Here is a 72,089-nt window from a genome sequence, read left to right on the forward strand (position 1 = left end):
CTCGGAAATTTTTTAGCGAGTGGAAAACCGTTTGTTCCATTACAGGACTGAACTGTGAAACCCTGGAACGCTTTTCGGCTACACTAACCGCAGATATTATTAGGGCTACAGCACTGCCCATAGAGTTATTAAGCGAATAGGTACGAGAAACGCATTTATTTTGCGTTTCTAATGCGTTTGCGTAAATTCAGGGAATCTCACGCCAATTCTCAACCGAATTGCCAATTTGCAAGATTGCTATCAACAATAAAATAATTCAAAAACAAAACATTTTTTGATACTCTTAAATAAATTAGTACTGTTTGTGTTTCCAAATCAACGATATTCTGATATAAGCAGATGAATTTTTCAAGAAGGTTCTATGGTTTATTTTCTTTTTTGCCTCTTTCGACATACCTACTTGTGATTAAAAAATGACATAAACAACTGAAATATTAATTTGCAATATTACGTGTGAAATAACCAACAAAAATTTGTTCTGTTTTTATTATTGATTGAAAATTTTCTCAAAAAGTCTTTATTGATGGTAGAGATTAACCACGTCTGCAAAGTAATGAAAATTGAAAGGTTGATATTTATCCAATACAGCTGGTGCAGATAGAAAACTGATGTTATATCCGAATTTCGAAGACTATTTTACATGACAATCAGAAGAAATTATGTCATTGTACGACAATTTTCTTTTGTACTATTGACTTGGCTCCAATCGTCTTCAAGAAGATATTAGAAAATGCTGCATCCACTATGCAGCACTAAAATGGCCAAACATTGAATAATTAAACTGAAATTACTCGAGTTAGAGAAAAAACCAGTTTTTTATTTTTTTATGTTTGAAATAAAATTTCAAGCTTTCAGAAACGGCCAAGTTTGATTTTTCCGTTTGCCCCTTTTTGAGATATTCTATTCTAAAAAAGACTTAAAAATACAGAAAAAACGTTAGAGCTCGTTATACGTATGCGTTTTCAATATGCAATGTTCTACAAAAATATGCCTTTTGATAAGAGAAACTACTTTGTAAAACATTATAATGTAATAAAACCATTAAATTTGAAGTAATTAGCGAAAAAGTGATTTTTGAGAGGTCTTTATATAAAATGCCCCGTGAGATAGAAACTATAAAAAAATACGCCTACTATGTCTTTGGCAAAGTTTTTTTTTATAATCTTTAGTTACAACTTTGTCGAAGAAATTATTCTTCTATTTCTTTTCTACAAAAAGTTATTATCTTCTTCTTCTTCAGCATAGAGCCGGGGTGGCTCGTGCTGTTTCAACCACTCATCTACATTCAACTCGGTCTTGGGCCACTCGTCACCAATTTCCTAGTCGTCTCAGAAGTCGTAAATCGCTTTCGACCTGGTCGAGCCATCGTGCACGTTGGGCCCCCCTGTTCCTGGTGCCGGTGAGGTTGTTTAAGAGGACTATTTTCGTCGCACTGTCGTCCGGCATCCTTACGGCGTGTCCGGCCCACCGTAGCCTGCTAACTTTCGCGAGATGTACGATAGGAGTCTCCCCAAGCAGTGCCTGTAGCACGTGATTTATACGCCTCCGCCACTCTCCGCTTTCAGTTTGTACTCCGCCAAATATCGTCCGCAGCACTTTCCGCTCGAACACGGCAAGGGCGCGTACGTCTTCCGAGAGCAGCGTCACGGCTTCAAGTCCATAAAGAACTACCGGTCTAATAAGGGCGGCGGCGTATGCTTTCTGGTCGTAGCGTTTTACGAAGGGCAAAGTAGGCCCGATTTCCCGCTAGGATGCACCGCTGGATCTCCTTACTAGTGTTGTTGTTTGCGGTCACCAACGATCCCAAATACACGAACTCCTCTACCACTTCTAGTTCGTCGCCGTCAACGGTTACCGTCCGTGAGAGTTTGTTTCTTTTGAGCCTCTTCCTTTCATGTATTTGGTCTTCGACGCATTTATTTTTAGCCCAATTCTTCTAGACTCCGCTTGCAGCCTGGCGTAGATTGCCTCCGCCGTCGCAAAGATCCTGGCTATGATATCGAAGTCATCTGCAAAGCCTAGAAGTTGGCTACCCTTGGTAAAAATCGTGCCTTTCGTTTCGATGCCCGCTCTTAGGATCACTCCCTCAAGAGCGATGATGAACCGCATGCAGGATAAACCGTCACCTTGTCTCAACCCTTGCCGCGTCTCGAAGGGACTCGAGAGTGTCCCAGAGATGCGTACGAAACACATCACTCGATCCAATGTAGCTCTGATCAGTCGCGTCAGTTTGTCCGGAAAACCGAGTTCGTGCAGTATCTGCCATAGCTTGTCTCGATCGACTGTATCGTATGCTGCTTTGAAATCAATAAAGATGTGATACGTGGGCACGTTGTATTCCCGACATTTCTGCAAGATCTGTCGGAGAGTAAAAATTTGGTTGCGCGAGCCCTCATGAAACCCGCCTGATAATTGCCTATGAAACCTTGTGCTATCGGTGACAACCGGCGTAACAGGGTCTGGGAGAGTACCTTGTAGGCTGCGTTTACCAGCGTAATACCACGATAGTTGCAGCAGTCTAGCCGATCACCCTTTTTGTAGATGGGACAAACCACTCCTTCCATCCATTCCTCCGGTAGCTTTTCCTCCTCCCAAATCCTCGAAATAACTCAGTGTAGAGCCTATGCTAGCATTTATCCGCCATGTTTATAAAGCTCTGCCGGTAGGCGGTCCTTTCCAGCGTCTTCAGCAGTCCGATTTCTCGTTTGACTTCCTGGAGATCAGGTGCTAGAACATTACTATCTTCCATAGGCGCTCCTAGGTTAATTTCCGTTCCGCCTCCTTCTGCGACTTCGCCATTGAGGTGTTCATCGAAGAACTGCTTACATCTGTCGACCCCCTCGCGCTCATTTGTGATTAGATTCCCTCCCTCGTTCCTACACCTGTCAGGTTTCGGTGTGTAGCCCTTCCGAGTTTGGTTCACCTTCTCATAAAACTTGCGCGTGTTTTTAACTCGGAATAGTTGCTCTAATTCTGCACGGTCTCTGTCCTCCTTTTGGCACGTTTTCCTCCTCAGGATCGTGGTCAACTGGTTCCTAGCTCGTCGGTATATGGCCAGGTTCTCTCTAGTGTCTATACTTAGATAATTTTTTCAAGCATTTTTCCCCTCCACAATGTAACAACAACAACAAAACTAACAATGTACCAAAAATCAACTTTATTGGTTGATGGACAACTAAGAAATCGCCATGGGCATACACCACCACCCACCGCGTTATTCGGGGGACTGGCTGTAGTCGCTCACAGAAACCATATACAGGGCGTCCGCATCGAATTCCAAGTAAAAGGGGACGCATTATTATTTTTCAGCATGAACGATTTATCATAATGATTTCTGTACTGTGGGACAATAAAGTAGCCTCTTAAAAGGGATATTGGGGAATTGAGGATAGACATTTCTTACAAGCCAAGGAAAATGATAAATTTTTCAAACGTATTATTTAAACAAGTGGAGTTACTGTCGTGTAAAACTCCATCGAAAAAATCATTTGGCGGATAGTTTCAGTTTTTGTCTGACAGTTTTGGAGTTAGATTCCATTAACCTATAACTTGTACGTCTAATAATATGCAGTGAAATGTTATCCATCACCAGAGCGTCTAAATAAATCACAGCCAGTAGGAGCATTGTGCTTAATTTCTCATACAAGGAATTATGCACTGAATCCCACCAGTATCAGTGTCGTACCAAAACGGCGGTAAAGTGTTGATAGTATGTTGGCTTAAAAATGCATGGCAATTTTCTTTTTTTTTCTCCCACATCAGTCGGTTTGATCATGTTCGTTGTGCTGGAGGTTGCTTTCTGCTATCATCGAAACTTCGTATGTTTTATCTTCTCTCTGACACCGACCGCAGCAGCACCATCATAGATCATTAGTCGTGGGGAAATTTGGAGCTTGGTGAATGGGTTCGCCCCGGTCATTGTGTGTCGTGACTAATGAACGAATTTTATGGTGATTTGGAAACGAGATTGTTCTCAATAGCACCCGGGCGGCTCCGTACAGGCCGACGGAATGGCTGAGAAACAGCTGATTAGAAATTGGCGCGCAGAGAAATGAGCGTCTGTGTCAGGAAAGAAAGTTATTTTGAAGTCTGCTATGTGACACCAACCGTAAATTCACGGGATGAAAATTTGCATAAGATAATTTTTCTGCGCGTTATGGTATGTTTTTTCGAGGTGGCGTTCTGCGTTTTAGTAGAAGACTCAAAGTCGTGGGCTTACTTAAATGTCCTATATAAATTCCCCACTTTCGAGAAAGTTTTCGCCACAATAAAGAGCGATGCTGACGTTTGATGGTATTTTAATCCTAATAGAATCTCGATCCACTGTGCTGTGATGACACAATTTCGGAGTTTCATATATTGGAGTATTTCACACGACTCGGCGATGTTTTTGTTTCGATTTGGTTTTAATTATGCATATTTAATTGCTATGATGTTTATATTGAAACATGTTTTTGTTTATTCGTTTTCAACAGCACTTACATTAAAAAAAATAGTGTCACAAATTCATTAGTATGAATAGAACGGCTTGTCAGATGGAGGATGTGAATAATTCTTTTCTCTGCATTGTTTTTCATTTACAAAAATAAAAATTTTACGCAGCCAACTGTAGTGATTTCTATTTTTATTAACCACGAAATATTCGAACCACAATATAATTTGCTTAAAACTAATTGCTATTTTCGCTGTATTACAACGATGTCTGCATGTTACTTCCTCCAGGATGCAGAATCGTGTACGTTGATGACCTCAAGATCTATCTTGCTGTTCACTCAGCTGCTGATAGTATTAAATTACGAAAGCTGATCGACATGTTTTATGTTTGGTGTGTGTTGAACCGGCTCAGTATCAGTGTTGCCAAGTACTCCGTAATCAGTGACAGCCGAGGGTTGCGGCAAGGGGATGGACTGTTCGGTATGTTAACCAATATCGCTAGTGAAGGTGTGATCCGGCGAGAGCGCATCGAAACGAAACGAACGATTTTCAGCAAGAGTAGCCAACTTCTAGCCTTCGCAGACGACCTCGATATCATTACTAGAAACCTTGGGACGGCGGAGGCAATCTACGCCAGATTAAAAACGGAGGTTACGACGAAAGGGTTACAAATCAATGCATCGAAAACCAAATATATGGTAGGAACAGGCTCCAGAGAAAGCAACGTTTGGCTCCCACGGACGGCGACGGCGATGAACTGGAAGTGATTGATGAGTTCGTATATTTGGGATCCCTGGTCACCAACGACAATAATACGAGTAAGGAAACCGAACGACGCATTCAAGCTGGGAATCGAGCCTGCTTTTCCCTCTGCAAGATGCTTTGATCAAGGAGCATACGCGGCCGCACAAAGCTAAAGATGTACAAAACGTTTATCAGACCGGTAGTCCTCTTCGGACTTGAGATATTCACTTTGCTAACGAACGAAATACGTGCACTTGCCGTATTTGAACGAAAGGTGTTGGGACTATTTTTGGCGGACTACAAACGGAAAGCGGAGAAAGGCGAAGTCGTACGAATTACGAGCTATAGGCACTGCTCGTACACCTGGCAAAAGCTGGGAGACTACGTTGGGCCGGCCACGTCGCAAGGATGCCGGAAGACTGTGCAGTGAATCCGTTCTCTTCAACAATTCCACCGGCACCAGGAATAGAGGGGCCCAACGTGCTAGTTGGCTCGACCAGGTTGAAGCCGACCTGCGTATGTCGAGACGCAAAGGAATTGGCGACGAGTGGCCCAGAACCGAGTACAATGGAGAGGAATTCTTGATATGGCAAGAGCCACCCCGGCTCTCGGCTGAATAAGTAAGCTTTCTGTGAAATTGGGGATCACTGAGAATTTTGTTCCTGGTTTGTGTATTTGGAGTTTTCCGATGCAGTCCCCTAGCGATGCACTACGGGCAAAAACGAGCAAAAAAAACGGACGCAATTAAGATACGGCCTGCAGGCTGGTAAAGTATAGGTGATCTTATGTCACGTGGTGCCAACCCCTTTCCTTTTTGGCATCGGGAAGTGTCCCATTTTGCTCAATTTCCCCTATTTCAAATATTTTTTTGCACTTATTGGACTATAACAAGCAAGGTTTTGAAAAAACAAAACTAAATAACCTAATAAATTTGTGTAAAGAAGTCCGTAGAATCGAATTGGGTTTATCTCATTTAGTTTAGAGCATATTAATGCTTGCAGGCCGTATTTTAATTGCGTCCGTTGTTTTGCTCGTTATTGCCCATCCCAACACACACCGAAGCTGAATTAAAATGCTACTGATTTGGTTACAGCTGATTTAAATCTGAATACAGGTGGTACACACTGAATAAATTTAAGCAAAGGCCTCTTTATTCTATAAGTGTTTAAGCAGCCAACAAATGCACCGTAGATCAGCTGATTCACATAATACTGAAACAAGCAGATTAGGCGCATCTTCAACCTCTCCACAACCCGTCAATATTCTCAATAATTGTACTATACTAGCTGAATAAACGATTGATCATCTTAATAAAAAGCCCTTTAACGCCTACTGTATATCAAATGCATCCCATGTAACAACGTTAGTTGAATTGCAAGAGCAATTACTGTTTACGAGTTGGGTTAAGGCGATTAAATCAGCATAAAGTAAGCTTTTAAATGGTGTTCGAACAAGCGATGTTTAAACTACTTTAAGTTTTTCAAACCAGCTTTCCTCCAAAGCTTAATAGCGTATTTTTCTGTTAAACAATCCGCTTCTAAACAGCTATAAACATCAAACCATTTTACGGCTGCTTGAGGGTGTTAAAGTGGCTTTACAAACGAATACCAAGCTTTCATTCGGTTCACAGCACACATACTGTCAGATCATAGAATTTCGCAATTCGACTGGCAACAAAATATATGTCACCTATCGACATTATTGATTGCTTCAAGTGTAAAGATATTTTCACTGCCTGTACTGCAGATGCAGATGGGACGGATCATACAGTGATTGCTTGTGGATCAGGAGATGGCGGTTCAATTCTCGAAAGAAGACGACATTTAATTAGCTTGCATATACGAATTAAAGTTATTCGAAATTAAAAATATATAGCATACAACGCGACGCCATAGGAAAGAAAATAAGTATGACGCGTTCCATTTTTTTTTTGAACTTTTAAGTATAGATTATTTTTTGGCTGCATAAAGGTTGATGAGACATTGATTCAGCGACTGAAAAAGCAACGTAAAACTTTCTCGTTCTAAAAATAGCATTGACAGCATTGCGCTAATTGGTTATGTAAAAACGCGCAAAAGCCTCTATTAAGCTCCATTGCAGCTTCGAAAGCAGCTACCCAAATAACAGTTAGTTAGTTAGTTTTAGAAATAAAAACCTTTTTTCAGCTCTTAAGTATCTAAATCTGGTGATTTTATCAAGCTTCGGGCTTGCTAATAGCTGCTTTTGAAGCTGCAATGGAGTTTAATAGAAGCTTTGGCCCGTTTTGCGCAAAGCTAGGAACAACCCAAGTAACCGTGGTAGCTGAATTGCAAGAGTAATTGCTGTTTATGGGTTCATTTAAGGCGATCAAAGCTGCATAAAGTAAGCACAACAGGCTTACACAGGCTTTATAGCGGATTTTTATGCTAAACAACCGCTTCTAAGCTGGTAAATGGCTTGGTAATGCGTACCATCGGTGCCTTGTGCACTGGGCATAAAATAGACCCCACAGTGGTTCATAGCCTCTTACCTAGCAACTCCTACCCCAACCTCCTCGTGGTACCAGCCGGGATACGAGCAACCTCGGGTAGAGATCGGGTAACCAACCCCGGTGGAAACCAAGGTCGTATGCTGACAGGGGAGGAGGGCTCCTTCGAGCTACGTTGGCCCTCCGGCGATACTGTGGGGTTGGTTGCGGGCTTTGCAAGCCTGAACCACTAAAAGAACCAAAGCAATGGACTCCGTAAGTAATAATAATAACTCTAATCGGAACAATCGGCAAAGACCCAGGCGACGAAAACGGACTAACGATTGGAAATTAGGAACATGGAACTGTCGGTCTCTAAATTTCCTCGGAAGTACCCACGTGCTTTCTAAAGAAGTGAAGAGCCGCAAGTTCGACATCGTAGCGCTGCAGGAGGTAGATAGGAAAGGAACGATGGTACGTACGTATAGAGATGGTCATACCATCTACCAGAGCTGCGACAATACACACGAGCTGGGCACAGCTTTTATAGTGATGGGCGAGATGCAGAAGCGGGTGATCGGGTGGTGGCCGATCAACCCCCGAATGTGCAGATTAAGAATCAAGGGCCGATTTTTCAATATAAGCATAATTAACGTGCACAGCCCTCACCTCGGAAGTACCGATGATGACAAAGACGAATTCTACGCGCAGTTGGAGCGTGAATACGACCGCTGCCCAAGACATGATGTCAAAATTATCATCGGGGACTGTAATGCTCAGGTTGGTCAGGAGGAGGAATTTAAACCGGTGATTGGACGGTTCAGCGCTCACCCGCAAACGAACGAAAACGGCCTAAGACTTGTCGACTTCGCCGCCTCCAAGAACATGGCCATACGTAGTATCTTCTTCCAGCATAACCTCTACCATCGGTACACCTGGAGATCACCCAACCAGACAAAATCACAAATCGACCACGTTCTGATAGATGGTCGGCACTTTTCAGACATTATCGACGTCAGAACCTATCCGGGCGCTAACATTGATTCGGACCACTACCTAGTGATGGTAAGGATACGTCAAAAACTATCTGTTGTGAACAACATACGATACCACCGCCCGCCACGGTATAATCTAGCGCGACTGAAGCAACCAGAGGTCGCCGAAAACTACGCGTTATCTCTCGAAACCGCGCTGCCGGAAGAGGGAGAGCTGGATGAAGCCCCTCTTGAAGACTGTTGGAATGCCGTGAAAACAGCCATTAACAGCGTAGCGGAGAACGTCCTAGGCAGTGCGGCACCGAATCGACGTAACGAATGGTTTGACGAGGAATGCCAGCAGATATTGGATGAGAAGAACGCAGCGCGGGTACAAATGCTGCGTAGAGCCACCCGTCAGAATGTGGAGCGATACAAACAGAAGCGGAGGCAGCAAACCCGACTCTTCAAGGAAAAGAAGCGCCACCAAGAGGAGAAGGAGTGCGAAGAACTCGAACAGCTGTACCGCTTTCACGACACACGGAAGTTCTATCAGAAACTCAACGGATCTCGCAAAGGCTTCGTGCCGCGGGCCGAAATGTGCAGAGATAAAGATGGAGGTATCTTGACTGATGACCGTGCGGTGATCGAAAGGTGGAAGCAGCACTACGATGAACACCTGAATAGCGTGCAGGCGGAAGACCATGATAGCGGAGGAAGTGACCACATTGGTGCAGCAAGCGACGAAGATGTGCCACCCCCATCGATAAGGGAAGTTAAAGAAGCCATCCAGCGGCTGAAGAACAACAAAGCAGCGGGAAAGGATGGCATTGGAGCGGAACTTATTAAAATGGGCCCGGCTGTCTGCATCAATTGATTGTCAAGATTTGGGATACGGAACGACTATCGGAGGAGTGGAAAGACGGGGTTATCTGCCCTATCTACAAGAAAGGTGATAAGCTGGATTGTGAGAACTACCGAGCCATCACTATCCTGAATGCCGCCTACAAAGTGCTGTCCCAAGTCCTCTTTCATCGACTATCGCCAATAGCCAATAGATTTGTGGGAAGTTACCAGGCCGGCTTCATGGAGGGTCGGTCTACAACAGACCAAATCTTCACCCTGCGGCAGATCCTCCAGAAGTGCCGCGAATTCCGAGTCCCCACGCACCACCTGTTCATCGATTTCAAAGCCGCATATGATAGCGTAAACCGACAAGAGCTATGGAAAATTTTGGACGAAAACGGCTTTCCGGGTAAGCTTACTAGACTTATCATGGCTACGATGGATGGGATCCAGTGCTGTGTGAGAATCTCGGGTGGATTGTCGGACCCATTCGAATCTCGCAGGGGACTTCGACAAGGAGATGGTCTTTCCTGCCTGCTATTCAACATTGCGCTTGAAGGTGTTATAAGGCGAGCGTCGATCGAAATGCGGGGCACGATTTTCAATAAATCCAGTCAATTTATCTGCTTTGCTGACGACGTGGATGCTGTCGGCAGAACATTTGAGGCGGTGGAAGATCAGTACACCAGACTGAAACGCGAAGCAGAGAAGATTGGATTGCAGATAAATACGTCTAAAACGAAGTATATGCTGGCGGGCGGGACCGAGCGCGACAGGGCTCGCTTGGGCAGCACCGTGGTAATCGACGGGGATGAGTTCGAGGTAGTCGACGAGTTCGTATACCTTGGCTCGCTGGCAACAGAGGACAACAATACCAGCCGTGAGATTAAAAGACGTATTATCAGCGGAAGTCGGGCCTACTACGGACTCCACAAACACTTGCGGTCGAACAATCTGAGCCCCCGTACAAAGTGCACACTGTACAAAACGCTAATTAGACCGGTTGTCCTCTACGGGCACGAAACGTGGACATTGCTAGAAGAGGACCTACGAGCACTCGGAGTTTTCGAACGGCGGGTGCTAAGAACCATCTTTGGCGGAGTGCAAGAGAACGGTGTATGGAGGCGAAGAATGAACCACGAGCTCGCGCGTCTCTACGGCGAACCAAGTATTCAGAAAGTGGTTAAAGCTGGACGGATACGTTGGGCAGGACATGTTGCTAGAATGCCGGACAACTATCCTGCAAAAATGGTTTTCGCATCAAATTCGGTAGGAACAAGACGAAGAGGGGCACAGCGAGCGAGGTGGCAAGACCAGGTGGAGCGAGATCTGGCGAGCACTGGGTGCCCGCGGAACTGGAGATCAGTTGCCATGGACCGAAACAGATGGAGAAATTATACTGCGCAGGCCTTGTCATAAGACGTTAGGCCAATTAAGTAAGTAAGTAACCGCTTCTAGGCAGCCATAAACATCAAACCGTTTTACGGTTGCTTAACCCCTCTAAGGTCTACATCATTTTTAGCACCGCAAAATTCACTAAAATGGCCATAACTTTTTTATTTTTCAATATTTTTTCACCAAATTTGGGAATTTTGCCGAAAATATTTTCTATTTTCATAATACCTATAGATAATGGCCATATGCCATATGGTCCCGGAGTTATTCCGGAGTTCCTTGGGGGACCGAGATATGGCTATTTTAGATAAAGTTGCCAAATATCTAAAATTTGTTTGAAATCTGTTGATTTTTGAAAACATATCATCGACTGTGGACATATCAGTTACTTTGCCGCAGTTATGAGCCATGGTGCGCGCCATCCGGATCCGGGGGGACACTATGAATCCGGAACCGGTTCCCATAAAGGGACATTTCAGCAATAGTAAACTATGTCGTGTCGCATATCAAAAAACATCAGCATTCGATAAAATAGCGATTGGTGATCATCTCATGTCTTTCAGAGGCCATATGGCCGATTCCAGGTCCGGGAAAAGTTCCTCCGAAATCCGTTCCGTGCTTGAATCAGAAAAGAAACCCTCCCCGGACCCGGAACCGGTCATACGGCCTCTGAGAGACATGAGATGATCACCAATCGCTATTTTATCGAATGCTGATGTTTTTTGATATGCGACACGACATGCTTTACTGATGCTGAAATGTCCCGTTACGGGAACCGGTTCCAGATTCATAGTGTCCCCCCGGATCCGGATGGTGCGCACCATGGCTCATAACTGCAGCAAAGTAACTGATATATCCACAGTAGATGATATGTTTACAAAAATCTAAAGATTTCAAACAAATTTTAGATATTTGGCAACTTTATCTAAAATTGCCATATCTCGGTCCCCCAAGGAACTCCGGAATAACTCCGGGACCATATGGCATATGGCCGTTATCTATAGATATTATGAAAATAGAAAATATTTTCGGCAAAATTCCCAAATTTGGTGAAAAAATATTAAAAGATAAAAAAGTTATGGCCATTTTAGTGAATTTTGCGGTGCTAAAAATGATGTAGACCTTAGAGGGGTTAAAAGCGTTAAAGTGTAGAGTAGAAGCTTTTATTAGGCTCACAGTTTTCAAACTACTTTAAGGCTGCTTAAGGGTGTTAAAGTGGCTTTACAAACTACTGCCAAGTTTTTATTCGGCTCACAACACACATACTGTCAGATCATAGAATTTCAGTTATGTCAGCTTTCTACAGTATCGACTGCTTCAGGTGTAAAGATCCCCACTGTTTGTTCGGCAGATGCAGATGGGGCGGATCAAACGGTGAGTGCTTATGGACCAGAAGACGGCGGGTTCAATTCCCGAAAAAAGACATGCATTCTTAATTAGCTTACTTATACGAATTAAAGTTGTTCATAATTAAAAATATCGCGTTCGACAATGTTTACGGCAAAATAAAAATGACGCATTAAATTTAAAAATAGATCTTTTTGCTGCATAAAGGTTAATGAGACGTTGTTGATTAAGGGACAGAAAAAAGCATTGCAAAACTATTTCTCGTTCTAAATGTAGAACTGACAGCACCACGCAAATTGGCTATTTAAAAGCGCGGAAAAGCCTCTATTAAGTTTCATTGCAGCTTCGAAAGCAGCCATTAACTAGCCCGAAGCTTGATAAATTCACCAAACTTAGATGAGTAGCACCTGAAAAAGGGTTTTTATTTCTAAAACTAAGCCATACTTCAGCCACAGGTTGAATAAAATCAGCTATAAAAGCGTTTGATCAGCTTGAAATTGTTACTTGGGGGCGTGATATAAAGGGCAATATAAATGCTTAACAAGGGTTTTTTCTACCTCAAACGAAATAGGTTGTATAAGTTCTCCAATTTCGGCTGAATAAGTATCGTAGAGTTGTTTACATAAATTTTATTCGACGCATATTCAGCTCTGGCTGAATGAAAATGGCTGCTACAATGTTTAATCAGCGCATAAATTTTTCTTGGGATAGTGCAAGGGTTTGACAGCCTGCTCCAGGGGTGTGAAATTGTCAAAATTTTGCGGACTAAACATTCATGGATGGCGACAATTTGGAACCAGCCAGCATATCGAAAGTAACATCTAATAATAGTTGAATTATAACTAAAAGACTGTGTTTGACTGCTTTCTAATTAGTTTCAGTTGTTTTAAAATGAATCAACCTTTAAGTAGGTACCAGAACCAAAAGTACCAAAACCAATGAGTGAGACATGGACAATGTACGATAGTTTGACAGCCACACCGCCCCTGTGGCCTGCTCACTTTGCAAACGTCAGGCCAGGGGTCTGTCATGGTGTACCTATTAGGGTGACACAAACTTTTGTGTTTTTTTAAATACGTCCAAATTTTTTTCTCCTTCAAACAAATTATAAAACATACTAAAATAAGTAACTTTGCTGAAAATAGTAACTATCTATCTCTTACTGATTGCGAAGTATAATGATTTGTTTGAAAAGAATCTTTAAAAAAATTAAATTTGTTCAATTACTTTGTATATGATTTTTTCATTGGTTTCAAATGTTCTACACCGTTATTCAGTATATTTTTTTTGTTTAGATTATAGTCACTTTAACCAGTTTTGGGTCATTCGTGATTTCTGCGCGGTTGGGATTTGAACCCGGGTCCTCGGCGTGAGAGGCGTGAATGCTAACCACTACGCCGGGACTGACCCCTATTCAGTATATTAAGATACACATGTTCTCTAAAGACTGTTTGTTGCTAGTACCTACTCAAATTTATTGAGTTATGAAAAATTTAAAAAAAAAATCCTACTAGGTATTCGAAAACGGACAATCCCGTATAGGCAATTATACGGATTAAAATGTTTTGTTTCGTGACCTTGAAAGCACGCATTTTGTACAGCTCAGACAGAAATCACGGTGTTCATAATACCGTTATTAAAAAATAAAATAGGCCATTTAAACGGAAAATGCCAGTTGGTTTGTATTGCCATCCTACACCCCTGAATCAATTTTTAAAAAAATCGATCGAAGAATTTTTGAGTTACGCCCTTTTGAAGTTTTAAAGGGCAGACTGCTCATATAAAGTACATAAAAATCTTCAATGACACTTCCAAAATGAACGTAAATCACAGCCGGTATTGATTTTTTATGCAACATATGCACATTGTCGACCATTTTAGGAGTTTTACGTTGTATTGGGACTAACCCGAAATGTTACGGATTAAGTTATCGCTGTAGAAAATAGCCAGAATCGAACATGAACAAATACTTATCATACGAAACCTCAAATTACGCCAGAATTTAAAAACTAGATCACTGACAGTCAAACCAACTACCTAGCACCACGTTGGTTATATCTGGACAACATCCGGGAACATCCAGATACGTGGCCAATTTTGTCCATGAACAAAAACCTATCGTGCGATACCTTAAATGACACTAGAATTCAATAACTAGATCAATGGAAGCTAAATCTGCTATCTAGGGTTAGATTTGGTCATATCTGGTCATATTTGGGGGACCCCGGGAACCCCTGGGAAGTCAATAGCATAATGTGGTACATTTTGGATAATAAAGACATGTTCGGAATTGGCCATTGTGGTTCTTGGTACTCAATTCGGCTTACTTGAATCTATTTTAAAAGTTTTAGTGTAATTTAAGGTGTCGTATGATGAGTTTTCTGTTCATGTTCGAAATTGGTCATTTCCTAGGGTTTTCCGGAGTCCCCCAAACATGTCCAGATATGACCAAAGCTGAGCCTAGATAGCAAGTTTGGCTTTCATTGATCTAGTTATTGAATTCTGGTGTGATTTAAGGTGCCGCACGCAAAGTTTTTGTTTTTGGACAAAACTGGCCACTGGTCTGGGTGTTCCCGAAAGTCCGCGGAACTTGTCCATATATAACCAACGTGGCGCTAGATAGTTGATTTGACTGTCAGTGATCTAGTTTTTAAATTATGGCGTAATTTGAGGTGTCGTATGATAAGTATTTGTTCGTGATCGATTCTGGCTCTTTTCTGGTCTGAAATTAGAAATGACCTAGTTTAACGCAATTAATTAATAATTTTTTTTATCACAAAGTTTGAAATTCGATGAAATCATAACAGAAACGACATATTTAGGAACAGAAGATGAAAAAAATCCCGAAATTTTCGGTTTGATGAAATCCTACGTCATAAAGTGAATTTTTGTTACGCAATGATGCTTCTCTACTTTAAGGGGAACAATTAAAGGAACATGTTTTTAGAAAGACAATACTATATTAAAACAACTACTTTGCGAAAAGCCATGAAACTTCAACTGGCTTAATCAAACCATAGCGAACAACACACGCCTAATAATCAAGCAATTTTCACGTTAGCATAAGCACTAGATATTAGACTTCGGTTTGACTAATTACTTCACAAGATTGCAACAAAAACACAACAGAGGAATGCAAAATACCGTTCCAATGGTAAGTGCAGGTAGCTCTTTTTCTGTACTATAAGGTTACCGTTCCTCTTTCCACCTATATTTAAGCCATCAGCAATAAGATAACGATCATCTGTTCGGTTACAAATCGTTAGAGCTGAAATGATTCATTTTAATTTACTGTAATCAGAGCGACTGGCGGTACGACTTTTTTACTAGCTGCCAACGAGAACATGGAGCATGTGATATTATCGTCATCAGTTTTTTGTTGTATTTCTGTTGATTTCAATCAGTTGAAAGCATTCTAATGATTTGAGCATTAGCACAGCGCGCTCATTTCAATGCTACAAAAACACGCGCCATCAGCTTCAGTTGCAACGTCTCGTACCGTTACTTAATGCGAGATTGAAATTACTGGCCGTAAGTCACAATTCCTCTATTATTCAATGTATCAAGTGCCCACCATTGTAAAATGTACCATTTTCCACTGGATTGGACTTCTTTTGTTTTCTCGAAACAATCATCTTCGCTTCTAGTTTACTGTTTTATTTACACAATTCGATCGTAAATCTCTTCTAATTTGTTCCTTCATATATTCGCAGCTCTCTTTTTGCAGTGCAATGCACGGCACGCCGTTCCGGTCAACCTACTTTGTACACAAACAGGTCTCCTCCATGTTGGCACGTATCCAGGGCAAATATCGTACCACTCTGGTGTAAACTCCCGGATAGCCTGCTCGGCCACACCCAACGCCCCAGGAAACGATACCAGCGATCTCATGCTTGTCTCCGTGCCGCACCAGCAGCGGTCCACCGGAATCACCTTGACAGGAGTCCTGTTTTCCTTTACCGGCGCATAACTACGGGTAGGAAAATTAATGATAGATTATGCAAGTTTTACAATGCTCGCTCAGTCGAATGCAGGAAAAACTCACCATGTTGGATGTGATTCGCGATGCTCGATACTTCATGCTGCGGCACTGCTCTAGCGTCAAAATAGGAACATCCACGTGTTGAACGATCCCCGGCAGCGTTCCACCCTCGGACGTTCTACCCCAGCCAACCACGGTTCCGGTTTTACCGGCAAATTCACTACGGTCCTTCGGCAGGCACACCGGTTTGATTGTTTTGGTAAATTCGACCGGTTTTCTCAGTTTGAGCAGTGCTATATCGTGGTTATAGGAATTCTGATCGAAGCTCCGGTGCCGGATAATGGCCGTCACAGCGCGCTGTATTGCCTGTGTTTCCGTCGTTAGGAACTGGTCGTGATCACCGAGGATCACTCGTATTTTAGTGCGCTTTAACCTGGAACGAGAAAAATGTTGTTCGATTTTTAACCCCCACCGTGACAAGCAGAGTTGTAATTTACCTGCGTACGCAATGCGCTGCCGTAAGAACGTAATCCCGCGTGATCAGGGAGGCTCCACAGTGGAACTGTCCGTCGTACACCAGTCGTGCCAGCCATGGATACTGATTGACGCCGGTTGGCCGCCCGCCGACGATTCGAGTCTCTTGGTTGGCTGTGCCGCATTCTACGACGAAAGAGGAAAGTAAAGAAAACGGAGTGCTATAAACGAAATTGTTTTCGCCCGGAAGGTATGCAATTATGGTGAAACAAGGTTGGTTGCAATGCAACAACCATCGAAAACTGTGAATTTGAGATGTCACTTAACGATATATCTTAATATAAGTAAATTTACACATTTATTAAAGGACGCTGTCCTTATTTCACGGTTAAAAGAATGTCAATCCTGGCATGACTAAGGTTTTTTTTGTTTGGAACATTTTTCGATCGATTTTTTCGTCAGCATATATTAAAATACGAACTCATAAATCTCGTTTTAAAAAAATTTGCAATTGAACATAGTTAGGTATTTAAATGCTTTAAAAGCTGCATTTCAGTAGTCTAATTCCAAATCCAATTTCTAGTACAATTTCAAGTCAGATTTCGTGTCCAATTTTAAATCTTTTCAAGTTCAACTTCAAGTCCGATTTAAAATCAAATTTCCTATTTACATTCATTTCCAATATTAAGTCTAATTTTAAGTTAAGTGATGGTGGAAAACTCTGAAGAAAAATCAGAAACTTATCCTCTGTTAGTTATACGAAAAAATTTTGTAATATATTTTTTCTTGCTTGTCAATTTCTAACCTTTTAATTATAACATTTTTGGTTGTGCTTGAAAATTTGGTTTATTCTCATGGTTCTAGGGATAATCCATCTGCTGCTGGTTCAGGAGAAAAAACAGGAGGAACACGGGAGAAAACATAATAAAAAGTGGACAAACGGGATATAAAAAGAGGGAAAATGAGACAGAGAAAAAGAAGAAGTAAAACTGATATGAAAAACAGAAAAAAGAATCGTGATAGAATGCGTCGGAAAAATGGAAAATAAGAAAATGGGAGTATAAAGGGTAAAACGAAACTAAAAAGAGGAGTTTAGATAGAAAAAGAGGGAGAAAGGAAGAGAAAAGAAGGAAAAACGATTCAGAAAACTGAGAAAGCAAGAAAGTAAATAACAACAAACTGAACAGAAAAGGGGAAAAACGGAACAAAAGAAGTAAAAAAAAGGGATAGACATTACGAGAGCAGGAAAATCAAGAATCGAAAACAAAAAAAAAGAGGAAAATGGAGAGAAAAAATGAAAACGGAAGACAAACGGGATCAAATGCAAAAGAAAAATAGAACGTGGCAGAAAAAGAAGAAAAGCATGACATAATAAGAGGTAGAACGGATCAGACGAAAAAATAGAAAAGGACAGAAAATATACACGAGATAGAAAAAAAACAAGAAAAACGGGCCTGAATATGAGGAAAATAAGAAAAAAGAAGAAAAACAGAACAGAGAAAAACAGGAGGAAAATCAAGACTGAAAACCTGAACAGAAAAGGGACAGAAAAAGGAAAGAGCGGGCTTGAACAAAGAAAAACAAAAGAGCAAAGGAGAAAACACGAGGCAAATAGAAGGAAAACTGGGTCGAAAAGTTGAGAAAACGGAAAAAAACGAGGGTAACCAGAACAAAAAACAAGAGAAATCAAAAGGGAAAAGGAGACCTGCGAGAGAGAGAGAGAAAGAGGTCCCGATAGAGGAAACGGAAAAACTAGAAAAAGATGATAAATCTATACCTATCAAAATAGATTTCTGTCTGTCTGTCCCTATGTTCCTAATAGAATCGGAAACTACTGAACCGATCGGCGTGAGAATTTGCATGTAGGGGTTTTTGAGGCCAGGGAAGGTTCTCTCGATGGCAAAAGACTCATCCCCCCACTAAGAGGGGGGGGGGGGGGCGCCCATACAAATCTAGGCCTATAAAAATGGATTTCTGTCTGCCCTATGATACTTATAGAATCGAAAACTACTGAACCGATCGGCGTGAAAATTTGCATATAGGGGTTTTTGGGGCCAGGGAAGGATTTTATAATGGATAAAGACACCTCCCCCAACTTAGAGGGGGGGGGGGGGGCTCCCATACAAATGGAACACAAATTTCTGCATAAATCAAAAACTAATGAAGCAAAGGCACCAAAATTTTACATGTGGGTGTTTTTGGAGCCATGAATTTTTCTATGATGGATTGAGACCCCTTACCTATTTAGGAGGGGGCTCCCATACAAGTGAAATACAAATTTCCTCATAACTCGAGAACCAATTAATCAAATGGAACCATATTTGGCATGTGGGTGTTTTTGGAGGCATGAATTTTTTCTATGATGAATTAGGACCCCTTACCTTTTTAGAAGGGGGAGGGCTCCCATACATATGAAATACAAATTTCCTCATAACTCCAGAACTAATCATGCAAATGGAACCAAATTTGGCATGTGGGTATTTTTATAGGCAACTATTTTTTCTATGGTGAATTGAGACGCCTCCTCTCCTTAGGAGGGGAATTATGACCCCTCCCCTTTCAGTGGGGGGAGGCTCCTATTCAAATGAAATGCAAATATCCTCATAACTAGTGAACTAAATGGAACCAAATTTGGCATGTGGGGGGTTTTGGAGGCAGGATTTTTTTAATGATGGTTTGAGACCCCTCACCCCTGTGGTAGGGGGATAAGGACTCTCATACAAATAAAACAGAAATTTTTGCGTAACTCACAAATTAATCGAACTCGAGTAATATTAGACTCTTTCATAAAACATTAGTCAATAACAAGACCACCAGAAACTATCAATAGTAACATTAGATGATTCCGCGCGAGACGGACACAGACCGCGAGTGTTGCCAACGACCTGCCGTCGGAATCGCCAGCCACTGCGGGGGGGCAGCCCCCAGTAGAGATCACCTCTATCTAGGTTTATTTATTTTCCATGATCTACTGACCTCACCTCCTCGACATCGCTATCTTGGTCTACAGAGTTTGACATTACCCCCATTACGTTGGACCCCTCACTATTGTACCCCAAACAACAATGGCCGTCGCATTGATTTTCTATGAAGTTATTTCCAGCCCAGTGTTTTTGACGTTTCAGTTTCAGTCATAGAAAAATGGCGACGTGCGACGTAATCCATCTGCTGCTGGTTCAGGAGAAAAAACAGGAGGAACACGGGAGAAAACATAATAAAAAGTGGACAAACGGGATATAAAAAGAGGGAAAATGAGACAGAGAAAAAGAAGAAGTAAAACTGATATGAAAAACAGAAAAAAGAATCGTGATAGAATGCGTCGGAAAAATGGAAAATAAGAAAATGGGAGTATAAAGGGTAAAACGAAACTAAAAAGAGGAGTTTAGATAGAAAAAGAGGGAGAAAGGAAGAGAAAAGAAGGAAAAACGATTCAGAAAACTGAGAAAGCAAGAAAGTAAATAACAACAAACTGAACAGAAAAGGGGAAAAACGGAACAAAAGAAGTAAAAAAAAGGGATAGACATTACGAGAGCAGGAAAATCAAGAATCGAAAACAAAAAAAAAGAGGAAAATGGAGAGAAAAAATGAAAACGGAAGACAAACGGGATCAAATGCAAAAGAAAAATAGAACGTGGCAGAAAAAGAAGAAAAGCATGACATAATAAGAGGTAGAACGGATCAGACGAAAAAATAGAAAAGGACAGAAAATATACACGAGATAGAAAAAAAACAAGAAAAACGGGCCTGAATATGAGGAAAATAAGAAAAAAGAAGAAAAACAGAACAGAGAAAAACAGGAGGAAAATCAAGACTGAAAACCTGAACAGAAAAGGGACAGAAAAAGGAAAGAGCGGGCTTGAACAAAGAAAAACAAAAGAGCAAAGGAGAAAACACGAGGCAAATAGAAGGAAAACTGGGTCGAAAAGTTGAGAAAACGGAAAAAAACGAGGGTAACCAGAACAAAAAACAAGAGAAATCAAAAGGGAAAAGGAGACCTGCGAGAGAGAGAGAGAAAGAGGTCCCGATAGAGGAAACGGAAAAACTAGAAAAAGATGATAAATCTATACCTATCAAAATAGATTTCTGTCTGTCTGTCCCTATGTTCCTAATAGAATCGGAAACTACTGAACCGATCGGCGTGAGAATTTGCATGTAGGGGTTTTTGAGGCCAGGGAAGGTTCTCTCGATGGCAAAAGACTCATCCCCCCACTAAGAGGGGGGGGGGGGGGCGCCCATACAAATCTAGGCCTATAAAAATGGATTTCTGTCTGCCCTATGATACTTATAGAATCGAAAACTACTGAACCGATCGGCGTGAAAATTTGCATATAGGGGTTTTTGGGGCCAGGGAAGGATTTTATAATGGATAAAGACACCTCCCCCAACTTAGAGGGGGGGGGGGCTCCCATACAAATGGAACACAAATTTCTGCATAAATCAAAAACTAATGAAGCAAAGGCACCAAAATTTTACATGTGGGTGTTTTTGGAGCCATGAATTTTTCTATGATGGATTGAGACCCCTTACCTATTTAGGAGGGGGCTCCCATACAAGTGAAATACAAATTTCCTCATAACTCGAGAACCAATTAATCAAATGGAACCATATTTGGCATGTGGGTGTTTTTGGAGGCATGAATTTTTTCTATGATGAATTAGGACCCCTTACCTTTTTAGAAGGGGGAGGGCTCCCATACATATGAAATACAAATTTCCTCATAACTCCAGAACTAATCATGCAAATGGAACCAAATTTGGCATGTGGGTATTTTTATAGGCAACTATTTTTTCTATGGTGAATTGAGACGCCTCCTCTCCTTAGGAGGGGAATTATGACCCCTCCCCTTTCAGTGGGGGGAGGCTCCTATTCAAATGAAATGCAAATATCCTCATAACTAGTGAACTAAATGGAACCAAATTTGGCATGTGGGGGGTTTTGGAGGCAGGATTTTTTTAATGATGGTTTGAGACCCCTCACCCCTGTGGTAGGGGGATAAGGACTCTCATACAAATAAAACAGAAATTTTTGCGTAACTCACAAATTAATCGAACTCGAGTAATATTAGACTCTTTCATAAAACATTAGTCAATAACAAGACCACCAGAAACTATCAATAGTAACATTAGATGATTCCGCGCGAGACGGACACAGACCGCGAGTGTTGCCAACGACCTGCCGTCGGAATCGCCAGCCACTGCGGGGGGGCAGCCCCCAGTAGAGATCACCTCTATCTAGGTTTATTTATTTTCCATGATCTACTGACCTCACCTCCTCGACATCGCTATCTTGGTCTACAGAGTTTGACATTACCCCCATTACGTTGGACCCCTCACTATTGTACCCCAAACAACAATGGCCGTCGCATTGATTTTCTATGAAGTTATTTCCAGCCCAGTGTTTTTGACGTTTCAGTTTCAGTCATAGAAAAATGGCGACGTGCGACGTAATCCATCTGCTGCTGGTTCAGGAGAAAAAACAGGAGGAACACGGGAGAAAACATAATAAAAAGTGGACAAACGGGATATAAAAAGAGGGAAAATGAGACAGAGAAAAAGAAGAAGTAAAACTGATATGAAAAACAGAAAAAAGAATCGTGATAGAATGCGTCGGAAAAATGGAAAATAAGAAAATGGGAGTATAAAGGGTAAAACGAAACTAAAAAGAGGAGTTTAGATAGAAAAAGAGGGAGAAAGGAAGAGAAAAGAAGGAAAAACGATTCAGAAAACTGAGAAAGCAAGAAAGTAAATAACAACAAACTGAACAGAAAAGGGGAAAAACGGAACAAAAGAAGTAAAAAAAAGGGATAGACATTACGAGAGCAGGAAAATCAAGAATCGAAAACAAAAAAAAAGAGGAAAATGGAGAGAAAAAATGAAAACGGAAGACAAACGGGATCAAATGCAAAAGAAAAATAGAACGTGGCAGAAAAAGAAGAAAAGCATGACATAATAAGAGGTAGAACGGATCAGACGAAAAAATAGAAAAGGACAGAAAATATACACGAGATAGAAAAAAAACAAGAAAAACGGGCCTGAATATGAGGAAAATAAGAAAAAAGAAGAAAAACAGAACAGAGAAAAACAGGAGGAAAATCAAGACTGAAAACCTGAACAGAAAAGGGACAGAAAAAGGAAAGAGCGGGCTTGAACAAAGAAAAACAAAAGAGCAAAGGAGAAAACACGAGGCAAATAGAAGGAAAACTGGGTCGAAAAGTTGAGAAAACGGAAAAAAACGAGGGTAACCAGAACAAAAAACAAGAGAAATCAAAAGGGAAAAGGAGACCTGCGAGAGAGAGAGAGAAAGAGGTCCCGATAGAGGAAACGGAAAAACTAGAAAAAGATGATAAATCTATACCTATCAAAATAGATTTCTGTCTGTCTGTCCCTATGTTCCTAATAGAATCGGAAACTACTGAACCGATCGGCGTGAGAATTTGCATGTAGGGGTTTTTGAGGCCAGGGAAGGTTCTCTCGATGGCAAAAGACTCATCCCCCCACTAAGAGGGGGGGGGGGGCGCCCATACAAATCTAGGCCTATAAAAATGGATTTCTGTCTGCCCTATGATACTTATAGAATCGAAAACTACTGAACCGATCGGCGTGAAAATTTGCATATAGGGGTTTTTGGGGCCAGGGAAGGATTTTATAATGGATAAAGACACCTCCCCCAACTTAGAGGGGGGGGGGGGGGCTCCCATACAAATGGAACACAAATTTCTGCATAAATCAAAAACTAATGAAGCAAAGGCACCAAAATTTTACATGTGGGTGTTTTTGGAGCCATGAATTTTTCTATGATGGATTGAGACCCCTTACCTATTTAGGAGGGGGCTCCCATACAAGTGAAATACAAATTTCCTCATAACTCGAGAACCAATTAATCAAATGGAACCATATTTGGCATGTGGGTGTTTTTGGAGGCATGAATTTTTTCTATGATGAATTAGGACCCCTTACCTTTTTAGAAGGGGGAGGGCTCCCATACATATGAAATACAAATTTCCTCATAACTCCAGAACTAATCATGCAAATGGAACCAAATTTGGCATGTGGGTATTTTTATAGGCAACTATTTTTTCTATGGTGAATTGAGACGCCTCCTCTCCTTAGGAGGGGAATTATGACCCCTCCCCTTTCAGTGGGGGGAGGCTCCTATTCAAATGAAATGCAAATATCCTCATAACTAGTGAACTAAATGGAACCAAATTTGGCATGTGGGGGGTTTTGGAGGCAGGATTTTTTTAATGATGGTTTGAGACCCCTCACCCCTGTGGTAGGGGGATAAGGACTCTCATACAAATAAAACAGAAATTTTTGCGTAACTCACAAATTAATCGAACTCGAGTAATATTAGACTCTTTCATAAAACATTAGTCAATAACAAGACCACCAGAAACTATCAATAGTAACATTAGATGATTCCGCGCGAGACGGACACAGACCGCGAGTGTTGCCAACGACCTGCCGTCGGAATCGCCAGCCACTGCGGGGGGGCAGCCCCCAGTAGAGATCACCTCTATCTAGGTTTATTTATTTTCCATGATCTACTGACCTCACCTCCTCGACATCGCTATCTTGGTCTACAGAGTTTGACATTACCCCCATTACGTTGGACCCCTCACTATTGTACCCCAAACAACAATGGCCGTCGCATTGATTTTCTATGAAGTTATTTCCAGCCCAGTGTTTTTGACGTTTCAGTTTCAGTCATAGAAAAATGGCGACGTGCGACGTAATCCATCTGCTGCTGGTTCAGGAGAAAAAACAGGAGGAACACGGGAGAAAACATAATAAAAAGTGGACAAACGGGATATAAAAAGAGGGAAAATGAGACAGAGAAAAAGAAGAAGTAAAACTGATATGAAAAACAGAAAAAAGAATCGTGATAGAATGCGTCGGAAAAATGGAAAATAAGAAAATGGGAGTATAAAGGGTAAAACGAAACTAAAAAGAGGAGTTTAGATAGAAAAAGAGGGAGAAAGGAAGAGAAAAGAAGGAAAAACGATTCAGAAAACTGAGAAAGCAAGAAAGTAAATAACAACAAACTGAACAGAAAAGGGGAAAAACGGAACAAAAGAAGTAAAAAAAAGGGATAGACATTACGAGAGCAGGAAAATCAAGAATCGAAAACAAAAAAAAAGAGGAAAATGGAGAGAAAAAATGAAAACGGAAGACAAACGGGATCAAATGCAAAAGAAAAATAGAACGTGGCAGAAAAAGAAGAAAAGCATGACATAATAAGAGGTAGAACGGATCAGACGAAAAAATAGAAAAGGACAGAAAATATACACGAGATAGAAAAAAAAACAAGAAAAACGGGCCTGAATATGAGGAAAATAAGAAAAAAGAAGAAAAACAGAACAGAGAAAAACAGGAGGAAAATCAAGACTGAAAACCTGAACAGAAAAGGGACAGAAAAAGGAAAGAGCGGGCTTGAACAAAGAAAAACAAAAGAGCAAAGGAGAAAACACGAGGCAAATAGAAGGAAAACTGGGTCGAAAAGTTGAGAAAACGGAAAAAAACGAGGGTAACCAGAACAAAAAACAAGAGAAATCAAAAGGGAAAAGGAGACCTGCGAGAGAGAGAGAGAAAGAGGTCCCGATAGAGGAAACGGAAAAACTAGAAAAAGATGATAAATCTATACCTATCAAAATAGATTTCTGTCTGTCTGTCCCTATGTTCCTAATAGAATCGGAAACTACTGAACCGATCGGCGTGAGAATTTGCATGTAGGGGTTTTTGAGGCCAGGGAAGGTTCTCTCGATGGCAAAAGACTCATCCCCCCACTAAGAGGGGGGGGGGGGCGCCCATACAAATCTAGGCCTATAAAAATGGATTTCTGTCTGCCCTATGATACTTATAGAATCGAAAACTACTGAACCGATCGGCGTGAAAATTTGCATATAGGGGTTTTTGGGGCCAGGGAAGGATTTTATAATGGATAAAGACACCTCTCCCAACTTAGAGGGGGGGGGGCTCCCATACAAATGGAACACAAATTTCTGCATAAATCAAAAACTAATGAAGCAAAGGCACCAAAATTTTACATGTGGGTGTTTTTGGAGCCATGAATTTTTCTATGATGGATTGAGACCCCTTACCTATTTAGGAGGGGGCTCCCATACAAGTGAAATACAAATTTCCTCATAACTCGAGAACCAATTAATCAAATGGAACCATATTTGGCATGTGGGTGTTTTTGGAGGCATGAATTTTTTCTATGATGAATTAGGACCCCTTACCTTTTTAGAAGGGGGAGGGCTCCCATACATATGAAATACAAATTTCCTCATAACTCCAGAACTAATCATGCAAATGGAACCAAATTTGGCATGTGGGTATTTTTATAGGCAACTATTTTTTCTATGGTGAATTGAGACGCCTCCTCTCCTTAGGAGGGGAATTATGACCCCTCCCCTTTCAGTGGGGGGAGGCTCCTATTCAAATGAAATGCAAATATCCTCATAACTAGTGAACTAAATGGAACCAAATTTGGCATGTGGGGGGTTTTGGAGGCAGGATTTTTTTAATGATGGTTTGAGACCCCTCACCCCTGTGGTAGGGGGATAAGGACTCTCATACAAATAAAACAGAAATTTTTGCGTAACTCACAAATTAATCGAACTCGAGTAATATTAGACTCTTTCATAAAACATTAGTCAATAACAAGACCACCAGAAACTATCAATAGTAACATTAGATGATTCCGCGCGAGACGGACACAGACCGCGAGTGTTGCCAACGACCTGCCGTCGGAATCGCCAGCCACTGCGGGGGGGCAGCCCCCAGTAGAGATCACCTCTATCTAGGTTTATTTATTTTCCATGATCTACTGACCTCACCTCCTCGACATCGCTATCTTGGTCTACAGAGTTTGACATTACCCCCATTACGTTGGACCCCTCACTATTGTACCCCAAACAACAATGGCCGTCGCATTGATTTTCTATGAAGTTATTTCCAGCCCAGTGTTTTTGACGTTTCAGTTTCAGTCATAGAAAAATGGCGACGTGCTATTACTTTCCTTCAGTTGCGTCACCCCTGCGAAATGGTACTTTCTACGAAAAGATTTTCCGTGAAATGGTACATCCCGCGTAAGGTTTTTCGCGAAATGGTATTCTGCGAAACTCTATATTCTGCGTTATGGTCAAACGAGAATTGGTGAAATCCCTCAAAATGGTATTCGGCGAAATGGTAATGATGGCGAATATTTAAATGGTATCAGCTTTATTTTATCAGGCTAAGCAATGGGGGGAGTTGTTTTCTACTTTACTGTGAACTCCCCAATGTAAGCGTGACAGAAAAGCAATTCCCCGTTAAAAGAATAAAGAATCGAAACAAGAGAAAGCAAAAATCGAGAAGGAGATGAAAAGAAGTGGAAAAAGACAAAACCTAGAAACGAAAAGAGAAAAAAGAGAAGAGAAAAGACGAAAAACGGGAGAGTTAATTAAAAAAAATGAGTGGCAAATAAAGGCAAAAAATGGGACAGTAAACGAAAAAAAAACGGAACAGTGAAACAGAGAATACAGGGCAGAAAGGAAGAAAAACGAGCGAAAGAGATGAAAAACGGAAGAAAAAAGAAAAAGGGGAGAACACAAATCAAAAAATCAGTACGGTAAAAACGGAACAAAAAGTGGACAACAGTAGGACTAGGTCGTTTTCACGATGTGAGAGAGTAAGACAAAAAATTTCAATTCTGATTTCAAGTGAAAATTCATATCTGTTCAAGGCTAATGTAACGTCCAATTTAAAGTTCTATTTCAGTTTCAAGTACCCAATTTCAAGTATAATTCAATTTAAAATTGTAGGTTAAATTTGAAAAGGATTTCAAGTTCAATTTCTAGTACAATTTGAATTCCTATAAGTCTAGTTTCGAATGTAATTTCAAGACTTATTAAGTCCAATTTAAGTCGAATTTACGTTTAATTTTAATTCCAATTTTAGGTTCAATGTCGAGCTTAACCCCTCTAAGGTCTACATCATTTTTAGCACCGCAAAATTCACTAAAATGGCCATAACTTTTTTATCTTTCAAAATTTTTTCACCAGGTTTGGGAATTTTGCCGAAAATATTTTCTATTTTCATAATATCTATAGATAATGGCCATATGTCACATGGTCTCGGAGTTATTCCGGAGTTCCTTGGTGGACCGAGACTTGGCTTTTTTAGATAAAGTTGCCAAATATTTAAAATTTGTTTGAAATCTGTTGATTTTTATAAACATATCATCGACTGTGGACATATCAGTTACTTTGCTGCAGTTATGAGCCATGGTGCGCGTCATCCGGATCCGGGGGGACACTATGAATCCGGAACCGGTTCCCATAAAGGGACATTTCACCATCAGTAAAGTATGTCGTGTCGTATATCAAAAAACATCAGCACTCGACAAAATAGCGATTGGCGATCATCTCATGTCTCTCAGAGGCCATATGGCCGATTCCAGGTCCCGGACAAGTTCCTCCGAAATCCGTTCCGTGCTTGAATCAGAAAAGAAACCCTCCCCAGGCCGGGGACCGGTCATACGGCCTCTGAGAGACATGAGATGATCACCAATCGCTATTTTGTCGAATGCTGATGTTTTTTGATATGCGACACGACATACTTTACTGATGCTGAAATGTCCCTTTATGGGAACCGGTTCCGGATTTATAGTGTCCCCCCGGATCCGGATGGCGCGCACCATGGCTCATAACTGCAGCAAAGTAACTGATATGTCCACAGTCGATGATATGTTTACAAAAATCAACAGATTTCAAACAAATTTTAAATATTTGGCAACTTTATCTAAAAAAGCCATGTCTCGGACCCCCAAGGAACTCCCTCCGGGACCATGTGTCATATGGCCATTATCTACAGATATTATGAAAATAGAAAATATTTTCGGCAAAATTCCCAAATTTGGTGAAAAAATATTGAAAGATAAAAAAGTTATGGCCATTTTAGTGAGTTTTGCGGTGCTAAAAATGATGTAGACCTTAGAGGGGTGAACCAAATCCAAATTCAAATCCAATTTCAAGTTCAATTCCTAGTTTAATTGAAATCTAATTTCAAGTAAAATTTCAAGTCCAATGTCACAAATGAAGATTTTTTTTTGTTAGATTATAGTCACTTTAACTGCTTGGGTCATTCGTGACATCTACGGGGTTGGGTTTTGAACCCGGGTCCTCGGCGTGAGAGGTGAGAATGCAAATCACTTCACCGGGACTGACCCCTAAATAAAGATTTTATATTCTCTGTTAACTCCGATATTATGTCAAAATCCAAGCAAATCTGGTAAAAAGTAAATCAGTCGAAATTATTCCAAATATAAGTCCAATTTGCATTTTAATTTGAAATAGTTTAAAATCAGTCCAAACTCAAACCTAATTTAATCAATGCTGTCGAACCAAAAGTGGCGAGATTACCCATTTCTTACCCATCCACGTTCATTTCTTTTTAAATTTTATGTTAGGGAAGAATAAGTGCTTAATGCAAAAAATGAAGACTCAGGCAAACTGAAAATTCTTGATATTAGGCTTAGACTTGATAGACTTAGCGAAGGTTAAGTTTTAAACCATTACAGTGACTCCTGTTTTGTATGAAATGTAATTTTTCTCAAAATCAAGTTTTTCCAAATTCAAATATTTTTGCTTGACAGACCAGATGTGCCTCAAGACTTTATTATAAGACCAATTCATTATATCAAATATAATATTTCTAATTTGCCACCAGGTTGCACTATATCGCTATTCTGGGATGATACAAGTATTTTCATGAGAGTATAAAATCTTCATACCCGATGGGTTGGGTCAGTCCCGATGCGGTGGTGTTGTGGTTAGCATTCACGCAAAGAACTCGAGTTCCAATTCCAGCCCCGCAGTAGTCATGAATGACCTAATCCGTTAAAGTATAATCAAAACAACAAGTTTAGTGTGGAAAATTTTTCTCGGTGCTCTATTCAGATTTTTTTTCCATATAAACCAAGAACTGTTTTCCCCATCCAAATAAGGATCACATTATTCTTTAATTATTTAGCTTGTGCTTTGTTTACAACGCTCATCGGCTATAAAAGTCAGCTCTAAAGATCAACAAAATAAAATATGTTTGTTTTAATAGTAGAGAAACAGAATTTTCAGGATTGGCATCTCCGCTTTCTCCACTTGTACTAAAACAAGCACGAAAGTCTAGAGAATCATAATTCAAAACAAAATACACTCAAGTCGCTTTTTACAAGAACGACATGTCCCGCGTAAATTCCGAAATTCGCATAAAAATGGTCGCGTAAAAAGTATCTTCCGTGTCAAATGTTTTGTTTTTCGATGACAACAAAGTAAAGGAAGGTTAGAATTCCCGCTCAACTGAGGTCTAATTCAACTGCACATTCGCTAAAATATTTCGTCGGAGGGTGTCTTATAACGGCCTACATTCTTGATTCGATACTTCAACGATAGCCATTACAGAGCGTCCATCATAAATACCAAGGAAGTAAACATATTCCATCTTAAAGCGCTGTGATAAACCTGATACTTTTGTTTGATTTGGTGAAATATTTAAAGCATCAGTCAAACTGTAAATGCACGTCATTATATTTCCATACGTTAATTACTGCAAATTCAGTCCTGAATTCTAGAATTTAATTTTGGATTTCAAGTGTATTATGATATTACGAGTCCATTAGGTACAACGGACAAACAATATCGTTAATGAGAGAGTTTATGCCACGCAAATGCAAATCGTCCCCTGTCATTATTATGTAAATTATAAAAAACGGTCTTAATATACTCCCTTGGTGTACTTGATGAGTGAGTGGGGTTCGTCGGTTCAGCTACGTAAAACTATTGAAGCTGAGTTGTCCCACCTAATTAGCTTTCAAAACCAAGCGCTTTAATGTGTCACCCCATTATCCTACATCCTATGTAAAGAAAAAGACACTAGTTCCACCCGTTTCTCCTCCATCCCCTCAACATATATCACACCGGAGGCAACTTACCACAGTCGCAGCTCTTGACCTGATTGGTGCTCAAATCAGGTCCGTCGTCATCTAGTGAAAATGCAGCTCCTTCGAGACCGAACAGTGCATCGAACAGGAAACGCCCGCTTCGGTAATCCAAATCGCTCTGATTGTACGCCGCTGCGCCATCGCACCTCCTCACCGAACCGGCCAACAGAGCCATCACCACCACCACGGTCACTATCACAGTTGATTTGAACTGCATTTTTGCTTCTGTTTCTTCTTTTTTTTTCGTTTGCACTTTCCGTCGTCTAGTCTTGTTTGTTTCAATTATTACTATCCGCTATACGGCGTCTCTTCACGTCCCCGTCCCTGTAATATGATTGCGTTGAACTTCAATTCCAAGTGCAACAAGCTTCCTACCAAATGGCGCAAAATTGTTTACGGTTTATTGCCTGTTTTGTGTTTCACGCTTAGTGTTCCTCTTCTTTTTCTTCAGGTGTGATGTTTCTATTACCTTATTGTTCATAATCTCTTCATTTCACTTTCTTCTCGCTAGCGCCGGCCTTCGAAGTCTTAGTCGACATTATTTAACGTTAGTCGCTTCAGGTCGTGATCGTCGCTGTCGTCGTCGTCGTCGTCGTAAGTCACGTTAGCGGCTTGGCCCCCGCTACCTACCCTAGTCCTGTGGTGCACAAACGCGTAACGTAACGCAACGATTGCGCGGCATATCGTGTTTTGTTTACTTGTTCGGAAACTCTTTCACTTTCGTTTCCAGCCAGCGGTTTGTCCGTCATTTGAACGCACCGGTCGCACCACAACTGCCAAGGTTTCGCGTGAGGTGAAATGATGGAATGATGGAGGAGGATACTGCCGGGGCTGGGGCGTTGATTGAACATACCCAGCGGTTGTGTATTGCATTTCTTCATTGATATGTGTCTCACGAGAAATGGCCCGTCCATCGTTGTCTGATAGGTAGATGAAAAAGCGCTAGAAAAATTCCAGTAGCATCGCCGGAGGTGTGGTGCTTAAGCGATTGCGTCTTGTCGAGCGTGATATAATGGGGCACTCGAAGCTGGCTACCAGCACCATGCGGACGGATGCGGTCATTTCCGACACCGACGAGGGCTTTGGTAGTAAAACTAAGTATTGCATCTTGCATTTAAGTGCAGTATGCAATTACCCCACTGCAGTTGAAGTCATCAAATTGATTGAAATCTCTTATGGGGAGCAGTTTGTGGCAATGGCACATTGTTTATATTTCGTGTTAGTATATGATAATCGTAAATCATGACAATAATTCTTCTCTGATTTATTTGTTTGTAGTTATAAATGAAGAAATCAGTTTATAATTTGTAGCTAAAATTGAAGAATGATGAAAGTTTTGCACTGCTTATAAATGCGTTATGTGATCAAATATTACAAGTTCACGTTGAAATGCACAGGAGTGTCTCAATGTGAGGTCTGTGCTTGAGGAGTAAGAAACTTATTTAAACATGATTTGGAAAAAATCTCAACTGGTTCTTATCAGTTTGAGTTTTGACTTCGAGATTGTCGCAGTGGCTCTTTTTACCAAATGCCCTTCTAGAAAGCAAAACAACGGATACGAAGAAGTCGATGGGCGTCGTTCTCACTAGATACGCTCCTGTTTGTTTTTACCGTTAGTGTGATGCATTGTTGCCGCAAAAACTAAGCACATGCAAATGTTAACCTTTTGCAAGCCTTCGGTACGATCTACCTACTAGCAGACGGCCAATGTATCAGCTGTTGACTACCTTGACTCAAATACGCATCGTGTAGGATTATCCGCCAGGTGAGAAGCTCGTGACATCATCACCGGTTCCACCAATTTCTATAACTACATTCACTTTTCGACTTTTTACTTTTTCTTGTCTCGATGGGTAAGTTTAAAGCTATTGATTATACCTTTCCACGTGTCAATCTTCCAATTCGATTGTTAGATCTCGGTGTTAAGCAACAAACAAGCAATTCAATTTCGACCATATATGTGCTGATATGAAACAAGTTTTTCCTGGTACGATTCCCAATTTAAATATTTCTTCCTCTTACACGCTCGTGCAATCGTTTCCTAGGAAGCAGCGACTCCATTCATTGTCAATCAAATTTCTTCGGCCTCTGCCTTTGAACGATGGCTGCTCGATGCGGTCACGTCGCCAATGTGGGAAAATCATTTTTCATCTGTCATGTCGAACGAGAAAGCCCTTCGAATTGCTTTTTTCACACCCACAAACGTGCAATCAAATTCAGATTACTGTTTGATATAAACACCATGTGAATAAGCATAGGTCTTCTATGTTATGCCAATAATGTCTAGGTTGCACAATGTTATTGTTGTACGCATCGGTAAATATTCAGATTGTGAATGCAAAATTGAATCAAAAAGAGGCAAATGTTTGTAATATAATCTCAAACACATACCTAAATAATTTAACGAATAACAAAAGGAAGCAACAATTAGAACCAGAAGAAAAGCGACTATGTTATTTATTCAAGCAAGATTGAGCTTTCTATCCGGTTTATTCAACCATGGATTTTTATTTTTAAAGTCAGGCAACGAACAGGCAATACAAAAACAATACCTAGGTAATATGGCTTCAAACACATATGCTCAAAATGTTAATCATCCGAAAATATTAAAAAAAATTGATGTTGAAAAAGTACTACGCCCCCTTAATATCAAATTTGGTTGAAAACAATTTAAAGAATAAATATACAAAAAATCTGTCGACTCGATTTTTTTAAATTTATTTTTCCGTTTAGATGTATGTTATTTTTGCATCATTACCACTATTACTTCTATTCACGACGGATATGTATTTCGCCTAAGACTTCAGGCTGCATCAGTGTCTGTATTCAATTCAATTTTGTGGTGTTTGTGGGATGCTTTTTATCGTTTTTTTTTCTAAATAAGACGCTAAATGGCGCACTTATAGTTTAAAACATTTAGTTCTTTAGTTCTACTCATCCAAAAATAAACAGGACAAAATGTAAAAAATTAGTACAAAATATTAATGTAAGAATAATACAGTAGGATTTCGAATTTGGCAAAAAATGCGTGTTGCCTATGTTGCCAAAATCGAAACCGTGCCAAAATCGAGACCCTTTTTCGACATGAAAAAAATTCATGTAAATGCTTTAGAAATTAACTAAATATCATTCATCAACGATTGCAACCATTTTATGTTTAAAAAGCCCGCCAAGAGCTATCCGTCCGGTGCAAATAAGTTATTTATACCCTGCTGTAAGACGTAGTCCTACGGCAATAAAAATATTATTGTTCGAAACCACATAACTTTTTTTCATGAACATACTGAGGGCATTTAAAGCATGTAGGTATGCAAAAACTGATTGATATTTAAGCATATTTTTGGAAGTGAAATATCTTTTGTTGCCAAAATCGAGGCATGCCAAAATCGAACCATGACAAATTCGAAATCCAACTGTACAGCAATGTTCCGATTTTGTCTATCCCGAATTTTGCCTACCCCCGATTTTATCAGCTTTTTATCCCGATTTTGTCAGCCTATAAATTTTGTTTAACTTTTGTGCTTTTAAACATGATTTATAAGACTTTTCAACCTGCTTGAAACTATTCTGATTCACTGGGGAGAGTTTTTGAATAAAATGATGCCTTCTTGCGAGTAATTCGCGGTCTAAATTAGGTTATTTTCATAGTAAAAGTTCTATAGCTCCTAAACAAGCAAACATAGAGGTATACTATACTCAGTAATATTGTGTATTTTAACTATTTGTACAACTTTGTAAAACAAGAAAAAGTCATACAACAACTACAAAAACATTTTAACGATTTTTCATTTGTGTGACAACATCAATGTGTTTTATTGAAACTGAAGAAAAATAAATTTTTTATTGCACTTTCAGGAGGATTAATCAAAATTTGAATTCCGCTGAACGATAGAACTTTCAATTTTAAGAAAGTCTTCCAAAGGTTCTTCTAAAAAAGGTTTTGGACCAGTGTGCTATGCCCGGTTCATTGAGCTTTCGGATGACCAATTGAGGGTTAAAATTTAATTTTTAGTAGAAGTCTTCGATATTGCAAGGTCTTAAGTCTTGAATTTTGAAAAAAAATTCCGGGAAAAAAATTCCCGATTATGTCAGCCCAAAATTCAACATGGGGCTGACAAAATCGGAACATTACTGCATTGAAGCATTGAAACTAACACAGAATTTCTTTAAGGGGTCAATCCTGGTGGAGTGGTCAGCATTGACGCCTCTCACGCCGAGGACCCGGGTTCGAATCCCAACCCCGCAGAAGTCACGAATGACCCAAGCTGTTAAAGAGACTATAATAAAAAAACACAAAATTTGAAACAAAAAAAAGACAAATAAGACCTAATTAACACAATTAAAGTGACCAATAATCAAATGATACAAAAATACATACAGAACGATACAGAACAGAGCAAAAATGACGCCAAGAGGGATACAATAAGGTCATTGCAAATTATCTTTAAAGTTTTTGTCACCACCCTCCCCTACCTCCCCCCCTTTAAATTGGCTTGAGAAATCGGGGGGCAAAAAATAATTTGTGGGATATAAGTCAAACTTTTTTTTATGAAATCATTTGTCTGTGGACTCTGCAGCCTGCAGCCTAAAAACTCGAAAAATGGGTATTAACGCTGCTAACGCGAAACAGAAATGGAAATTTCGAACAACGGAATTTCCGAAAATCGGTAAAAAATTTCAATTGATTTTGTTTTTCTTTTCGTAGGTTTTTGCATGGAAAATAAAAACGGGTATATACAGGTATACCTCGATAGTACGTACACCTTTGCTTCGTTTAGCGTACTTATTACCGAAACGTACGTACTATCGAATCACAATTTTAGGCTTTGAAGCATTTGTATTATGCTTAATATTGCGTGAAATTTGCAAATTTGCATACACTATTGAATAAATATATATTTTAGTGGTATTGATTTAATATAGCAGTTAATTTTTATTTTTTTTAAATTAATGATTTTGCCCTGTGTAAAGCTTGGAATGAAACAAATAAAGTGTTGCTGGAAAATGTACGTACTATCGAGGCAAAATATACGTATTACGGAGGGTACGTACTATCGAGGGTACGTACTATTGAGGTATACCTGTAAAAAGCAAGAATAGATTTAGTTTTCACGTTTAAACTTTAAATAAAAATACTTAAAACGCAGTTTTTTTGCTCGATTAAAAAATTCTCTTTGTTTTTTTTTCGCTAACACCCCCCCCCCCCCCTTTCAGTTGCCAACACCATCAGTAAGAATCAAAAAGATGCTAAATAATATGAAAGCTTCCCAAAGATCACGTAAAAATTGGATAAAAATAGGTAACACTGACACAAAAATAGTACAAAAACTGATTTAAAACAGAAAATTGCGTGAAAATAATGCAAAAATGACAAGAAAAGAGACAACAGTTGCATAAAAATGATATAAAAACGACATGAAAAAGACAGAAAACTTAAAAAACTGTTATGAAACTTGGCACATAATATCATTAAATTAACAAAAAAATATAGAAAACCATGACGCTGTAATATAAAAAACTACAAGGTGTACAGCCCTTATGGTTGTACAAAAGGGTGACGTAGGACTATATCAGATCATTAGGTCAAAGACTAATGTAAACTGCATTTCTGGCATATGTATGTTCATAAGAATCTATGAGTGCCCTTGTTTAAGTGAATATCTAAAAGAGAAGAGCGAAATATTCAAACTCAATTGAATGCCATGGTGGCTTTGAAAATACGAGGATGGGGTTCAGAAGTACAACACCTGCAGCCATTAAAAGATCTTTTAAAAATCACTTATGTGCATCATAAAGGTTTAAACAGTAATGAATGACCAGCCCACAGATGATTATGATATTGCATTAAATATGATTATGTGTAGCTTGACATGTGTCAATAATCTTACTTTAACTCGCTTGAGGTCATTAAAAGGGGCATTGGTTACAAATAACATTAAAGCCAAAGCACGTTGTTCGCAAATATGACGTGCCATTCGAATGTCCTTCTCTTTCGACTTGAATGGCAACAGGCATGTAAGTTAGTGGCGTCGATTCACTGTCTCTTGCTCCAAGAAGGTTTTACTAGTTTACTTTCACAGCTTACCGTTTGTTCCATAGCAGAAAATGTGACACATACCCAAAAATTTCTGTATTTTATTTGTATAAGAGTCCTTATCCTCATACCACAGGAATGAGGGGTCTCAAACCATCATAAAATAAATTCATGCCTCCAAAAAACCCCATATGCCAAATTTGGTTCCATTTGCTTGATTACTTCTCGAGTTTTGAGGAAATTTGTGTATCATTTGAATGGGAGCCCTCCCTCTTACGCCCTATCTATCTATTTTATCTATCCAACGAAATATAAATTGTTCAATTTCGTTCAGTAGTTTAGTAGTTATTAGCATTTGAAATCTTTCATTCAAACGTTACACTTCTATTTTCGATTTCACAAAGTGCTACCTAATCCCAGTATAGTAAACAAAGACGTAGTCCTAAGTCAAAAACACAAAAATTGATATACAACAATTCAGAATGCTATAAAAGTGAAAAAATAACGAGAAAATGAAATAACAATAAATGAAACAATATGGCATAAATGGATCTGTCGATAAAGAAGGGTCAAGTTCTGAAGGACGTTTATACCCATGGCTTTGCCTAGATCTGAGTTAAGATCAATCTTATTAAATTGGAGAAATTCTATACCTATAAAAATGAATTTCTGTCTGTCTGTCTGTATGTTCCTTATAGTCTCGGAAACTACTAAACCGATCGGAGTGAAAAGATGGGTTTTTTTGTGGGTGTTGTGGGTTCAAATCCAGTTATACTGGGTATAATCTCTGATTCTAGCTTGGTTCGACCCATACACTTACCAGCCTTCCCCCTTTCCTTTCCACTCTTTCTCCTCCATACCCAAAAAATTTTCATTACTTTACCCTACCGTCCCTCCATCAATTGTAGAACCATCGTTTCAAAAAAAAATATTAAAGTTTTGGATTATAAATGTCTTTAGTACTTGGCCCTTCTTTTTCGATAGTCTTTGCAACCGGCTTACAAGAAAATTATGGAGCTATTGCAACGATCCTACTGACACCGCACCGCCCAGCCGAGATTCGAACATACGACGACTGGCTTGTTAGACCTGCATCGTACCTCGTAGCTACCTGGATGGGTTACAATCGACATCAAGAAATCATTTATTATATTAGTTCAGAGTTATGTTTGAATTTTGAGTTATTTGATATGTACTAAAATGAGACAAATTTTCTTGTGAATTTAAGGTCATTTTTGTGGGTGGTTATGCTTTGTTTTTGGATTACTAATGCATCATTTTTGTGTCAATTTTTTTTTCGTTTTGTCTCTTTTTATTATTTTTTGCTCTTTTGAATAATTTTTGTGCGTTCTTTGTTATTTTTGTTCCGATGTTGTATTTTCTATTATATTTGCGTCTTTTCGACACATTTTTGTGTCAAATTTGTATCATTTAGTATTGTTACGTCATTTTTAAATCATTTTGGTGTCATTTGTGCACTGTTCTAGTTTTATTTCATTTTTGCGTATTTTAATATCATTTTTGTATCAATTTTTGTACTATATTTTTGTTCTATTTATCCAGTTTAAATGATATTTTTTGACTAATTATGTAGTATTTTTGCGTTATTTGATTTTTTTGTGTCATTTTTATGTAATAATAATAATAATAATAATGTAGGGTAGACTTCCGCAGGTTGAGACTAGCTGTAGGTTGAGAAAATTCGGTTATTTTTAAATGAATATAAATAGCGCCCCAAATCTTACTCGAAACATCAAACTTAAGTCTTCCCTTATATTCAAATTGATTTAGAAGAAACTAGATGCATATTTTCTTTGTAAGCCAAGTTTGTCATAAAAAAATAGCAAAAAAAAATTAATAGAAACTTTTTCGAGCCTACATTTTTTTGTTTTCCTCCAAGAATCGGTTAAGGGTTTTTGATAAGTTTTGAAATGCTCTTCAACATCAAAGACTATTTATATATAGGTACGGATAAATTGTTATTGTTTAATGCCATTTTTATGCAACATGTCTCCTTGTCGTATCGTTTTTATATTATTTGTTTAACTTTTTTGTACGATATTTGTGTAATGATTTATCTATTCTTCCGTCATTTTTGATGAAAGTTATGTGTCCCTTTGTCTCAGTCTTGTTGTCTCTTAGCATTCTGAGTTATTTTGTATCAGTTATATGTTATTTTTGCATCACGTTTTTGTGCTATATTTGTGTCATAGTTTTTAGGGTGTGGGATGCTATATATCTGCATATTTGCGTTGATGTCTACTTATCTATGTAGCCACCCAGTGTGGTTCAAGGCATGACGCTGGCCTAATAAGCCAATCGTCGTATGTTCGAAGCTTGGCTAGGGGAGGCTGTTAGAGTCAATAGGATCGTAGCAACTGGTCCTGCAATTGTCCTGTATTCTAACAGCTGGTTGCGAAGACTGTCGTATAAAAACAGAAGGTCATGTTTCGATAACGGAATGTAGTACCTAGGCTTTGCTTTGCTCTGCTAGTTATTTATGTACTAAAATATTAAAAAGTATCAAATGGTGATGTATTTTGACATCTACTAGGCGTGGCAGAGGAAAATAATCAGTATGTTTGCAAAAATAAATATTGTTGCATTAAATTCTGACTATAATTGATCAATTTGAACGATTTGTGAAGATTGCCTTGCGTTGTATTTTCTTTGGCAAGATAATGGTCGTGGCTTCTTAGTGACTTTTTAGTGGGGTCATGTGACTTAAGCAATGGTTAATTCTCAGGCCCCGCACAATCCTTCCTTCGTTCGTTCTGAGTTTTAAATTATCCTTATATAACATCAACCGCCCAGTTAGCTTCGAGGTACGATGCTGGTCTTACAAGCCAGTCGTGGTATGTTCGAATCTCGGCTAGGCGGTGCCTGCTAGATAGAGTCAGATGGATCGTTGCACTGGCTCCGTAATTTTCCTGTGCTCTAATAGCCGGCTGCGATTCGACAGACATCGACAGACATAAAGAAGGGTAATGTCTGAAGACAGTATAAACCCAAGGCTTTGCTTTGCATATAACACCTCTTAGAGTTTGTGTACTGGACGAAAGATTCATCTAGAGAGGACTTAGCCAAACCTGATGCTGTCACGCCAGTACGCATAAAAATGTAATAATAAGCATATAAGCTTACTAGAAAGCGATAACAACAAAAACAAATGCAGTGCAGAATACAGCAAACACTCCGGGTATTTTGCACTGCATTTATTTTTGCTGTAATAGCTTTCTGTTACGCGATATGCTTATTATTATTTTATAGAATATATAATAGATCTATATACCTATATATAATAAATCTAAGTGCTGGTCTGGTGATAAACTGATACAGGATAAAAAAAATTGTTGGCAGAGACGTCCCATTTCCCCCCTTGGGGAATGTCGGTTCTGTAACAAATTTACAAGAAGATAACTCTTTAAACGAAGTTTCAGTAAGAATAATACAAAGATTTTTTGACCTTAATTCTAGTTTCTTCAAAGTTCTTCGCGTACTATAATCCAGAATAATATTGGCAATCATCCTTCATCAAAACTCAACGCCAGCCGAATTTTTCAAATACAAAAACACAATATTTTCGATTCCATGCAGTTGATCACCATATCCATTCTTTCATTTCACTTCACTGAAATCCGCACGAAACCAGTTTGAATGCTCCCACACAAATATACCGGAGAGAGTATCCGAACCAAAACAAAACCATTTTCACGAACAACGTAACGAAATGCGTACCCCCAAACGGTCACCGTCTTCAGCAATGTTGCATGATCAACTCCATTCTGTACTTGTGACTTCCTAGCTCCTATTATCACATCAGTATTCTCTACACGTGCCTATCCTCTACTGCAGCTTCCGTCACAAACCGCGGTACAACTCTAACTGCCAGATGTCGAACTCAACGCAAGCCACACCGGTCCTTCTCCCTGCAGGGAAGGTGGGAGTCATAAACCGCTGCTTCAATGGTTTACCAATTCATCTGTGGGTGACATTGCGTGAAATTTACTTAAAATCGAAATTTCAATCTGGTCTGGCGATCATGGTTTGAAACAGTCTTCGACAGTCGCACAATTCGATTCATTTCTTCTCGCTTCACTTGATCTGTGGGTGAAATTTTATCCACCCGACGCTTTTGGTTTGGTTGCGAAAATTCGACGCACCCAATAATTATGCAAATTGACAATGCGACACAAGAGGAAAGAAAACGAAAATCGCAACACTCAACGCTCAAGCGGCCGAAACGATTCGAAACGTAAGTAGCATAACCACCTCCGGTGGTCACGGGTTCGCTACATGTTGCCAGCCACTGTTATTGCATGACTAACCGTATTAAAAGTGCCTATTTCACGTATAAATTATATTCATCAAGCAAACTCGAAAAGTTCGGTGTAATCAAACCCACCAACAAAATGCACTACCCCCGGTTATTAGCGCATATGTGAATCTTCCCGCTGCTCGGAATTACGGACACTCGCGAGCCACTTCGAGACCGCCGCCGCTGGACGAGACCTTGACAATGTGAATACTATGGTGGAACTGATCGTACCGTGGCCCTTGGGTCCGACACTTTCTTCCGATCCGACAGCGCGCGTCATTCATCCGTTAGACCCGTGCAGCAACACTTTCATTTTTCGCCACATCAGTCGTGAACCTCGCTGTTTCGTCATCGTGGCCAACGGAAGGCGGCACTTTCATTTTCATTCGGCCATCTTCGGGCCGCCGCCGATGACGACACAGCGACGATTTGGCAGGACGGGTCAGATGACCCACGCCATCAAGCGACATTCAAGTCGCTTCAAATCGAGCTTCGTTGGAATTGGAAGAAGTTTCGGATGAACTAACTGCATTCGCGTGTGTTTTGACCACCAAGCTATGATGGCTCTGCCACTGTGCGGCACTTCGTACCCGGCTACGCCGAAAACGAACAGCGCGTGAAGCATCCGTTGAACGAAATTCATCACACGACTCGTCCGCGACTGACCGAAAGATCATAAAATCCGTACGATAGATGCCCTTGATCGGCACTCGCAGCGGCACTTGCACCGTCTCGATCAAGTCTACAAAGCAAAGCCGCCCGTGTTTCGAACCATCCTAAGCAGACTGATTTCCATATTCATTAGTACACATCAAATTCGATCTAACCGCGTCGGATAGCTTTATGGGCTAGGGAAAGTTCAACCGCTACCATTGACCGTTGGTTAAAGCAAAACAATCAATTAACATATCGGCCATAAAGTTCGGATAACGAAGAAACGACTCTGAGTCTGAGAGATGGTATTTTTATCTTCTATTTTCACGTTCTGCTCCTATGCATGTTCGTATATAATGTATAATTTTGGCAACAACACTAGCTTCAGCTCACCGTGCACAGTGAACCTTCGACTTAAAATTGGCTGACTAGAATAAATAAATAAATAACTTCCCCATGGCTCGTCGTGTTCGTGTCACTTCGTTCGCTCGCTAGCGCCTCTGTGGTGCGGGTTAAGCGGCCCGGGCAGCGACATCCTTCGGTACGCACATGCACTCGCCGGACAGCCTTTCGTGAATCCACGGCAAATAGTTGACGATGCGAGTGTAAATTCCGGGCAGGTTCGGCCGGGCACAGCCCCGACCCCAGGAAACCACGCCGACGACCTCCATACTACCAGCGTTGCCCATCTTGTGCATCGGACCGCCACTGTCGCCCTGCCGAGGGGATAGAGGAAATGGAAAAAGTGGTAATACATGGTAGGAACTTGAAAGTGCGTTATTTGTCACAGAGAATTATTCAATTATCGGTAGCAAATAGTCAAAATTGGTTGAATTTTTTATCCAAAATTTGAGTTTGTACACTTTAAGGGCATTTTATTAAGTGTGTTCAAATTCCGGCTGGGCGGTGCTGCAAGAGTCAGTAGCATCATTGCACTAGCTCCGTAATTGTCTAGTACTCTAATAACCGGCTGAGAAGTCTGTCGATAAACGAAACAGACGACTGAAATTATAAGAAAGAAACACCCACACCCACATTCACACACAACCATACACCCACACACACACGCTTATATTCCAGGTTTTTTGGTCTAATGGTGGAGGTTTCCTAGCGGAACACGCATATTATTTTCGAAAACAAATGTTTGAACATATTCGCTTTCAAGCTTTTAAACACACTAGAATCTCGTTTTACGTCCGTTCATTTTACGTGATTTCGTTTTACGTCACTTTTTTTACGTTCAAAATTTGAATTAACGTCCTCTCGTTTTACGTCCAAAATTTGAATTAACGTCCACTTTTTTTACGTCCAAAACTTGAATTAACGTCCTCTCGTTTTACGTCCGAAATTTGAATTAACGTCCTCTCGTTTTACTTCCGAAATTTGAATTAACGTCTTCGGGAAAGTTACTTAAATGACTGCCGCCTTCAAGATGGTATGGAAAATAGCGCAGAATTGACTCACTACGTAGTGAATTTGAATTAACGTGCAAGGGTGTTTGGGGCCGGGGGAGGTCTTAGGATGATTGTGTATTTTTTATCCCTCTCTTTCCCGCTTGGTCAACCGTCCATGAAAATTCTACAAAATTTACACCCGTATTTTTCCATTTGGCACTTAGGGAGCCACGTTTTGAGAAAGAGTGGTCCCAAAAAATCCCAACTTTTGCCAAGCTTTCCTTGTTTAATAATTTATCACTTTTGAACCACTGAATTGATTTTTATTATTTTGGTACCAAATATGGAGTTAAAGCTCAAGGTTTTCAGTGACTGCTCAAACATTTAAAATATTTTGACGTAGGACTACGTCTTTGTTTACTATACTGGGACTGGGTAGCACTTTGTGAAAACGAAAATAGAAGATTTCAAATGCGAATAACTACTAAACTACTGAACGAAAATGAACGATTTATATGTCGTTGGATAGATAAAATGGCCAGCAATTTTATGGATGGGTAAAAGAGCAATTTTAAAGAGAGCGTAAGAGGGGGGGGCTCCTATACAAATGCAACACAAATTTCCTCAAAATTCGAGAACTAATCAAGCAAAAGGAACCAAATTTGGCATGTAAGGGGTTTTGGAGGCAAAAATTTTTTCTATAGTGAATTTAGGCCTTTTCCTTCTTTAAGAAGGGGGATCCCATACAAATGAAATATAAGTTTCCTCATAACTCGAGAACTTATCAAGCAAATGGAACCAAATTTGGCTTGTGGGTGTTTTTGGAGACATGAATTTATTTTATGATGCTTTGAGACCCCTGTGGTACGAGGATAAGGACTCTCATACAAATAAAACAGAAATTTTTCAGAAACTTCCCGAAGACCGTAACTTTGTAGATAGCCAGCAACGCAAGATACAGCTCGTATAAGAATGCTACATATACGCTAGCGCGCGTAATGAGTCAATTCTGCGCTATTTTCCATGCCACCTTGAAGGTGACAGTCATTTGAGTAACCTTCCCGAAGACCGCAACATTCTAGATAGTCAGCAGTGCAAGATATAGCCTGCATAAGAGTACTACATATACACTAGCGCCACGTAGTGAGACAATTCTATAATCCATACAATCCGACGAAAAGCCCTTGATCTGCTAAACAACTTTGTCGAAGACACCAACGTTCTATACGGTCAGGATCACGAGTTATTCCATGTTGGAACCAATTATGTCAATTCGTCCACTTTTTTTACGTCCAAAACTTGAATTAACGTCCTCTCGTTTTACGTCCAAAATTTGAATTAACGTCCTCTCGTTTTACGTCCGAAATTTGAATTAACGTCCACTTTTTTACGACCGATTTGATTTACGTCCCCCCAAGAGTGGACGTAAAACGAGATTTGAGTTCATTATTTATTGATTTTTTTTGGAAAGTGACAGTCAGGTATCAACCGAAAGATCGTGGGATCGTATAATTTCAATGCATATTCCTACGATTTTTGGCAGCAGTTCAACATGGTCCAACGTTGACAACATTTTTGCTCATACTTTTTTAATTTCCAGGCAATTACCAGAAATTTATTTTGTTTTTGGACCTCTGCAACGATGTATTCAGACTGCCGAAGTTCCTTTTGAGACAAATGCACTAAAGGTGGTCCAACCACACCGACATTCCCTTATATTATTTGTGTGTATGTTCGTGTCATTCTAGACAACCAGCAGATTTGAGAATATTGCTTGAACCAAATTTCTTAGCTACGTTTTTATAAGAAATACGTTGCGTCACCAACGTAGGTAAACGACTGGATAATGTGTACCTTGTGGTGATGTGGTGCCTTGAGCACTGAGCAACTTTGTCGTGGTACCAGCTGGGATACGAGCAACCTCTGCGGAGATCTCTCAGCCAGACGAAATCTTAAATCGATCACTGACGTACTTTTCAGACGTTATCATTAGCGTAGTCAAGAAATTTCCCTGGAGGGGGCCTAGGGGGTACACTTTAAAAAAAATTCAACATGATCCTGTTACATCGGCTGGCACCGACAGCAGCACAGGGTTTTAAGGGAATTATCAGGCGGACTGCATGGGGGCCCGCGCAGCTGCGGACCAGATCTTGCAGACATATCGTGAATACTACTTGTCCTCGCATCACATGTTTATTGATTTCAAAGCAGCATACGATACAGTCGATCGAGACCAGCTATGGCAGATAATGCACGAACATGGTTTTCCGGATAAACTGACTCAACTGATCAGAGCTACATTGGATCAAGTGATTTGTTTCGTGCGCATCTCGGGGATACTTTCGAGCCTCTCTGAGAAACGGTAAGGGTTGAGACAAAGTTACGGCTTATCTTGCATGCTATTCAACATCGCTCTTGAAAGGATGATCCGACGAAAGCGGATTCTAGGAGGATTGGGCTAAATATAAAGAGAGGACCGTTGGAGTGCCGTGAAAACAGCCATTAACAGCCTAGCGGAGAATGTTTTAGGCGGGGTTGCATTGAATCGACGTAACGAATGGTTTGACGGGGTGTGCCAGCAGATATTGGATGAGAAGGGCGCAGCGCGGGTACAAATGCTGCGTGAAGCCACCCGTCAGAATGTAGAGCGCTACAAAAGAAGCGCAGACAGCCAACCAGACTCTTCCAGGAGAAGAAGCGCCACCAGAAGGAGAGAGAGTGCGAAGAACTCGAGCAGCTGTACCGCTTTCACGACACAGTTCTATCAAAGACTCAACGAATCTCGCATAGGCTTTGTGCAGCGGGTCGAAATGCGCAGAGATAAAGATGGAAGTATTTTGACTGACGACCGTGCGGTAATCGAAATGTGGCAGTATGATAACGATGAACACCTGGCGTGCAAGTGAAAGACCGTAATAGTAGAGGAAGTGACTTCATTGGTGAAGCTGGATGGCAGCTGGAAGCTGGGTGGAGCAACGGGGATGTGCCACCCCTATCGATTGGCTAAAAATAAGTTAAAGAAGCCATCTAGCGGCTGAAGAACAATTGAGCAGCAGAAAAGGATAGCATTGGAGCGGACCTTATCAAAATGTGCCCGAACAAACTGGCCAGCAATTTGCATCAATTGGTTGTCAAGATTTGGGATACGGAACTACTACCGGAGGAGTGGAAAGACGGTATTATTTGCCATATTTACAAAAAAGGCGGTAAGTTGGATTGTGAGAACTACCGAGCGTTCACTATCATGAACGCCGCCTATAAAGTGCTTTCACAAGTCATCTTCCATCGAGAGTTGTCAATAACCAATAGATTCGTAGGAAGTTATTAGGCCGGCTTCATGGAGGGTCTGCCTACAACGGATTAAATCTTCACTCTGCGGCAGATCCTCCAGAAATGTCGCGAATTCCACAGCCCCTCGCATCACCTGTTTATTGATTTCAAAGCCGCATATGATAGTGTAAACCGACAAGAGCTAATGGAAAATTCTGGACGATTACGGCTTTCCGGGTAAGCTTATTAGACTTATTAGACAGTACTGTATGAGAATCTAGGGTGGATTATCGGACCCACTCGAATTACGCAGGGGACTTCGACAAGATGATGGTCTTTTCTGCCTGCTATTCAACATTGCACTTGAAGGTGTTAGAAGACGAGCGGCGATCGAAATGCAGGGCACATTTTCAATAAATCCAGTCAATTTATCTGTGTTTCCGACGACGTGGATGCTGTTATTGGCAAACCATTTGAGGCGGTGGAAGATCAGTACACCACACTAAAACGTGAAGCAGAGGACATTACGTTTAAACATACGTTTAAAATTAAGTATATGCTGGCGGGCGGGACCAAGGTAGTCGACGGGGTGAGTTTGAGGTAGTCGACAAATTTATATAACTCAGCTCACTGGCAACAGAGGACAAAAATACCAGCCGTGCGATTGAATGGCGTATTATTAGCGGAAGTCATGCCTACTACGGACTCCACAAACACTTGCGGTCGAGCAGTCTGATTCCCCGTACAAAATGCACATTGTACAAGACGCTAATTAGACTGGTTGTCCTCTACGGGCATGAAAGGTGGACAATGCCAGCCTGCGAGCACTCGGAGAACGGAGAACCATCTTTGGCGACTTGCAAGAGAACAATGTATGGAGGTGAAAAACGAACCACGAGCTCGCACGTCTCTGCGGTGAACCCAGTATTCAAAAAGTTGCTAAAGCTGGATGGATACGTTGGGCAGGTCGTGTTGCCAGAATTCCGGACTGATATTCTGCAAAAATGGTTTTCGCATCGATTCCAGAAAGAACCAGACGAAGAGGGGTACAACAAGCAACGTGGCAAGACCAGGTGGAGCGAGATCTGGCGAACACTGGGTTTCCGCGAAACTTCCTTCTCTCGATTTTCAGTGTTCAGCTGCCATAGATCGAATTAGATTGAGAAATTATGCTGCGCAGGCCTTGTCTATATCTACGTGAATTAAAGGCAGTTAGCACCCAGCTGAAAGTCAAGCAACTTTCTGTAGAGAAGTTTGCGTGATTTTTCACACATGAAAACATGTGAATTATCATGAGTGTAGTGAAGTGTCACAGAGTGACATTGACATTGGTCGAAGTTCGTAAAAGTTTGTTTTCACGTGGTTTCAAGCGCACGTTAGTGAGTCAATCATTAAATTTTATTTTAGCATAACAGGGAAAGATAAGAACTGGAAAAATTAGAGCTTAATATTGTATTAATTTTAAGAATGGTATTTAAAGTGCATTAAATAGTAAAAATGATTGAGCAAAAGCGTATAAAGAAAGCTAAATCTAGTAACGATTTAATTTGTAATCAGAAAGGAATGGAACGCATACGCTTCGCGTATAATGCTTTTGGTAGTAAAATCTCCATACTCAATGCGTAGAGTATAAAAAAATAAAAGACTTAGTTATCATATTTGCTGCCATTAATGCAATTTTGCCACTTTGTCAATAACCTAGCAAAAATATATCTCTACGATTGGGTGCCAAAAGGACTGCAAACGGTGAATTGATAATCGTGATGAAGCATTAGGCAGTGCACTGGCCCTTAAAAGTCCCTGCATATATGCATCTATATAATTTAACAAACAACTACCAGGTGAAGCGCAAATACAGTTGCGTGTTGTAGCCTGGACAATGTTAGCAATCAAACAATAGTGAAGTACTAGCAATGGCACAATAACCATACCATCGTGATAAAAGGAATACTTCGGTAACTCGAGCGAAGTTATCACCACCATCGTAGCTCCATCACGAGAATAGGAGACCGTTGGGAATTACACTTTTGCCCCTCCTTACTCTACGCATCGAGATTCGAAAACGTAAGCAAAGGTGGAAAGCAAAGGCAACACACTACGGAAGGTCGGAATCAAAATCCGCAAGCGAGTGCTAAATTAGAATCCGGCAGGACATCGTGCCAGAGGCAGTTTGCGAAGTAACGTCACATGCATTCCTTTTACAAATAACGGTTACAACTTACCTGGCAAGCATCCTTTTTGCCATCGTGATAACCCGCGCACATCATATTATCGGAGATCTTTTTACTGCCATAGCCTGCCTCCAAGCATTGCTCCTGGGTCCAGATGGGCACCACCACTGATCGTAAAGTTTTCGAAGGCGGGAGCTTTTCCTCGATACGGCCCCAACCGGCAACGATTCCTAATTTTCCGCTCAGATCACGTTCGGCTAAAAAAATATAGGGTAATGGCTCATTCAATAAAAAAAACAGAGGCGCTAGTAGTTCTTACTGCCATCTGGTAAACAAGCCGGTTGAATTGTGGGCCCATAGCGCAGTGGTTTGTCCAGCTCCAGCAAAGCGATATCGTTGTTGAAGGTGAAGATGTCAAAGTCTTCATGGTCAATGATTCTTCTCACCCTGCGCAGTTCCGTATAGTCCTTGGCAATGTTATGACCACCTAGGTATACCTAAATGTGTACGGAAACAATGGTACGGAGTAGTGCATCTAGTCATAAGTCTGCAATTTCCTACCCTGATTTCATGCGGTTCAAACGAATTAACGCAATGGGCGGCAGTAATGAGGTAGTTTCTGGTTAGTACGGATGCTCCACAGTACAACTTTCCCTGACGAAATAGGCCGGCCAGCCAGGGAAACTCGTGCGCCTCAGTTTCGACGCCTCCGACGATTCGGTTCGCGCGGCCATTCACTCCACACACTGGAAACCGAGAGAAAGGAAAGGTTTTATTAAGTATTTACACGTGCTAGAATTAGATGGTTCAGAATCATTGCGACTTTGAGATTATCCTGTTGAATCTGGTTCTGATTTCACCTATTTGAAATAATGAGAAGCTGACGAACATGAAAGGAAGATAAGTCGAAATTTTTTTTTAGTTTAATTCCACTGTTTATTGCTTAGTAGAATTCGACTCGAAAAAAGTTTTGACTTTTTTTTAATTTTCGTACTATTAAGTCACTCAACAAAGAAACTATAGTTAACTGACGGACAGACTTTTCAATTTTATGACACTGCTAAATGACAAAGGGCGTCCATTTTATAACGCTGCACAATGAGCAAAAATAAGCTCGTAATCCCAATTATTCAGAAGCGGCTAGTTTGAGATCCCACGTTCTTATTTAAATGCAATGAATCGATTGGTGATAGTTCCGGCTTGTGCAGATCTCGAGAAGAGGTCCATTTCTCCCTTTACGAATATCAATTTTTTGGCCACAGCTCTTTCTACAGTATTTATACATATTTGACATGTTCGGCAAAGATTTTCAAACAGTCAAATTACATACTTTTTTGGAATATAGTAACTTGCTGTCATCAATATTTGAGGACAAATTTAGAGTTTTCTTTTAAAAATCCTACAATTTTCAATAGCAGTAACTCCTAAGCATTCAAAGTGTGAATTCAAGCTCAAGCTCAAGCTAATTTGTTTTGCATTTATAGTACTTTTCTTGTACCTTCACATGGGTAATAAGTGACTTGCATGTGTCTCTTGGCTGGGCCTCTGGATCACTTGTATGCAAGTGTGAATGCAAAAAAACGAATCACACGGTATTTCTGCAGAACCAGCAGTAATTTTCGTTGGGTTATCGATTATCTTATCTGAAACATGATGTATTTTCTTGGTTGAATGTAAATTGTAATTATCAATGAACTGTTCTTAAAAAAATCTTTACTTCCATATCACGTAATTGATACATACGTGATTAAGTTTCGTTGGCTTGGTCACGTCAGTCGCGTCACTACCACTGTTGTGTGAATGCTGCTAATTAACAGCAATACGCATGTAGCGTCACCTCAAAATGTGGCGGTTTCAGGAAGCATGGTAGATGCCCGGGGTTTATTTTGCCCTATTATCATATCGAAAATCATGATAAAAAACTAATCAAACAGTAACTTATTTGCCGTCCGAGAAGTGAACTCAAAGAGCAACTAAATGTTGTCAAAAAATCAGAAGAATCAAATCCCATCCATTCCATGCTGTGCAAAACGTAAAAATAGTCCAAAGTTTGAAGAATTGAAATGAAATTTGTCTTAAGCAACTTTTTTTTCCTTCGAATTTTTCATGGAAAATGACCTTCTAGGCTAACGAAACTATGTTTTCTGTAGAGCATTAATTGACCATGAAGCGGTATTTTACGAAACCAGTACTGTATTTTCTGTAACAATCAAACGGAAAATATGAAACATTCGAATGTTTCAGTTCCAAGTTCAAATACCCACTTCACACTGCCATGACAGGTAACTTCACTCAAGCAACCTTTGAATACAGTTTGTTCGTAGCACTATAGCGCGATTGCTCTAAAAATAAAACGATGTCGGTCCGTAACTTACATTTTTCTGCCGTGGCGCCGATAACGCGTATGTACCTAGTATTCCCAACAAGCTATTGAACAAAATTTTCCAAAAACTACCAGCGCACACAAACAAATAATCACCCATCTTAAAAGCATCGCACCGTGTGGGCATTAACCAAATCGAAACCATTCGCAGAAATGACATTCCAGCTGCGGGTCGGTACCTGATCCGATAGCCTGAAGCTACAAATAAATTTGCACCACCCAGCCGAAAACCCGAAACTGCAAAACTTGCAACCACCTGTGGCCCGCATGGCGCCATCAACGCATAGCCCCGCGGGAGCGGGAACTTGAAGACCGCGTCGTGACAGCAAAACCAAAACAAACAGCAGGTTTTATTTTTAGTCCCTCATTTTGGCGTCTCTATCTCTGTTTTTCTCGGCTGACACTGCTGACCATCATCGGACACAACAATCATAATAAAAACTAGCACGTGCTTGCAGATTGCTAGTGTGATTTGCTGACACCCCCGCCCATCCTATGCTGTTCATGCCTGGAGCCTGGCTTGCGTTGGTATGCGCCATTGTGGCACTACTTTGTCATTGCTTGCGTTTATTACATAATTGCTTGCTACGACACACATCATCGGTTGTTGTCATTGCTGTTGCCAGTTTTCCCATTTGTTACAGACACTGAGCTGATCCGATTGTTTACACTGGTAACCTTTCACTTTTCGAAACGTTTTGCACAATGCAGCTGCAATGAAGTGCATTCCACAATGGTGCGAACTGCCAAAGCTGAAGATCCTTTACCTTACGTACATCGATACATGATCTTGAAAGGATATCACATTTAGTTCAGCATCACTATCACCTACCGCAATTGCACGAGCTGCTACCGTTGACCGGAACTGCTAACGATATCCGTGCCAACCACAACAAACTAATCGCCAACGGTAACTGCATCCTGACGCGTCTGTAGAACACTGTTGCACCGAAACGTACGGAACTCGAACTGCACGCTAGAATACTGCTTCGAAAAAACAATATAGCACAACACTGCCTAAAATGAGCAGCAAACGATCGACGAAAATTTGGTCCCGTCCGTGGCAGACGAGACAAGTTGAGTGTGTCAGTATTGTTCTGTGGCTGTGGAATTTAAACCGATCGTCTTTTATACATATGGATAAGTTAATTTGTCGCCATACGCGTGAGTACGAGGAGCGTCGAACATTGTTCGCACGCCCGCTCGTCGGTTTTAGGTACGATACCTTCGAGGACGTATCGCCATCCGCCATGGTTCTCCCTTGTCCTGCTGCCCAAACTGTGTCGATATGAACCCCTCGGGGGCAACTATACACACAGGCACGGAGTGCAGCGCATATTGTCGATCATCGCCAAGGGGGCGGAAGTCGGGTGGTTGTCATCGTTAAGGTCGCGAGTATAGGACCAACTGGCACTCTCGCTCTCGGCGCAGCAAGCACCAAAGAATTAAGTGCATTCACCTAGCGGCGCGTGAGCAAGTTTGCTGATTTTGCAATCAAAGACAAAAACGGGAACTAAATTATATTTTATGTTAATTTTATTTATACTAGTTGATTGCCCGATTTTACTCGGGGCCCCGTTGTGTCTTAGCCACTTTTACATTGGTTATTGTAACGAAAATTCTCATAATGCAAGAAACAAAACCCTTTTTCTTCATTTGAATGCGGCTACTGTCTTTGTCAACTCCCCCTCCCGCTGCCCCGCAATTGTCATTATGTCACTTATAAAACTGTCTTCTTTCCGGTAATTCCTATAAAGCGTAACAAAGTGGTTTTTTACAGTTTTGGAACTTCCCCTTGTTAATGGTCGATCTATTATCCCTTTCAAAAATTCCCACTTGTCGTTCAACGACATGCATAACTGCTGTCGGTCCAAATGCAAAAGAAACGCACTCCTTTATCTTTTTGATTTTTTTTTTGTTTAGATTATAGTCACTTTAACCAGCTTTGGGCCATTCGTGACTTCTGCGGGGTTTAGGGTTGGGATTTGAACCCGGGTCCTCGGCGTGAGAGGCGTGAATGCTAACCACTACACCGGGACTGACCCCTTTTTGAATATTCCTCCCGCCTTGTAAGGGACCGTCACCCCTTTATCAATTCACCTGGGCTGATGTCCAAGAACATCCGCGCCAAGTTTTATTTATTTATTTGCCTCTCAAGGGGGCTTTCAACCAGTGGGGATTCTTTCGAAAAAAGACCTTTATCTCTATATCTCAAAATGCCGCTGAGCTAGGATCAACCATTTGATGTCAAAAGAAAGATATTTTTATAAGGATTTCAATGGTATGATGCTTGTTTACGGCACGCATCTATTTCTAGCAGTTTTTGCCAAAAAAAGGACATCTCACCCTATTTTTCTCAACATGGAGAGATGTAAAAGTTCATATCTGCGGATTCCGCTGAAATAAAATTGATCTTTTTTCGCCATAAACAATCAATCCTTAAGAGGAATCTGACGATATGATATTTGTTTACGAAACATGGTTGTTTTTTGTTATTTTGGTCAAATAAACGACATTTTACCCAAGAATTATCAATGATTATCAATAAAAGTGAATATCTCTGGATTCCGCTGGGATAAATGAAATCTTTTTTCACCACAAGAAAGCTATTTTTATATGCTTTCGAACAGTTTGGTGTTTATTTGCAGCATCTGTGTGTTTCTTATAGTTTTGGTAAAATAAAGATCATGCTACCTTAATTTGGCAACGTCAACTAAGAAAATTGGGGTAAAATGACTAATTTTGCCGTAAACAAGGACCACACCATTGGAATCCCCATTAAAATAGCTTTCTTTTATTTTTTTTTGGTTCTACAATTGATGAAGGGACGGTAGGGGAAAGAAATGCAAATTTTGGCGAAGGAGGGAAGAGCGGATAGGAAAGGAGGGGAAGGGTATTGGTAGCTACGCTTGACAAGTAGTCATTTTGACTCCTACCTTTTGTCCAATGCTGGAAGGTGCATGAGTTGAACCAAGCTATAATCTGAGATTATAACCGGATTCAAACCCACTACACCCGCCAGGGCATGGTTCGCTGGTACTTGTACCTTTGCACCATAGAGGTGCTGGACCAGAGTCTAAATGTCAAAATGACTACTCGTCAAGCGTAGCTAGCAATATCCCCCCCCCCCCTCCTATCCTTTCCGCTCTTACCCTCTTTCGCCAAAATTTGCATTTCTTTCCCCTACCGTCCCTTCAGCAATTGTAGAACCATCGTTTCAAAAAAAAATATTAATCTATATGAATGACCACATTTGAAGGTCAAGACTAAAAAAAACTTGAGATTAGTCTAGCTTTCTTTTGATATTAAAAGATAGATCCTAGCCCAGCTGAATTTGGAGATACTGTGTTAAAGGACTTTTTTGAATAATAATCAATCCCCACTGTGTCGGTGCTTTGTTTGCCCTAATGCGGGCCAAGTTTGACGAAAAACCGTCCACCCGGAGTTACGGCGGGACATACCTTCATACTCACGGCCCCCTCCATTCAGTTGGTTCCTTCCTAGTCTATCACGTGCATCTGTTTGCTCTCTGAAAATCCCTCTAAACGAAGAGAAACAACCTTTTTTAAATCCCTTCTCGGCTGAACGAGATCCCTGTTACTTATTTGGAACTTCCACCGTGTTAGAGACCACCAATCCCCATTTTGTAAATCCTCCTGCGATGATTCTTTTATGTTAAGGAATAGGTGCGCCAAGTTTGCTGTAGAACCGTCCAGGCGTTCCAGAATTATGACGGAACATACATTCATCACGTTCCTCTTCCCCCCCATCAGTGACGTAGCCAGGATTTTGGTTTGGAAGGGGGGGGCAAGCCATTTTTTATTAGAGAAGTTTTAAATCTGAGAGGTTCACTTGCCTCTGAAGGGAGGCCAAGTTATTATGCAGAAAACCATTTGTTTAAGCAATGTATTTAATGCTTATGTTACAGAATTTTCATTCGAATTAATTAATATATTTATTTAACCTTCTGCGGCTGAGGGGCCCTAATCTTAACGATTATGCTGACGTGGTAGTCTGCTGGACACCTAACTTTAGCTTAATAATTGCTATTATTGAATGATGTAAATTCTAATTTTTATTATTTTAGAATTGACTATATACCTTTAACAACCTGTTGGATGTAATTAGACCGCAGATATGAGTCGGGAAGACAATGAAAACTTTAGTATAAAAATACAATACATAACGCAACTGTGCATTTTTCTGATTTCTGGTGTCTGTCAGACTACCACCTCAGCCGCAGAAGGTTAACTAAGTATTTATGTAACACAAGTAACTTTCTAATGGTTTTCAAAAGTTTGCGTACATTATGATTTCTGCTAATTAGTTTACTGTTAAGAAGAATATTTTACAGGATTTTTGAAGACTGCTTAGTTTCTGGTACTCTCGCATCGAGCCTCCCTCCGCAAGACACTTCGATCAAGGAGCATTCGCCGCACAAAGCTGACTATGTACAAAGTTGCTAGCTAAGAGGCTAGGGACCACAATTGGGTCTGTTTTACGCGTTATCCAACCATTTACCAACCATTTTTATTAAGTGCGCCTTTGAATAACAAAACAATATAACCGACATCGTTTTGTATCTCTCATAGTTTATGAAAATTCTCAACTAGCTCTCCGTTATTCGGAACATTCGGCATTGACAAAGGTGACGAAATAAGGACATGGACAGGACATGGAATGGAGACTTGGTACCTGGAACTGCAGATCGCTAAATTTCGTTGGTGGCGACAGGGTGCTGCTCGATCAGCTAGAACCCCGAAAGTTTGGCATCGTGGCACTGCAGGAGATCTGTCGCAAAGGCGAGAAGGTGTGGAGGATCCGTGGCGGCAGAGCCCGATTTTTCCAGAGTGGTGGAGCGACCAACGAGCTGGGAACGGGCTTCGTAGTATTGGGCAAAATGCAGGATCCCGTAATGGACTGGAAAGTGATCAACGAGAGGATGTGCGTGTTGAGGATAAAAGGCCGTTTCTTCAACTACACTATCATAAACGTGCATTGCCCACACGAAGGTAGACCTGACGACGAGAAAGAAGGGTTCTATGCGCAGCTGGAGGCAACGTACGACAGCTGCTCACCACGGGACATCAAGATCGTCATCGGGGATATGAACGCCCAACTTTGCGGCTTCCCGAGGCTTGGTGATCAAAAGCACCTTCTTTCCCCACAAAGATATCCACAAGGCCACCTGGAGATCACCTGACTAACGAACCTCGATCGACGATATTCTCATCGAGGGCCGGTTTTTCTCGAACATCACCAACGTACGCTCCCTACGGAGTACGGATATTGACTCGGACCACTACCTAGTAGCAGTACATGTGCGCTCAAGACTATCGACGGTTTATACCTCGCGACAAAGTCGCCCTTCTCGGCTAAACATTCGGTAACTAGAAAACCCGCGAACTGCCGAAAACTACGCGCGCGTACTGGATGAAGCTCTGCCTTCCTCTGTGGAGCTAGATGCTTCGACCCTCGAAAACGGAAGGAATAGGATACGCTCGGCCGTCAACGAGGCCGCAACCGCGGTGCTATGTGTGCAAACCTCGAGTGTACGAAATGATTGGTTTGACGGGCAATGCCAAGAAGCGATAGAGAGGAAAAAAGAGCTTGGGAAAACTATCTGAGCATATCCACGAGAGAGAATTTGGCCAAGTATCGACGAGCGAGGAATGAGTTGACCACGATCCTAAGAAGGAAAAAGCGCCAGAAGGAGGACAGAGATCGTGAGGAGCTAGAGCAACTATTCCGGGCTAATGATACCCGCAAATTTTACGAGAAGGTGAACCAAACTCGCAAGGCCCACACACCAAATCCTGACAAGTGTAGGGACGAGGGAGGGGATCTAATCACAAACGAGCGCGAGGTGGTCGACAGGTGGAAGCAGTTCTTCGATGAACACCTCAACGGCGATATAGCAGCAGGAGACGCAATGGAAGTTAACCTCGGAGTACCTACAAACGACAACAGCGTACCGGCTCCCGATCTCGAAGAGATCCGACGAGAAATCGGTCTGCTGAAGAATAATAGAGCCGCCGGAAAGGACCGACTCCCGGCAGAACTCTTCAAAAATGGCCAAGTACCGCTAGTAACGGCACTTCACTGGCTGATTTCAAGGGTTTGGGAAGAAGAGAAACTACCGGAGGAGTGGATGGAAGGCGTAGTCTGTCCCGTCTACAAAAAGAGCGACCAGCTAGACTGCTGTACCGCGGCATTACGCTGGTCAACGGTCAAAGCAGCATACGATACCGTTGAACGCGAACAGCTATTACAATTTATTACAATTGCAGATAATGCACGAGTACGGTTTTCCGGACAAACTGACGTGGCTGATCAAAGCTACTCTGGAACGAGTGATGTGCTATGTGCGCGTTTCGGGGAAACTCTCAAGCCCTTTCGAATCGCGCAGAAGGTTACGGCAAGGGGATGGACTGTGTGTTATTCAATATCGCTATTGAAGGTGTGATCCGGCGAGAGGGCATCGAAACGAGAGGAACGATCTTCAGTAAGAGTAGCCGCCAACTCCTAGTCTTTGCAGATGACCTCGACATCATTACTAGAAACCGTGGGACGGCGGAGGTAATCAACGCCAAACTGAAAACTAGGAGGATAGGGTTACAATTTAATGCGTTGAAAACCAAATATATGGTAGGAAGAGGCTCCCGAGAAAGTAACGTTTGCCTCCCACGAACAGTGACTATCGACGGCGATGAACTGGAAGTGGTTGATGAGTTCGTATATTTGGGATCTCTGGTCACCGCTGACAATAATACGAGTAAGGAGATCCAACGACGCATTCAAGCTGTAAATCGAGCCTACTGTTCCCTTCGCAAGACGTTTCGATCAAGGAGCATACGCGGCCGCACAAAGCTGATGATGTACAAAACGCTAATCAGACCGGTAGTCCTCTACGGACTTGAGACAGTAACATTACTTACGGAAGACATACGAGCACTTGCCGTTTTTGAACGAAAGGTGTTGCGGACTATTTTTGGCGGAGTACAGACGGAAAGCGGAGAATGGCGGAGACGTATGAATCACGAGCTACTGGCACTACTTGGAGAGATTCCCATCGTACACCTGGCGAAAGTTCGGAGACTACGGTGGGTCGGCCACGTCGCAAGGATGCCGGATGACTGTGTAGTGAAATTCGTTCTCTTCAAGAACCCCACCGGCACCAGGAATAGAGGGGCTCAACGTGCTAGATGGCTCGACCAGGTTGAAGCCGACTTGCGTGAGTCGAGACGCGTAACGAATTGGTGACGAGTAGCCCAGGACCAAGTACAATGGAGAGGAATTCTTGATATGGCAAGAGCCACCCCGGCTCTCGGCTGAATTAGTAAGTAAGTACTCATTGAAATATACTTGGGCTACAGTTTTAGCTTGGTGTATTGTTATTCTGCATAGAATTTTTTTAAAATGTAAGCCAAAAAGCCCCCCCCTGGCTACGTGGCTGCCCCCCATGTTGGCTACTTCCCTGTGAGCTCCCTGTCAGCTCTCTGAAAACTACTATAATGGAAGCGAAATGTTGCTTTTGCCCTACGTCAAAAGGACGTACGTCTTTCAGCAAGGTAGTTAGGGGGCATCCATATACCACGTGGACAGCTTAGAGGGGGGTGGGGGGTATAAAAATGTCCACGCTTGTGCATGGAAGGAGGGGAGGGGGTATGGAAAATGTCCACGTGGACAAGTTTTTTTTCCTACAAAAAATAGACATTAAAAACATTGACCATTGATCAGTGATTGTTTTTGAGCTTAAATAAAATTTTATCTTCTGAAGCATATGTTGATCTAAACACATGAACCGAGCATTACGAGAGCACATATCTGGCATAAATCTTGTTGAAAAGATTAAGCCTGCGTAAGTACACGTTGTTGTTGACTGCCTAGCCTGGATTAATCCACGAATATTCCACCGCTTGCACCAAATGTGGATTGCATTTTGCCTCAAATCAAATGCAGCTCACCACAAAAAGGGCATCCATAGGCAACGTATTTCCAAAAGGATTCGCCTTCAGACTATTAAGATCTTGTGTTGTGTAGAAGTAGACGGCCAAGCTGAGGTACTCTGGTTAGACAAAGATGCTCTGGAATAAGAAGAATCGTCAAGCGAATGTTAAGCTGAAACGGACTTTCTTGCAGTCGATAATAATAATTTGCAGTAGAACAAGAATTAAGATCCAAACACCTTACATACGTATTTTAATACGCTGAGGAAAATTGATGGAAAAACTCAAATTTCCGCAACTAAAAACTAAAAATTCCTATGCATTGTGTCGGTGCCTTTAGACTGGAGCTTCCTTTCACGTAAGCTTTTTCAATAAATATTGCATAAATGAAGTTGAAAACAAAATTTTTAAAATGTAAAAATGTCCACGTGGACAAATAGGGGAGGGGGTGGGGGTTGAGCAAATGTCCACGCTTGTCCACGGAGGGGGACGGGGGGGGGGGGGGGTTTGAAAATTGGTATTTTTCTGTCCACGTGGTATCTGGATGGCCCCTTAGTAGTAGTGGGCTCTGTAGCCACAAGGTTACCGAATCTGCTTAGACAAGCGAATGGTCGTGGGTTCGAAGTGCCTTTAGCATGGGTCTATTCTCAGGCCCCATCACCTTTCCTTCATACTGTATTCTATATTATCCCAATAAGGCCTATTGACAGTGCAAAAATGACTCTTAATATGCCCAATATACAAGACAAGATGGAATATCGATGAGAACTATTGAGCGATCACCATTCTCAACACCACCTATAAAGCTTTATCAGATCATCCTTCGCCGTCTATCGCTGCTAGCAAGTAGATTCATGGGAAGTTATCAAGCCGGTTTGGTGGACATTGGACCAAATCTTCAATAATCCTAGCCAATTTATCTCCCAAGTAACACACAAAACAAGTTAGAAAATAATCTTCATGGAAAGTAGTCGTTTAAGAGTACTATAAGCGTTCTTTGAAAACATGTGTCGTTATTATTAAGGTTTTGAGATGTTTTGTGATAACATGAATTTATTTGACAGCTCATATCAAATGAATAATGTTTGTTTTTGTCAACATGTCAATACGAAGTTTTTATTATGTCTCCATTACTAAATTTAAATTGCTGGAAGAACAAGTTGTAGCTTATGCTATAATAACGTTTTAAAATTGTATGAAATAACCTGATACATACTTCTTTCAATTGTTGTTTCATTAGACTTCAATTTTTTGCGCTTTTCTGGTAATAAAGAAGTTCTGATGTATGTAATGTTATACTATTCTATAACAAGCTGTGTTGCTTGGGCTGTTTCGCTGACGACGTAGAGATTGTCGGAAGGACGTATCAGGTGGTTGCTGAGCCGTAAGCCAAACTTAAACATGAAACAGTGAAGGTTGGATTAGTGGTGAATACGTCTAAAACCAAGTACCTGTACGATCGAGCTCGCATTAGCAATAGTGTGGTAGTCGGCGGGGATGAGTTCGAGGTGGTGGACGAATATGTATACCTCGGGTCGTTGATGACACCGAATAACAACTGCAGTAGAGAGTACGTTCTTGCCGGAAGTCGTGCTTACTACGGGCTCCACAAGACCATATGGTCTGGTAAGCTTCACTCCCGTACCAAATGTATCATGTAAGACCGGTAATCCTCTACGAGCAAGAAACGACAATGCTGGACGGGGACTTGAAAGCACAGGCCGTTCTTGAACGTCGTGTTAGGCACACCCATCTTTGCGGGTGTTTGTGAGATAACTAATATAATTTTAAATGGTAATGTTAAACACCCAACTGATGGCACTTACAATAATAGAATATAAACTTTCGATTAAGCCTGGAAATACCTAAAAATATTTAATTTAAAACCACCTGCTAAATCGGAAAAAATAAATTGATATGTTGCAAATTTCTATATTTACATATTTTTCAAAACAAAAATGAAAATAAGTTCCTATCACCGGGGTCAGTCCCGGAGTAGTGGTTAGCATTCTCGCCTCTCACGCTGAGGACACGGGTTCAAATCCCTACCCCACAGAAGTCACGAATGACCCAAGTTGTTAAAGTGACTGTAATCTAGCAAAAAAAAAGTTCCTATCACCGTTGAAAGTGGGGGTTGAAGCTTATCTGAATGATTGGTATTATAAATATTTCTATTTCACTCGATTTCAAAGCCTCTGTCAGAAGTCCAAAAGTAAGAAGGAAGCCCACTGCATTGACGCACTGATCGATGAAGAGAGTATCGGCGAGTTTCGCAGGGTCTTCGGAGAACGGGAGAAAGAGAGACAATGCCGGTGTTGTTGCACGTGGTGGTGAATGACGGGCGCGGCATGGATGATGTCCTTGGCTCTGCTAACACACATCCCAACCATGGTTATCCACCGAGGGGCACCATAAACTAGCATACGGTTGAATGCATTCGGCAAACGACAAACGAGTTATTTATTTTTATTATTTCAGCTCAAGTGGTGGCCATTTGGGGTTAGTGGCATCCATAAAAATGATTCACTTATCACGCACCGCTCTCGAAAGGAGCGAAAATGGAGAGAAGAAGAAAGATAGTTGAGCGACGAGGATGCGCGATGTGTTTGTTTACGTTGTTTACAAAGCAGTTTGAGCTAGTTCTAGATTTCTAAGCGTGGTCGGAAGTGAGCTATCGAGTGAGGCATTTCTTAGTGTGCAGAAGAAATTAGTCGTTCTGTTTTTTCTAGAGCAAGTAATTAACAAATTGCAACTGTCTGGCACCATTCTATGATTACTTTAACCTCTTTACGATGATGATAAGTGATGTTTTTGTGTCAATGTTCCGTAGAGTCCTCTGTAAAGGTTTCGAAACCTGCGTAACTTTCCAGCTAATTAAACATTGTGAAGGTTAAGCCTATCAATTTTACCTTTCAAACTAAATGAAACTAATTTGAAATCTTCAAACGTGATTTCAAACGTGTCGTTTACGCAAGTTTTATTGAAATTGAACTCCGACGGATATTCAAATTTTATTCTCTATTTGAAATCGCGGCCTTCTAATTGTTACCTTGAATTTGCTGGAAAAACAAATTTTTGTTCTAGAATTTCTGCTGTATTTTTCCTGCTCTCTATCATTTAATTCGGGTTTTTTTGGAAGAACGAATCTTTTCCTATAATATGACTATTTATTTATTATTCTGACAGATACAGTTTTTGCATCCAACTTACAGGCTTTGTCATTGTTTGTTTGCAACTCCTTTGAAGCCTGCTATTGAGAGACGATATATGATTCGGATAGGATAATAAATTAATAGCAAAATTACAAAAAATTTCTTTTCGTCAGATATTTTTTATTTCCTGAGATAAAAATTGTTATATCTACAGTGGTGGAATTGTGTTATTTTTTGTATTTTTATACGCACTATTGGCCTGGTGAATAAACGTCATTGAGGGTATGTCGAAATATGGTTGAGTCTGAAAATATGTGTTCCTGACGCGAGCCAATTTCTCTCGGTGAATAAAATCATACCTTCAACTGAAAGATAAAGCTGCGGAAAGGTATGGTAGAGCCAACAGGAGGTCATTAATAATTTACATGTTGCAATTTGTACTAGTTCGATTGTTCATTCCAATGGACTGCCAGCTCCAGCGAAAAGTGCAGCAACTGAACATAAATCATTCCTTATTTTGGGGCGCGGTTCATAATTTAATGTGCATCGCCGGTTATCTGCCGCCGAAGTCATGTCAGCAGATGCATCCCAGGGTTTGTTTACGTGCCCTAGGCCCTGAAAAGTTTCTCCACCAGTCAACTGCGCAGTAGTTTGTCCGATGAATGACAATTCGTTTTCTGCGGGTCGGAAATCGTCGTCAAAAATAAACAATTGCATTTGCTGTGTCATACGGCAATGTTGTCAGTACCGTTTTACGCACACACCTACTACTGCAGAGTATATCCGGATGATTGCAGCAACCTTACGTCGGATAGATAAAATGATTGTTTACATACAGGGAGTTTAGCATGAAAATAGTTGCAAGTGAATGTCAAACTGCAGTCGAAGGGTTGCATGCATTGCTTTTGGTTGAAGCCTCGGCCCGGTTTCGTAAATGTCACTAATAACTGTGTCATCACTGTCAACACTATAAGGCAGTAAGAAAATCAACTTTCCACTATTGCCAAGTTCGCTCATTCTGGTGTTGCAACACTTGACCTTGCATGGCCCAAACGCGATATAAGACATTTTGTAGATAAAACATAAGCCATTCACATTCGTTCAATATGGCGGCAACGCACCGGCGGATAAAACTTTTCGGTGCTTTTCATCTGTATAATCAAATTGAATGCCAAGTTCATGAGAACGCACACATTGTTGTACGGGTTGAACTTGAAATGGTTCAAACATTCATCGGCTGACTGTTCCTCGTTAGACGGTGCAGATGCCGGGCAGGCTTGCGTGTACTTGAGGAAACCCATTGACGCCTCTGTCGAGTGGAACCTTGGGAGAGAACTTTGCCGGCAGTGTATTTATGCGGCATTTCACATCCAATCGAATTGGTGAATGCAGCAGTTCATGTCGTCCGGATGCAATGGATAGGCGACAGCATTGCTATGCAAAGATCACTGTTCGACCTTTCTGTGAACCATTCTGAGGGTTCGAGGCTCTACCACGTCGTACCACGTTGTGGTCTCACACTGCGTCAGGATGGTGTATAGAGTTGCATTCGTCACCAGAGCATTGGCACCAACGATTGCGAATGTCAGGTGAGTCATCTGACGATAAATCGTTATTTTAGTCTAAAATAATTCAAGAGCCTATCTAGATTAGCATCGTTAGATGATTATTTTGAGGGTAAAGAGAATCTGCTGGTTCGTTTCTTATCAAAAATACGAAAATTATGTGTGACAGACAGACCTATCTATCTTATATTGTCTGGCAGTGATGTTATGGAGAAAACTGCAGTGATCCTTCAGCTTTGGAAGCGTGTTAATTTCGGCGTTAGCTCTATCAGCCTTACAACACTTTCCGGGGATATTGTCTTGTACACAAGTATTCCACGAAAGAAATAATAGGGTTAATTTTTAATTACTTCCAAAATGTTAATTTTAATTCATTTGGTTAAATGGTATCAATGTCTTTGGCTAACGGGTGACAAGTAAAATTTTGGATTTTTTTTCTCAAGCTGTCAAAAAAAGACAAAGATACATGGAGAAAATCTGATCTACCGAAATTAAAGATACATTATCCATTGTTGAAAAAAAATTAGTGTACAGTTGAAAACGGTCCGTAATCGGCTGTTCGGTGAAGCTTTCGTTTGACGTCGAAACAAGAGCGTTGTACGGCCGTCATGTCAACTTTGCCAATGCATCTCTTGTTTGTACCAATCAACTTTTGCAATTCGTGGTTCTTCAGTTATTTTTGTACACCAAGGAACTCAAAATCTCGAAGAAATCTTAGATTGGACGCACTGAGACAGATTTTTCGGGTCGTGGTTTTTGGGTAAAAATGGGATCGAATGGGTATTCAGGAACGATTGTGTTTTTTTGGCGTAATGCGATGATGCTCTATCCGGCCAAAACACGTATTGTCCATCTGCATGCTGTTTTTGTAGAAACGGGATCAAAATTTTCTTCAAACATTCGTCTGCTGCATCTTAATTGATAGCCAAACCAGAGGGCTTGTTGTTGAAGAAACGAGAAAGAGAACGATATCCTTCTGCGTCCATAATTTTGGCTGGTCTTCCACTACCTTGCTTGCGAATAGTTGTTGGGCATCTTAGGATATGGTAAACAGTACAGTCGAAGCTGCAACATATTCGCTTTTTAAATGTTGTACTACTTTTGCCGAGATTTCTGTGGCAGTTCGTAGAACTGTACAACGAGCTCTCGAAATGCTTCTTGTTTCGACTTCATTTTAAGCAAAACAAGGCAAGCATAAACAAAACAAAAAATATTGACAAAAAGAGGAGAGAGAGAGAGAGCTAACACATACATACTCTCATTTCTCTTTGAGCTCGTTTGTTGTGGGACTATAGGGGCCTCAAAAAAATCCAAAATTTTAGTTGTCACCCGTTATGTTAACCTAATGTTACCATACGTTTCCAGGAGCTATCATTTATAACAATTCGAATAAAACCTTCATCTGATTCATTGAACAAAATTGTCAAACGATGGTGCGAGTGTTCCCGAGCAGGAGCGAAGAGCAAAATAATATAAAAACAATATCAAAGTGTGTTATAATGCTATTTTTTGTTGTTGAATAGATATGGAGATATATTGATAACACATTTTGTCATTGAGTAGATATTTTACAGTGCTTGTAAGATGAGTTCAATAACTGATTTTGTTATCATATCTTATTTTGACCTTAAAATGACATTCGATATATTTCATAAATTTTTTTTATTGATTAAAGAGATATTTGAAGAGATCTATACCTATAAAGAAGGATTTCTGTCTGTCTGTCTGTCTGTCTGTCTGTCTGTCTGTCTGTCTGTCTGTCCTGTGTTCCTTATAGAATCAAAAACTACTGAACCAATCGGCGTGAAAATTTGCATGTAGAGGTTTTTGGGGCCAGGAAAGGTTTTAGTGATGGTTAGAGACCCCTCCCCCCACTAAGAGGAGGGGCTCCCATACAAATGAAACACAAATTTCTGCATAACTCGAGAACTAATCAAGCAAATAGAACCAAATTTGGCATATGGGTGTTTTCGGTGACAAGAATTTATTCTAGGGTAATTTGAGACCCCTCCCCTCTTTATAAGGGGAATTATAACTCCTCACCCCTTTAAGAGGGGGGGTTTCCATACAAATTTCCCCATAACTCGAGAACTAATCAAGCAAATGGAACCAAATTTGGCATGTGAAAGTTTTCGAGGGCAAGAAAATTTTCTATGTTGAATTAGGACCCCTCCTCACTTTAAGAGGGGGGGGCTCCTGTACACATGAAATACCAATTTCCTCATAACTCGAGAACTAATCAAGCAAATGGAACCAAATTTGGCATGTGTGTGTTTTTGGAGACAAAATTTTTTTCTATGATGAATTGGGACCCCTCCCCACTTTAAGTGGGGGGGGGGGGGGTCCTATACAAACGAAATACAAATTTCCTTATAACTCGAGAGCTAATCCAGCAAATGGAACCAAATTTGGCATGTAGGTGTTTTTGGAGGCAAGAATTTTTTCTATGATGAATAAGAACCTCTCCCCACTTTAGGAGGGGGGGCTCCTATACAAATGAAATACAAATTTCCTCATAACTCGAGAACTAATCAAGCAAATAGAACCAAATTTGGCATGTGGGTGTTTTCGGTGACAAGAATTTATTCTATGGTAAATTGAGACCCCTCTCTCCTTTAAGATCCCCCCACATACAAATGAAACACAAATCTATACCTATAAAGAAGGATTTCTGTCTGTCTGTCTGTCTGTCTGTCTGTCTGTCTGTCCTGTGTTCCTTATAGAATCAAAAACTACTGAACCAATCGGCGTGAAAATTTGCATATAGAGTTTTTTGGGGCCAGGAAAGGTTTTAGTGATGGTTAGAGACCCCTCCCCCCACTAAGAGGGGGGGCTCCCATACAAATGAAACACAAATTTCTGCATAACTCGAGAACTAATCAAGCAAATAGAACCAAATTTGGCATGTGGGTGTTTTCGGTGACAAGAATTTATTCTAGGGTAATTTGAGACCCCTCCCCTCTTTATAAGGGGAATTATAACTCCTCTCCCCTTTAAGAGGGGGGGTTTCCATACAAATTTCCTCATAACTCGAGAACTAATCAAGCAAATGGAACCAAATTTGGCATGTGAAGGTTTTCGAGGGCAAGAAAATTTTCTACGGTGAATTAGAACTCCTCCCCACTCTAAGAGGGGGGGCTCCTGTACAAATGAAATACAAATTTCCTCCTAACTCGAGAACTAATCAAGCAAATAGAACAACATTTGGCATGTGGGTGTTTTTTTTGGTGACAAGAATTTATTCTATGGTGAATTTAGACCCCTCCCCTCTTTATAAGAGGAATTATAACTCCTCTCCCCTTTAAGAGGGGGGCTTCCATACAAATTTCCTCATAACTCGAGAACTAATCAAGCAAATGCAACCAAATTTGGCATGTGAAGGTTTTCGAGAGCAAGAAAATTTTCTATGGTGAATTAGGACCCCTCCCCACTTTAAGAGGAGGGGCTCCTGTACAAATGAAATACAAATTTCCTCATAACTCGAGAACTAATCAAGCGAATTGAACCAAATTTGGCATATGTGTGTTTTTGGAGACAATTTTTTTTTCAATGATGAATTGGGACCCCTCCCCACTTTAGGAGGGGGGGTCCTATACAAACGAAATACAAATTTCCTCATAACTCGAGAACTAATCCAGCAAATGGAACCAAATTTGGCGTGTAGGTGTTTTTGGAGGCAAGAATTTTTTCTGTGATGAATTAGGACCTCTTCCCACATTAGGAGGGGGGCTCCAATACAAATGAAATACAAATTTCCCCATAACTCGAGAACTAATCAAGCAAATAGAACCAAATTCGGCATGTAGAGGTTTTTGGAGGCAAAAATATTTTCTACGGTGAATTAGGATCCTTCCACATTTCAAGAGGGGGGGCTTCTACACAAATGAAATACAAATTTCCTCATAATTCGAGAACTAATCAAGCAAATGGAACCACATTTGGCATGTGGGTGTTTTTGGAGGCAACCATTTTTCCCATTATGAATTAGTACTTCTTACCTTTTTAGGAGGGGGGGGGGGGCTCCCATTCAAACGAAATACAAATTTGCTCATAACTTTAGAACTAATCAAGCAAATGGAACCAAATGTGGCATGTGAGAGTTTTAGATGGCAGAATTTTTTTTCTGTGGTGTATTACGACCCCTTTCCCTTATAAGAGGGTGGGCTCCCATACAAATGAAATACAAATTTCCTTATAATTTGAGTACTAATCAAGCAAATGGAACCAAATTTGACATGTAGGAGATTTTTGAGTCTTGAATTTATTTTATGATAGTTAGAGACCTCTCACCCCTGTGGTAGGGGGATATGGACTCTCATACAAATAAAACAGAAATTTTTGCGAAACTCAAAAACTAATCCAACTCGAGAAATTCGAGACTCTTCCATAAAACATTAATCAATAACAAGACCACAAAAACTATCTATAGTAACACTAGATCATTCAGGACGAGCCGGTCGCGAGTGTTGCCGGTGACCCGCCGTCGGAAGCGCCGCCCACTGGGGGGCTTGCAAAACTCGAGATAGTGACAAAGATCATCCGAGATTCATGATTTATGTACAACACAGGTTAATTTGTGGCAATACGAAGTTTGTCGGGTCAGCTAGTATTTTATAAAATGACTTTTTAATATCTCATATGCTACTGCATTTGTTATTCAATACCTTAATAATACTAAAATATGTTATTCTAAACTCTGAATACAGTCATGTTAGGCCATTGCAAATCATATTTAAATGTTTTGTCAGCCCCTCCTTGGAAATTGGCTTGAAAAATCGGGGAGCAAAAAAATAATTTGTAGGATATGAGTCAAAATTTTTTTTATAAAATCAATTGTCTGTGGGGTCTACAGTCTGAAAAACTCGGAAAATGAGTCTCCGAGTTGAATTAACGCTTCTAGCACGCAACAGAAATGTAAATTCGAGCAATGGAATTTCCGAAAATCGTCCAAAAAATTTTTCCTTGTTTTTGTCTTTTTTCGTATATTTTGCATAGAAAATAATAACGTATATATTATAAGCAAGAATAGATTCGGTTTTCACGTTTAAACCTTAAATAAAAATTCTTCAAATGCATGTTTTTTTTTGCTCGATTAAAAAATTCACTTTGTTTTTTTTTCGCCCCCCCCCCTTCAGTGGCCGAACACCGGAAGGACAAAAACTTTATAAAATATTTGTAATGGCCTTATTGCTTTATTATTCAAATAACACAAGTAGTTATTCTTTTGGCCTTAAAGGAGCAACATTTCGATATTATTGTTTGTTATTTTACCAACTAAGTCAACCAAATCAGGATTATTTTAGTTTGTTGGCTATCGTGCACAATCAGTAAAAATGAGCTAAGACCTATTTAAATGCTCTTTTTTTCATTAAAGAATTCCTAGTAACCAAAGGCAGGAGCCTTTTTTGCCTTTGTGCGACGAAGAAAAAATGTCAACAAATCGTTTCAATTCCTGGCATTAATAAAACGAAAGTAAGTTTTTGTCAACCTCCCCCCCCCTTGAAATTCCGAAAATCAGCAAAAAAAAATTTGACTTTCTTTTCGTCTTTTCGGAGGTTTTTGCATGGAAAATAATAACGTATACCTAAAACTCAAGAATAGATTCAGCTTTCACGTTTAAAGTTTTAGTAAAAATGCTTAAGACGCATTTTTTTGCTCGATTAAAAAAATCCCTTTGTTTTTTTCGCCCCCCCCCCACTTCAGTTGACATACACCGGAAGGACAAATTTATTTAAAACTATTGGTAATGGCCTAACTCACACAACACATTTTCGTTTTTTTGCAGAGGAAAACTTACAGAGACTATAGATTACAGAGGCGCCGAGATACTCAATATCCGCTAAATTTTGAAACAAAACGGAGAGTACCATCATAAATAAAGGCTCTCCGCTCGTTCAAAATTTAGCGGTTTTTGAGTGTCTCGACGCCTCTGTCATCTATAGTCTCTGTAGGAAAACCTTGCAAGGCCAGTAGTAATTTTTGCATAATGACACGACAAATGCTTGTCGTGCTGTCCCACACAAATACATGCGCGGTCATGTCGTAAACATTGTTGTGATTTTTGGTTTGGACGAAGGAAAATTTTGAAAGACAGATTTAAAAACGGTACGACGAATTCCAAAAGAAACTCAGAAGCGTTTTTCCTAAATTAAAATGCACGGATCGGAATTTAAGTGCGCTTGTGCCAAATCAGTATGTAAACTTTTCATATGCCCTCGTTTCGTGGGCGCGAGAAACAACATGATGGCAGTGAGCCGACAGGACACTACTCCGGATAATTTAGTCCAAAGGATGTGTTCTAGCTCGGACATCTAGGGAGCGGTCAATGCGGCTGCTAACCCAGACTGTACTTGAGCTACAAAACCGCTGGAGAGTCGATCAACAGTAGTTATCTAACAGGGTACGTTAAGCACAATCGCCCCTCCCTGAGGTAATACCGATAAGGTGGTGCCAGGGAGGATTGAGGTTGGAGACTCGAGTAGGGTTTTAGTGGGTCGGGGTCCTCCCTCACTCCTCATTAGCGGGGTCGGGATCGCCAACCCCACACTACCTGAGTTGTCTTCGTAGAGGTGTCTGATAGCACCGTATCTTCCCAGGTGCTTAGCAGATTTCCCTACTTACTTTACTTTACTTTAGTGGCAACGGTCCGTTACCAGACCTGCGTCGAACGAATTATAGTCCTCTAGTACTGTCGGTCCTAGGCTGCCGTTCTCGAATCCCCACGAACACCAGCTGAACGTGCATCGTCTTTGACAGCGCACACCCATCGGGTGCGGGGTCTGCCTCGAAGTCTACGGCCTCTTCCTGGTTCTCTGTTGAAAATAGTTTTGGCTACTCTTTCGTCGGGCATTCTGGCCACGTGCCCAGCTCACCGCAGCCTGCCACAGTGGCATTGTACTACCTTTACTATATCAGCATATTTGTATATTTGGTACACCCGTGATTCAAGCATCTGCGCCACACTCCATCTTCCATTTCGCTACCAAGTAGGGATCGCAGAATTTAACGCTCGAAAACCCCAAGCACTCATCGATCAGCTTCCTTTAGTGTCCATGATTCATGTGTGTAAAGGGCCACTTGGAGGATTAGTGTTCTATAGAGCGCCAATTTTGTGCGAATTTGCAAAGTACGGGACATCAGCTGGCTACGTAATCCGTAGAAAACCCGGTTCACGGCTGCATTTCGTCGTTTCAGTTCACGGCTTAGGGTAGGACTGTCCAGAATGCACCGTGGGGGTAGAATGGCCCATGCTATTAATTGCTTAAAAACGCGGAAACTATTTGGTAAAATTATGAATGCGCATTTTATTTTGGTGTAAAACACGCTAATTCATAATTATGTAGCATGTAAAAGCATCAAACATAGCCACATCCAATAAAATCAATCAATTATCCACGATCTCATTCCACATGTAAGAAATCACGGTTTTTTCTTAAGTTTTTACCACTAGTCGGTATGCAAATTTCATAATAAATACAGTCTATCATCTATCTAATTGATATACTGTCATACTCGTTGATTCATCACAAAAACGGCATTAACTAGGCATGTTTTTCACATATATTGCAAAAAACTTCAAAGTACAAAACAGGGGTAGAATGCATCACATCGAACAGTTATAAAATATTTTTAATTTGCAGTACATCTTTTGTTTCGGATTATTTATTAAAAATGTAGCAATATTATGTATTGTATAGCAGGGATGGTTCGATCACTTTGACTCAATTTTGACTCATTTGACAGTATTGTCTCAACAGGGCCAAATATGACAAAGTTATGTATGAGACATTTGTAAAACAGGTTATTATATATGATTTTGCTGAATAAAGTTTTGCTGTATCTTTTGTAGTTACGGCGCTACAATCCTAGTATCTTATTAGAGACTAAATGAACGTTCATTTAGTCACTGATGAGTTACTAGTGTTGTAGCACCGTAACTACAAAAGATACAGCAAAACTTTGTTCATAAAAATTGTAGATTAGAACTAGTTCTACAAATGTCCCATATTTAACATTGTCATATTTGGCTCGGCTGAAACGGTACTGTCAAATGAATCAAAATTGAGTCAAAGTGATCGAACCATCCCTGTTGTATAGGACTTAGAATTTGCCTTAAACCTAATTGTACATTGTTTAACTTATAATATTTTACCACACATCAGTTGGAGAAAAGTAGATGATTAAATTTTATTGCCAATTATGTTGAGATATGAACCCATTATATCCCAGCAACCAAGCGTATGTAACAAACGCTATAATGAACGCTTAAGTCATTTCGGCAGCCTAGTTTTAGGAGTTTATACAACACGTGATTAAATGTAAATTTTCTGGTTGCGTTTAGCGCCTAGCTAGGCAAACTTGGTGCGTTTTATCCACGGGCTTTGGCGTTCTGCCCCACATAATGATTTTGACTCTTGCCAAAAATTGTCGAAAATAACAAAAAAATACTGGTTTTTGTTAGGAAATTTCACCAGGAGTAAGTGTAAAAAAGATCCCAAAGTCTTCTAGAAGTTGAAAAACGTGGAACAAACACGCCGTTGCTCTGCAAAATGATGTTTTGCTTAAGCATTCTGCACC

The 72,089-nt window shown here is 40.6% G+C and overlaps 2 protein-coding genes across 2 annotated transcripts; both read right to left on the reverse strand.

Moving 5' to 3' along the window:
• Positions 1-15,943: 15,943 nt before the first annotated feature.
• Positions 15,944-30,839, reverse strand: LOC128734928 (serine proteinase stubble-like). Its single transcript, XM_053829337.1, has 4 exons — positions 30,614-30,839; positions 16,666-16,828; positions 16,232-16,601; positions 15,944-16,156 (listed from the first exon to the last, which is right to left on the reverse strand). The coding sequence occupies exons 1-4, from the start codon at positions 30,837-30,839 to the stop codon at positions 15,944-15,946; spliced, it is 972 nt and encodes a 323-aa protein (XP_053685312.1).
• An 11,301-nt stretch (positions 30,840-42,140) lies between these two features.
• On the reverse strand, positions 42,141-51,766 carry LOC128745522 (trypsin 3A1-like). The gene is made up of 5 exons (XM_053842597.1): positions 51,679-51,766; positions 49,025-49,209; positions 48,783-48,960; positions 48,515-48,720; positions 42,141-42,344 (listed from the first exon to the last, which is right to left on the reverse strand). The coding sequence occupies exons 1-5, from the start codon at positions 51,764-51,766 to the stop codon at positions 42,141-42,143; spliced, it is 861 nt and encodes a 286-aa protein (XP_053698572.1).
• Between the last annotated feature and the right edge of the window lie 20,323 nt (positions 51,767-72,089).

The sequence above is a fragment of the Sabethes cyaneus genome, chromosome 1 (assembly GCF_943734655.1).
Source record: "Sabethes cyaneus chromosome 1, idSabCyanKW18_F2, whole genome shotgun sequence".
Lineage (NCBI taxonomy): Eukaryota > Metazoa > Arthropoda > Insecta > Diptera > Culicidae > Sabethes > Sabethes cyaneus.

Coding starts and splice junctions, on each gene's coding strand:
- LOC128734928 (XM_053829337.1), bottom strand. CDS start 30,839: ATGCAGTTCAAATCAACTGTGATAGTGACCGTGGTGGTGGTGATGGCT. Junction 16,829..30,613: donor GGTCAAGAGCTGCGACTGTG/GTAAGTTGCCTC, acceptor CTTTCGTCGTAG/AATGCGGCACAGCCAACCAA. Junction 16,157..16,231: donor CGCGAATCACATCCAACATG/GTGAGTTTTTCC, acceptor TCCTACCCGTAG/TTATGCGCCGGTAAAGGAAA.
- LOC128745522 (XM_053842597.1), bottom strand. CDS start 51,766: ATGCAGTTACCGTTGGCGATTAGTTTGTTGTGGTTGGCACGGATATCG. Junction 49,210..51,678: donor TAGCAGCTCGTGCAATTGCG/GTAGGTGATAGT, acceptor CTCGGTTTCCAG/TGTGTGGAGTGAATGGCCGC. Junction 42,345..48,514: donor GCAAAAAGGATGCTTGCCAG/GTAAGTTGTAAC, acceptor TCCCCTCGGCAG/GGCGACAGTGGCGGTCCGAT.